This window comes from Chiloscyllium punctatum, chromosome 6 (assembly GCF_047496795.1).
Source record: "Chiloscyllium punctatum isolate Juve2018m chromosome 6, sChiPun1.3, whole genome shotgun sequence".
Taxonomy (NCBI): domain Eukaryota; kingdom Metazoa; phylum Chordata; class Chondrichthyes; order Orectolobiformes; family Hemiscylliidae; genus Chiloscyllium; species Chiloscyllium punctatum.
Window position 1 is genome coordinate 92,213,632 of NC_092744.1, and position 72,089 is coordinate 92,285,720.

At 41.7% G+C, this 72,089-nt stretch overlaps 1 pseudogene; it reads right to left on the reverse strand.

The window, feature by feature from the left end:
* Nucleotides 1-20,777: 20,777 nt before the first annotated feature.
* Nucleotides 20,778-44,605, reverse strand: LOC140478533 (Ig heavy chain C region-like; annotated as a pseudogene).
* Nucleotides 44,606-72,089: the final 27,484 nt, after the last annotated feature.

Below are 72,089 nucleotides of genomic sequence, written 5' to 3' on the forward strand. Positions count from 1 at the left end.
GAGAGCAGGAATTTCTGTAGGATTTCTGGAGGGACTTCCTCTTGACAACATCTCCCAGTGTTATAGCAAACAGCACCATTCCAGACCACAGCACCTCCCAATATTTGCATTACTCCCGGTGATTAGAGTGATTCCTATTTTTAAAAAAAATGCTCTATCAGCTCATCGAGCCTTTTGATCTTCAGGGTCTATTTTCAAATGTTTGCAAGTAATTTATAGCTGTAAATCCTTTGTATAATTTGAGTTTCACGATGACTTGTGGCTGGGGACATTTTGACAGACCAGATCGTCAGGAGGATGGGAATCAAAGTTTGCCAGACATGTGAAAGCAACTTTGATTTGATCTGATTTTGTTCTGGTTTAATTATGCTTCATTTGGAATACAACAATGTGAAAAGGGAATGTTGCAGAACCATTGATTCCTTTGAAATGTTTTGTGCAATGCGACGAATGCCAGTACAGACAACAACAGTAACACTAAAGAGGCTGCTCGACTGCCTTCCATGGAATTTAATATTAATGACAGAGTTGTCTTAAACAGTAGTACCGCCACCCTAAATGCTGAGACGGGAAATTGCTTGCTGATCGACAATGAGGTTCTGTTTCTGGACATTGGAGCTATAGTGAAAATACTGAAGAACTCGGTTCCTCTCCTTCACTCCATCTCATACCTTCTCTTTGTTTCTCTTTCCAGCTCATCCTCACTCCCCCACCCCCCATTCCACACTATCTCCAAAATCATTGCATGGTCTCCCAAGTTTGGTGACATTTGATGAAATATGGCTACATATTTGAAGAAATATGGCTATGGATTGGGACTAGCTCCTGGTCTCCTCACCTTGATCTATCTCCCATACAATGTCGCCATTGAATGCTTCGCACTATTTATAATTTAAGTTGGCCAGAGGCCATGTGTATCCACAGAGTTAGGCACTTTCCCTAGTAATACTTATTTGTTTGAATCAAGCTTATTAAGTGGTTTCATGGTGAATTAAATACAGACAGCATCACATCCACACCGTTTCACTGATGTCATCAATGAATAGAAGCCAAAATACTGAGGTGATTACAGTGCTCTGGGTCAGAGACCTGTATTTACTCCCGGGTTTATTATGGTCAGATCTTTCAGTAAACTCCGAACGGATGAAGGAGCAGGAAAGGAAAAGGAATATAATTCTTTTTTCAATAAAGCAGCCAATACTGACTAATATGACATGAACCTTCAATGAATTTGAATAATGAGAAATTACTATATTCGGATTCTGAATCAAACATTGAGTTAAAAATTGTGCTTGTAAGGGTTAAATTAGCAATCGTGTATAAAGATCTTGAGTTTCTTTTTCAGAGATAAGGAAGTTAAAATCGAATCCTTGCAGTTGGGATGTTTTCTCTCTGTCCCAGTGCAGACAAGTCTTTATTTGACCTCTTTACTCCCCACCCACCAGCTCCTGCCCTCACAGCCAAAACTCTCGATGTTGATAAGAAGTGCCAAATATTAATTTTGTGATCATGCACATATTTAAAATGATTAAACTGGTACTTTATGACCAGTTGCAGCTTTGAAAATGTTTGCACCTCACACTGTGAATTAGGTGGAAACCTAAGTTTGTCAGAAACTAAAGGAAACAGATTGGCAAATAAGTTTGGTCTAATGTCAGATTTAAATCTGCTATGTTTGGGATCCAATAATATGAAAGGGAACTGCTGGCAGCTTTGTAAGATTATGTCAGGATTGCCTCACGAAGGCATCCCATGGCAGCGTGGTGAACACCAACACAGATGAGAACAATCACATAAAACAACGGCTTGACTGATTCAGAAATGCTTGGCTTATATTGAGAGACCAATCTTGAATCAGCATAAAACATACCAAGTTTTTCAGTGGTCTGTTGAATTTTGCTTGTCTTTCAGTATGAAGGTTTAGCATAGCCCAGAAATGGCTATAAACAATGCTGACATTCTAAAGAAATGGTTTTCTGTTCTTTTTACTCTGTACTGTCTCTTCCAAACCCCAACCCCAGCATTCCTTTATTGTGGTGCACTGTAGACATCCTGTGGAATTCAAAAGAACCCCATACCAACACGACCAAGATGATTCATGATGCATCTTGAAAACAAATAATGTCCCAGCAACCTTTTTTAGGTCATAGTTCAGCATTGTCAATATACTCCAAGGGGATGGGTGGTGAAGGCAGCAATAATTAGTTACATTAGCAAGATTACCAGACTTGGATATAAGGTATACTGCTGTGTCATTACCCCCTCATTAAATTCACCATTCCAAGGCTAAAATGGGGAGCATTGGAATCTTCACTGCTCACCTGGTAATTGCAACAATAGTCAAGAAGCTCAATATGATAAAAGAGAGAGCAGTTTGATTGACTGGAAAAAGAACTAACGTACCTAATTTCCACTCCCTTCACCACCCCTGAGATACGATGTTGGGCTACCTAGCACTTACACTCTACGGAATGAACTGCAGCAACTCATTACATTTACACTGAAAGGACCTTTCCTGTCTATAATCTATTTATGAACAGAACAGAACAGCGATCAGCTAAAGGCCTGTTATACCTGATTCTGACTTTGCATGGATATCTCTGTTCTTTTATTATCACTATGACAAAATAATGCGATTTATTAAATTTGTAGTCATTGAGTAACTTAAGAAAACTAGTCGACCAGGCTTGGAATATTGAATCTCAAGTCTGCGATTTTTTTTTGTTAAATTGCTTTGGACTTAATCCTGGAAAAGTTTACTGACTTTAAATGACTTAATTTGTGCTCTTTGATGAATTACAGTTCTGGAAACATTGTCAGTACAAACAGTGAGGGAAATGGGAATGCAGGTTCGCCTGCATCAAGTGAAGTAATTACAAAGTAAGTTTAGTTGCAGGCATGACTAAGTTAGTCATTATATCAGAATATGACAAACTATTAGGAAATAACTGGTGAGCTGGTAGTTTGTGCAATGTTATACAACGATCAATGGTAATATATCGGAGACAATGATTTGATCAGCTCTCAAAGAGAAACTTGCCTATGTTCACTCCCAAGTTTTTGACTATGTGATACTGCAAAACCTCTCCTTATGAAAATTCTAGACTCCTTTTGAATACCTCAGTTGAAGCTGCCTCCACCACGACACTATTCGGCAGAACACTCCAATTTCCGAACTATGCTTTTCTTTAAAAAAAATGGATTCCTTGTAACCGTTGTTTTATTTTGCTGATCATCTTAAGTCAGTGTCCTTTTCTTCTCAAGCTTTTAAAAAATAGATTCCGTACAGAATGGAAACAGGCCACTTGGCCCAATACGCCCACACCAACCCTCCACAGAGTAACCAATGCATTCTCCTACCCTTTAACTCTACTCTACCCAAATCCCTCATGATTTTGAACACTTGTAAAATGTCTTCTTCATCTTCTGTTCTCCATCAAGAGCAGCCCGAGCTTCTTCAAACTATCCACATAGTTGTCCAGTTGCTCAACTCTGGTACCATTTTTGTGTACCTTTCGTGCACCTTCTCAAATACCTTCCTGAAGCGTGCTGCATAAATACTAGACATGAGGGAAAAGCAGGATTGTTTAAAAACATTTGTCATAATTGCCTCACTTTGCATGCCACAGTCCTATTTATAATGTTCAGAATCCTAATGATATCTTCAATCTGCACTGCCAACTTCATAATTTGTTTGCATACACACAATATGTACAAAATGCATTAAATATTAGACTGGGATCATTTAAGAAAGCATCGGTCATTGTATCAAAAGATTTTAGCATGTGTATAAAATGAACAAGGAACAATCCAGAATAATTCTGAGTTGGAGGAGGGCTGAGTTCAACGGGGCAAGAGGGCATTTGAGCAAGGACATTTGACCACAAACCTGGGCAATGTTCAGCTTCAGCTGTACAGTACAGCTTAACATTTCCACAAACAGGAAACGGTGGCAAAAACAATACTCTAATTCCCTGCATGATGTTGCAAAGGATATGGATTATTGTTAACCCCAGTGAGAACCGTGCTAAATATAGACTATTCAGAGGGGAAATGAAGAGTAGGGGAGACTGGCAGCTAACATTAAAAGGGAATCCAAAAGTAATCATTAGTCACAAACAGTGCAAGGGTAGCAAAAGATTGAGTGGGGCCAATTATCATAAATCCCCTGTTTAAACCTCATAGGGGCAGGGGCCTGGCTGAGGTATTGTGAAGAGGAATTTGATGTCCAGTTCATATTGAAAAAAATGTAGTTGAGACTTGGATGAGATAAAGTTTGGCAGAATTTTAGAAAGGCTAAAATAAAACAAAATTGCAGATGCTGGAAACTGAATCAAAAATGAAACTGATGGAGAATCTCAGCAGGTCTAGCAGCATCTGTGGAGGGAAAGCAGAGTTAACGTTTTTGAGTCCTGTGATCTATTGAGCTTCTCCAGCAATTTCTGCTTCAATTAGAAAGGCTGATTGTCATTGAGTGTTGGTAACTGATAACAACTGAATTGGAGACACCTGAGGAAACAGAGAATAACATTGAAGCTGCAGTGGTAATATCCACAACAACCTAATCCTATTCAAATACAGACATGGAATCAGAGACTGGAGAATCACAACATTTAAAATACTTCTGTTCAAAATTGTCTGGATAAATCCAGCAACCACATTCATCTTGGTGGTGGGAAAGTTTCTAATGAACTGTAATCTCAGCATCAAGCAACAATACTGGGAGATCATATGGACTAACTTTACATGCTGAATAAAAAATATAATGTGTAACCTGTTTGCCTAAAACATCTGATGAAGGCTTATAATTCTGAATCTTCACTTTTCTTGGGTATTTAAGCCGGTTTAGAAACATAGAAAATAGGAGCAGGACGAGGCCATGCAATCCTTCGAGCCTGCTCTGCCATTCATCATGATCATGGCTGATTGTCCAACTCAATAGCCTAATCATGCTTTCTCCCCATAACATTCGACCCCATTTGCCCCAAGTGCTGTATCAAACTGCCTCTTTAATTGTAGTTGAAAGTGCTTGCTGGAAGTGTCTTAATTTGTCCTTGCGTTCAATTGAAGCTGTGAAACAAACATGGAGTCCAAACTCTGTCCAAATTCTGAGCAAGTTGACAATTTAGGTTCTCGAAAAAATAAATAAGTGTCAAAAAGTAAGTTTGATCCAATGTACGACCATGTTATGCGTCAGCATGTGTTCAGACTCTTTCTGAACCTGTGCCAACCTTCAAAGGTTAGGTCGATAGGATGTTGCTTGATTGGAACAACATTTCCTCAATCAATATTATGTGTAGTGAAATTAGTAATTCCCAGTTTCTTCCCACATATCTCCCCATGTGATTATACCAACTATTTCAGTCATTTCGATTTTCATCTGGAAGGTAACTCAGCAGTTTATCCCAGTTTTCCAGAACTTCCTCATTGTTCAATTTAATTTGAGAAATGTCTAATTCACAATCATCTTGATTAGCTTTTGAACAAAATGCATCTCTTCATGCCACAGAATGGTCACAGAAATAGGTGGAGGAGGAAGCCATTCAGCCCCTTCAGCATGTGCTGCTGTTCAAAATGATGATGGCTGATTATCCAACTCAGTACCCTGATCCATCATTCTTTGATCCCTTCAGTCCAAAAAAAAACTATTATGTTTTGGACTAAATCAATTTTTATGACAGTGAATTCCAAAGAGTCACCACTGTCAGGGTGAATAAAAGTTTCCTCATCTCAGTCCAAAATGGCCGGGACATTATCCTTAGACCGTGAGACCTGGTTCTGAACTCCCAGCCGTGGAGAACATCCTTCTTGGTTATCTAATTCCGGACATAAACACTGGCTTGTGATGCATCTTGTGATCTTAGCCTGGGTCATGTATGGGGAGAGTTGTTCTCTGTATTGCCACACTTTTACAGTGCAAGTTAACCTCTTGCTGATTGCAAGCTGGAAGCAAGATCTCCATTTGTTGCTAAAAAAGAGATAGGACTGAGTGCTCACTGCCCATATTCAAAAGGGAAGAATGACCTGCTGAGGAGAGATATTAGAGAACTTTATGTAGCTTTAACGGTGGACACTGATAGAAATTACTGACTCCCGTATAACACGCAGGGAATCAGCAAAGGTGACCCAAAGTGCTGATTCCTAATTACACATTGCAATTTCCAAATGACAGCAGCCCATTGGTTGATGAAGTATTCCTTTTTTAAAATTAAAATGTTCAGCGATGTATGACACACCTCCGGAGTAGGTGGGACAGGAATCCAAGTCTACTAAATTTAATCTAGGAATTTAAGCCTACTGACCTAGGGTAGGGAGACGATCATTCTCTCATCAGAGGTCTTTTTTGCATCTCATACAGAATTGATGTAATCGCCCTTAATTGCTTCATTAATCCCTGGGGATGTAAATAATAAGCTACTTGTCAGAGTATTGTATGCTGTTCAGGTCTCACTAAGTATAATGCTGATCGTTGAGTCGGAAGATTGAGGGTTTAAGATCTACCTTCGGGGTTAGAATACACTAATTGATACTGCCACGGTAATGCAGTCCTGAGATAATCCTACACATCAGACGTGTATGAGGCATTAAACCAAAGCAACTCTGTCCTCTAAAGGTACGCTTATTTTAAATTAAAGTGAGATTACATCTGGTGTCCTGGCCAATATTTATTGCTCAAACCCGATGAGCAGATGATCTCGTCATCATCTCCTTCCTGCTTTTCTCACGGTACACAAATTAGATATCACATTTCTGACATGTGACTACATGATCAAAAGTACTTCGGTTGTTGTTGTATAGAACATCTCTGATTGAAAATTGGCTTTGTCAGAAGCTGCATGTATTATTACTCAACGTTGCTGTTCAATTTTCACTCTCTTGACTCTTTGTTGTAAGAAAGCACTACTTTCCAACTTCCACCAAAGGAGAATGAGACAAAGCTTAGTGCTGTATTATTTTACTTTATACTAACATCTGGATCAAACTGAAATACCATTCAATGCAAATATAAAACGAACTGAACCAGTTTTACAGGATTAAAGCAATCTTTATTTTTCATCACAGGAGTATATTGAAATATTTCAATAATTCTCATTGTGTCAAGTACAAGCAAACAGTGGAGTCTGTTGCAATCTATTTTATCTTGTCTAATGAATAGGCTGAAGAAAAGCATTGCAGGCTCTTTAAATTCGAAAATGACGAAAGGAGTACAGTGTGGAACAGTGACTAACAGCAGGAAAATTATTCTCCAGATTAGAATAGATGTGTAGTGGAATATACTACAATGATAGAAGGGGAGGAGCTAAAGTGGGATACTGTCACCTGAATGTTTTATAAGCTTGTTAATGTCGGGTCAGTCAGGATCTTATTGAATGGTGGAACAGGCTCGAAGCGCCAAATGACATATTCTCATTTACTGTTCATACTTCGAAAAAATTGTGTTAGTTACTCGAGAGGAGGTATTAAAGACATTTTAAACTGTTACATGGGCACATGCTGATATTTCTGTCTATGTTTCACTGGGTTTGATAGAATGTAGTTGACAGTGGCCCCAGGGGTTCTGCACTTGTTTCAGAGACCTGAAAAGAGATGTTTAGGATACTCTGAGGTGGCATTAAGATGTTATATAAATGCGCAACTTTTCTACTCTGCTAGGGTAGAGAGGGTTTTGCTCTCTATCAAACCTGTGCATCATTTGACTTCAATCTGCTTTTCTTTGTTGCATTATTGCATGGAGTTTATTCTCTTAAGTCAATAGCCTAGGCTTTGCCCAACGTTTAAGGGGTTCTTACTGACACTGGTGAGTTTCTGCATCTCATGAGGTAGATTGATTTCAGTCAGTAATGGACAATATAGCAGATCAAATATAATGTTGCTAATTGTTATTACATCTTTTAACAGGGATAACTATGTGCTGTTCTATGAACCTCAGGATTTAAAAGCCTTTTCAGTGGAGCCACTGCTGATTTACCCAACGAGCAACACTGGCAAACTCACTGGTACTGAAACCTCTATAATCTGGGACAATGATGAAATAGAAACTGACTGGAACCACAACTTATCAAGAAATCTAGGGATCAGCGAGAGGCTGGGGCCGAAGATCAGAATACAGATGCACTGCAAACCCAGTCACTCACTGACACAGCTTTACGAGATGAATTATGATGTAGTTCTGCACTATTCGGTTCTGATCTCTGTGGTTTATTGAAAAAAATGATGTCTGCTAGAAGGCAACTACAAAGCTCTGTTGCGGTAATGTGACACAGAATCAAGTGAAATTTGGATTATCTCCTTATGGGGCTTCTTTCATCCTATCAAGTGGCAGCTGAATTTGGTGATCAGGTATCAGTTACTATCAAATTGGATGAAATCTTGATAGTAGTTCCTTTATTTGCATTTCCCTATTTTTGAGGTTTGCCCCATTTCTTCATTAAAGAGCCAATCGGTGTGAGATCTATTTAGTGCTGTCCATAGGATAGCCGTGCTCCTGCCACTGTGCAACTTCATATTGAAATCTGCCTTTAAAAACAATCTGAATCTATGATCAAATACTGGTGTGGGAACTGACCGGGGTTCAGAATAGAATGACTAATTCTTCAACTGCTGCAAACCAATATGGGCTAGATTTTCAAACTGTCATTATCACAAAGGTGCTTTTGGTGCCACATTCAGTATTCAGAATGACAATGAGGTTTTCTGTTAGTGCAGAATTTATCTCTATTACTTTAAATAATAGTGTGCTGTGTGTATGTGCATGTAGTTTGTTTCTATTTATTTCTGTTCCTCGATGGCTTTGAAATTGTTGCTGTATGGGATCAAAGGCAAAGTAATGTCTCCACAAGGACATTGTTGCTGGTTTTCCTTTGAGACCAGTGCAGAACTTTACCAGCTCATTGTAGGCCTGGTACATTATAGTTAAGTTTCATTTCTGCCAGCTGGTACAACATGGAAATTTGAGTATTGATGAAAAAAAAGTTTTTTTTAAATTTAAGTCTTTAGTATTGTACTTATCAGGACACTCTCAAGAATATCAATGGGAAGCGAGAAAGCATTTAATCTGTCTGGGTAATGAGTTCTGATTGGTAAAGGCGTGGAGAATGGACGAGGTGGTGGTTGACAGTTAACTGCCAATGCTTGCTGTGATTCGACTAAAGTTCTTGATGGCCATCTCTGCCTCATTTGGCATGACAATACCTTGACCACTCAGGCAACCTGCCAATTGAAAACATAACAAAGTTCAGCTGTCAACTGTCCGTCACCATCCAACCAGTCCATTGTTCCATTGTGGACATCTCGATCAATCATTGTACACTTTCCAAAGCATCACAATTCTTTTCTTGTTCAGTATAAAATGTTGTTTCTCTTTATGTCAAAATATTTCTGTATTTGCAAACAGCAGTTTGAATAAAGGAACCTTTTTCTTAATGTAATATCCAACATCCTGCTGATATAATGAAAATGGTATCTAGTTTTAGAATTTGAAATGATTTAACCCCCTGACAAGTCCACTTTGTTCATGCAGATTGTCTTTGAATATTGTATCATTCTGGCTGTTGAAAGACAGCTTTGGAAAGCTGTTTACTTTGGTCAATTTCTATTTAATGAATTGCTGAAACGGTGGAAAATGCATTCTATTACATTTACAAAACTAAGATATTTTGTGAAATTAGGAGATGTGCACAGTGCAAATAAAAATTCCATTTGCTGCTGGCCTGGAAAAGACTGGTAAATTTAAACTTGTGCTTATAGAGAAAGGACTAGATCTTAACTGGCTCTTTATCATCTAATGTATTGAGTTTAAACTTATGTCTCTCTCTAAATTCTTCAAGGCCTTGATCCACGCTGTCTCTTGTACTCCTTATATACACACTCTGTTCTTTGGTTCTCTGATTGCTTTATATCTTTTTGTCCATGAGTATGGTCAAGCCTACGTAATTAGCTGTACTTTACTGGTAAACTTGCTCAGATGCCCTCTGGTACTCATTCTCTCTTTGAAAGATTGCTTAAAAACCAGATTCATGTTTTTGGTCATTAGTCCTAACTCTTCTGATACATGCCAATAAACTTCTCCTGTTTGGCATTTGGTGTATCCTTTTCCAGTTTGCAAGGTCGAACTCGAAAGAATATAGGGTTAAAGATAGGATTCTTGGCAGTGTGGAGGAACAGAGGGATTTGGGTGTGCAGTACATGGATCCCTGAAAGTTGCCACCCAAATAGATAGGGTTGTTAAGAAAGCATTTGGTGTTTTGTGTTTAATTAACAGGGGGATCGGGTTTGAGAACCGTACGGTTTTGCTACAGCTCTCCAAGTCCCTGGTGAGACCACACTCGGAATATTGTGTCCAGTTCTGTTCGCCCTACTGTAAAAAAAATGTAGAGGCTTTGGAGAGCATGCAAAGAACCTTTACCAGGATGCTGCCTGGAATGGAGGGTTTGCCTTATGAAGAAAGGTTGAATAAGCTCAGATGTTTCTCTCTGGAGAGAAGGAGGAAGAGAGGAGACCTGATTGAGGTATATAAGGTAATGAAAAGAATAGATAAAATCAGTAGCTAGACACTTTTCCCCATGGCAGGATTGACTGGTATGATGGGTCATATTTTTAAGATATTAGGAGAAAGGTATAGAGGAGACGTCAGACGTCGGTTCTTTACGTAGAGAGTTGTGAATGCATCGAATGCATTGCCAGTGGTGGTGGTGGAAGCAGAGTCATTAGAAACTTTTAAGCGACTGCTGGACATGCACATGGATAGCAGTGAGTTGAGGGGTGTGTAGGTTGTTATTATATTTTACATTAGGATTAAACCTTGGCACACCATCGTGGGCTGAGGGCCTGTTCTGTGCTGTACCTTTCTATATACTATGTTAAAGCATCTCATAAATGTGAGTATTTAATGTCGACTTTGGCAGATTTAATTGATTCTAATTGGAATGTATCTGGCAAAGCTTTAGCAAAACTGAATCAGCAACAGCTTCAAACTGTGCACACATCCATCACATAACATTGCTGCTCCATATTAACTTTTCAAATGCAGTGCTCCATTCCAAATAGCGGACCACCCGTTCCCATTCACAGAAATTTGTTTCTGATTAATGGAAGTGGTTGTTTCTGTACTTCTGCCATTTTATTGAACTCATCTCAAGTTACACTTTGGAATTTAACAGTCAGGACAAGACTGTTTGTGTTAAGCTTTATCAATTTTGACCAGTTTGTCAGCTCTTCATGTTCTTGAATATTGGAATGGGACTGGGTTCTATCAGCTCTCTAGGGACAGGCAGAAAAATAATGACATGATAATAATAAGGGAAGAAAGGAGTTTCAGTGGCTCTCATATTTCCACCTCCGTAGCATGTTATTGATCCCAAATTATGGAAAGGATGGCCACTCAGGTGGTCAATGTAGAGTCTGTTCCCGCAAATGCTGGCAGTTTGTTAGCAGTAGGTGGGTCCTCCATTGTGTGGGAGACCTCCTCCTGCATGCTAGAGATACGCCTGCAGGATGTCCCTCCAAATGAAGTACCTTATGGCTCACAACAGGTTATCACATCTTCATACTGGAACAGTCTCTTGTCCATGGTGGCAATCATTACGTGAACTGGAAATCAGAGTAAGTGAGTGAACGAAGCCGTGAGGGCGAGAGTGTTCACAACATTCCCAGGACCAGGTTGGCAGGTCCTACTGAGACCATTAATAAGTCATTGGCGCATGGACAATGGGTTACTTCTACTTCTAGTAAGAGTACTGTGATTACTGCTGTTTCAATGCTATCAAGCAAATTGTGAAGTGCAGCCATGTGATAAAATCATTTAAATTCAGTGCTGAACACTTGAGACTTTTTTGTGAGAAACTTCATAATTTTTCTAGATGTTCTTAACACACTTTTTGTTTCATACAATGGTGATTTTCTACAAAGGTTTACAGAGGAAAAACAGACCATTTGGCATGATCAGTCCATGTCAGTGCTTATGTTCCACTCAAGATGTTTCACATCTTTCCTCATCTAAATCTCCCATTGAAATTCTCTATTCCCATTCTTCCAAGTGCTCGCCTAGGTTCCTTGAAATACATCTAAAGTATTGATTTCAACTATTCCGACTGCTCACATATTCTCCATTCTCATTATTTTTTCAGTGAAGAGGTTTCTTCTGAATTTCCTTTTGGACTTCTTGAGGTACCGTCTTATATTGACAGCCTCTAGTTATATTCTACCCCATAGTGAAATGTTTTCTCTGTACCTTCTCCTTTCAAATCCTTTCATAATTTTAGAAATGGGCTGAAAATGTGTTGCTGGAAAAGCGCACCAGGTCAGGCAGCATTCAAGGAACAGGAGAATCGACGTTTCAGGCATAAGCTCTTCTTCAGAAATGAGGAAAGTGTGTCCAGCAGTCTAAGATAAAAGGTAGGGACAAGGGACCTGGGGGAGGGGCGTTGGAAATGCGCTAGGTGGAGGGAGGTCATGGTGAGGGTGATAGGCCGGAGTGGGGTTGGGGTGGAGAGGTCAGGAAGAAGATTGTAGGTTAGGAAGCCGGTGCTGAGTTCAAGGGATTTGATTGAGGCAAGGTGGGGGGGGAGGGGAAATGAGGAAACTAGAGAAATCTGAGTTCATCCCTTGTGGTTGGAGGGTTCCCAGCCGAAAGATGAGGCTCTCTTCCTCCAACCGTCGTGTTGCCATGGTCTGGCGATGGATGAGTCCAAGGACCTGCATGACCTTGGTGGAGTGGGAGGGGAAGTTGAAGTGTTGAGCAATGGGGTGGTTGGGTTAGTTGGTCTGGGAGTCCCAGAGGTGTTCTCTGAAATGTTCCACAAGTTGGCGCCTGTCTCCCCAATATAGAGGAGGCCACATCGGGTGCAGCAGATCCAATGTGTGGAAGTGCAGGTGAATTTGTGGCGGATATGGAAGTGTCCCTTGGTGCCTTGGAGGGAAGTAAGGGGGGAGGTGTGGGCGCAAGTTTTGCATTTCTTGCGGTTGCAGGGGGAGGTGCCGGGAGTGGAGGTTTGGTTGGTGGGGGGTGTGTACCTGACGAGGGAGTCACGGAGAGAGTGGTCTTTTCAGAACGCTGATAGGTGAGGGAAGGGAAATATATCCCCGGTGGTGGGGTCCGTTTGGAGGTGGCGGAAATGACGGCGGATGACACGCTGAACATGGATGTTCGTGGGGTGTTAGGTGAGGACCAGTGGGGTTTGTCCTGGTGGTGGTTGGAGTGGCGGGGCTCAAGGGCAGAGGAGCGGGAAGTGGAAGAGATGCGGTGGAGGTAACTGTCAGCCTTCTTTTCAAGAGAGAAGTGAACAGCACAACAATTCTTCCTTAATGTACACAGCCAGAAAATTGTGTATCATTCTTATAAATCTTCTCTTCAGTCTCTCTCATACATTCTATAATATGTCATCTCGAACTACAGGCAATATTCTTAATTGAACCCAACCAAATTTTTATAGTCACCCTACTTTCAAATCTATCCATTTAGAGATTAAACTTAGAGCTTTGTCTGCATTTTTATGGCCTTTGGGACCTGTGGTGAAATTGTTAGTGACTTATGTAATTGTCTGAAATCCCTTTGTTTGTCTCCCTCACTTAGACGTGCATCTTTGAATAAATGACCTGTACATTATTCCTACCAAGATGTAACACCTTACGTTTATCTGTGTGAATCCTCATTTGCTAATTATTTGAACATACTGGAAATTAATTAATGATCGCTTACAACTTCTTGTACTCCTCAGAATTGGCTACATTTCAGCATTCTTTTCCAATTTGGTGTCATTCAATTGCTAATTTTTTGTCGTAATTAGATACAATATTTAATTTGCTGTTTTACTTTATTTCGCTTTGAATTTTTAGAGGTGCGGTAATCCACACGTTAACTATAACAACTAAATGTAGAATGATAAATAGATGAAAATTATTACACACACGGGACTAATTAATAGACTCTATTAATTGCAAGGTCAAAACAGGGAATTATTTTTTACATGAATGATATGGTGAGATTATCTGTAGTGCAATACCTTTTTGTCCATTATTTTGTTACAGTTTATTTCCCCAGGTCTTTCTGTGCTACCGGTATGAAATTGAAAAGGCACCCATCCTCCATTTTAAACTAAATGATAATAAAAAAAACAGCACTTATATAAAATGCAACATGATTTTTGAAGCCATCCCTCTAGGCTAATACATATTCACGGCTATGTAGAATTATATAGGGAGAGGCTGAATAAGCTTGGGCTGATTTCCCTGGGGCGTTGGAGGCTGAGGCGTGACTTTATAAAGGTTTATAAAATCATCAGAGGCATGGATACGGTGAATAGAGAAGGTCTTTTCCCTGGGGTGGGTGGAGTCTCGTCTGAACCTATACTCGTGAGTATTGGTTTAGAGTGAGGGGGAAAGAAGTTGAAAGAACCTAAGGAATAACTTTTTCATGCAGAGGATGGTGTGTATGGAATGAACAGCCAGAGGAAGCGTGGAGGCTCGTACGATTTCAACATTTAAAAGGCATCTGAGTGTGTATACGAAAAGGAAGGGTTTAGAGCGATATGGGTCAAGTACTGGCAAATGGGACTAGATCAGTTTAGGATATCTGGTCAGCATGGACAAGTGAGACTGAAAGATCTGTTTCCAAGTTGTTCATCTCTATGACTCTATGATCTACCCCTTTGCTCTTAATGTATTAGTCGAATCTCTTTGGATTATCTTTAACATTATCTCCAAAGGTTATCTCATTTTCCTTTCTTGCCCTCCTCATTTCCCTCTTTAGAGGTCCCTGCACCTCTTGTACTCTTCGAGATTCACTTGATCTCATTTATCTATATCTAATATATGATTCTTTCTTAATCTGAACCAGAATCTCAATATCTTTATTCCTCCAGGGTTCCCTCCTCTTACCAGCCTTACCTTCACCCTAACAGAAACATCACGCCTCTGAACTCTCGTTATCTCACTTCTGAAAGCCTCACTCTTGCCGGCCGTCCCTTTAGCTGCAAACAGTCTACTCCCATCAACACTTGAAAGTTTTTGTCTCATACTATCAACATTTCCCCAGTCCAATTAAGAACTTTAACTTAAATATAATGCCAATCCCTTGCATAGATATTTTACAACTAATCGAATTATGAGCCCTGGCCCGAAACTGTTCGCCTACTAACCATTCAGTCACTTTCCCTGCCTTCTTTCACAAGAGTAGGTCTGGTTTTCTCCTTCTGTGGTAGTTACATCTGCATATTAATGAAGAAAAATTTCGTTAGCACTTAACAAATGCCTCACCATCCAAGCTCTTAAGACAATGGCTGCCCCACTTCATTTTTGGAAGGTTAAAATTTGCTGTTATTACAAACCTATTATTCTTACGTTTTCAATGATACCACTCAACATATTTGCTACTCAATTTCACTCTGACTACTGGGGGGACTATTACAATTGCACCAAAGTAATAATTTCTTATTTCTTTTCTTATTTCTGAGTTCCATCCACATAGCTTCAATGGACCATCCCTCAGAAATTCCTTGTGTTAGAACAGCACTTATATTTCACCAGAAGAAAATTTGACTCCAATGTCCTTCTAGCTCTTCCTACTTCTGCCGTATCTTTGATGGTGGGAGGGGATTTGAACATAAATTATTCAATTTACTGGTGATGGTTGGTAGCTCAAAATAAAGATACTATGGGTGACTTGGTATTGGGAAATAAAATGTGCATTGTGTGGAAGGAAAATTCTGGATATAAACAATAATTTTAAAAAACGAACCCCATTCTGTTTGCTCAGACCTTGCCTACACCGCTGTACCTCCAGAGTATTTTCCTTTTATTTCGATGAGTTCAAGTTAATCGCACCCGCTGTTTTGAACTTGTTAACCATTTGTTAACGGGTGTTTGCCGTTTCAGAATGTAGGTTGCCTTATTGTGTACGTTCTCAGAGTTCAGTGTTTAGAGTCCTTGTTGGGTCAACCTGTGCGTTGGTCTATAATGCAAAATTTCAGAAGAATATTAAAAGCAATTTAAAATGAAATGTTAGGATATTGGAAGAAAAGCAAAGTGCTTCAAAGCTGACAGACGGCTTGTGGGATAGGACACAGGAAGCATCAGGGTTTACAGAACTTCTGATCTCTGCCTTTCCTGATTGAAATCAACCTGTGATTTATAATTTTTGAGGATTGTTATTCATTGATATCGGTGTGTCAGATAGATCACAGTCTCAGGGAGGTGTGATGTACTTCTTTGTATAGTGATGAACTAAGGGGAACATACAATAGTAAGGATGTAAACACAAAGGGGTGAAGGAGCAGAGGATACTCCGTGTGTATGTACACAAATCCGGGAATGCAACATGACACATGGACAGAAGAGCAAATAAACCCTACTTCATCAATAACACTGTAGAGACCAAACACAAAGCATACGTTAAACTGAAATAAAACAGTCTCTTGTCTCACCTCGAATATTGCATCTAGTTATGAGATTGGGTGTGTGAGTGATTCACAACACTGTTCCCCGGATGATACACCTCACCAACTCTGAAAAGTGAGAATGTTCTCCTCTGCTGATAGTTTCCAGACTCTTTGAACAGTTGCTATGATTGATTCTCAATTCCATCTTGCGTCATATAGATCTCAATGGCTGAATATTTCAAGTACTCATGAGCTCTGCCTTGCATGATCAACAACGACTTTGATTTATTATTTTTGAGAGTTGCTGTTCAGTAATATCCCTCTATCAGATAGATCTCAGTCTCATTCCCTGGGATTTGACAAGGGTGGTGTGTCAAATAGATCCCAGGAATTGTTCTCCATGAGTTTTATGTGTGAGAAAAACTCCAGTTCTGAGAATCCACCCTTGGATTGTGCACGTGTTGTGTCTGAATACCTGACTGACTGCTGACATTTTTGGCTGATGAATGTTTCGTTGGGCGCTTTAGGTGGTGGTTTATGCATTACGGACCCAGGCTGTCCCTACATTAGGAGTACTTTTAGTTTAGACAGTGTAGAGTTAACTTTCAAACTCATTTGCCTGCCTTTTACAAGCTCCTCATTTGTATCATTACGTGACCCGAGGCCGTGACCCTTGGTGCATAAGTGGAAATGTTCTGGAATCATTCTGGAGTGTTCCATCAGGCATATCGTGTGAAAGATGTATTTACATTAGTGGGCTGCATGGTAGCGCAGCATTAAAACAAATGACTGAATGAAACACAACCAAACAGAACAAGTGAAAGTATTTGGCTGGGAAAGGAGTAGGATGTGGGAAAATGTATTATTACTGACTGGCCTTGAAGAAAGAATTAAGCAAACTCAAGGTTAGTGCATATTCATTCGAGATTTATTAACCATTTCTGAAAGCATTTTTCTCCAAAAAGTTGATGTAGAAGCTCACAGAAGTGAATATAATGGCTGGATGCCACATTGAGACGAGAACACACGCGCTGTGAGCTGGGAATTTTCTGTACATCAGTAACAGAAAATAGAAAGGGAATACAAAGGCTCATCAGAAAGGGTAGGCAACCATTCTGAGTAAGGAACAAATAAAAACAAAACAAATCGGCTTCAAACAACTGGGAAGCTACAAATTCTTCCAACCACAACCATCTCAAAGATATCAAGGTAAAAACGAAAATCCATCAATAATTGTTTTAGTTACACGCTGATAAACAAGTAATCTCACTGTTAGAATCAGCAACAGGACAGATTGTAGATTGGGAATTCAGAGACCTTGATAAGCTGATCAGGAAAATCAAAGGGGTCCACAACTCATTCACTTAACCTTGAAAAGAGAAATAAAGAAATAACGCAGATATTTCTGATCAGGGACTTTCAGATTTAATGTTTATTCAATGGCACACTTAGAGATTTCACAAAACATATTGGGCTGCTTGGCGTGAGAAAGATGTGATCATTCTCACCTTCACCAGAGTGACGGCAGCGCTGTAGAAAATACTCAGGAAGAACAAGGTGATGAAATTGGAAGCAGTGGTCCAGATGATGCTGTTATCATCCTCATAGTTTGCAATCCAAGTACAATCTACTGAATGTATGAATATAAAGCCGAGAGAACATATTTAGATTGTTTATTGATTCAGATCGATCTATCTGCATCCAAGTCATGGAATTAGAGACGATTACATCTTCATAATGCAGTCAGGTATTTCTCAAATGTGACTGTTATCTGTATCTATCAGTGCATTATTGACTCTCAGCAAGAGATTACAAATATTAACTGCACATATTCTTTCTTCATTGTCCATGTCGGAACTTTTTAAATTATTTTTTTTCTTTTAATCTATTATTTAAGGTTATTAGTATTTGAGGAATGCTGATTGCGAATGATTATTTTAATTAAATCATTATATTTTAAATATAGACTGTGACTGCAGTTTAGTTGAAAATTGTGGCCATCACTGAATAAAAGTTCAAATGTGGTTCTCATCTTTATGTATCGGTGACCAATTGTTTGGCAAATCATAAATATAAGTGTCATCACAGTCAGAATATAGTTTCACATTTTTGTTTGTAGGATCTGTATATTTAGGAATAAGTTTTTGAGCATTTGTCCCTTAATTTATTTGATCTACACTTGGTGTGTTTGGTTTTCCTTTAATGTTTGTGCATGTGGTTATGAGAGTCTCTTACTTCACTGTTGCCCATCTTGGCGTCTGTGTGTGAATAAACATATTCCTGTTCCTTTACTGCTGGAGTGCTCATGTGCTTGTGTTCCAAAATTTTGGTCTTTTCACATTGTGTAAGTTTCATCATTCTAATATGCCACTTCGTTGCTGCCGATGCTTATCTTGTAATGTCTTTGTGAGTGTTCACTTTTCATTAGTACTGTCTAAAATGTGTGCTTGTGTGTCTATTTCAGATTCTTCCTAAACTAGGTTATTTTCATGTTTATGCTTAATAAATGTTAGGATGCAATGTCATGTTTTGATGGATGTTTATATTTATATGATGATGTTTGCTTGTGTCAATCTTTCCCAAACCATCTCCTGATAAGCTTCTTTGTGTTATTGTGTGTGGATGCTTGCTGATGCTTGTGCCCATTATCCTTATCTAATAAACGCCCCTCTATTTGTTGATCTATGCACTTGTGTATCTGCATGTGAGACTCTGAATTTCTGTGCACGTGTGACATTGTACACATGCTGATCAATGTGGTTTAAAAATAACTAATTATGCTGCCTCTGTCATCGTATGTTTGTGATTCTGAAAATGGGAAAATAATGATATTAATGTTTATCTCTGTGCACTTACGTGCCTGTGTGAGTCGACATGTAGGAGGACATTTTTTGGAATTTGTATCAGTGTGTTCATGCGTGTATGTCTTTACGCATTGTGCTGTATGAATGTATCTGTATTCATGCCCATTTGTATGTTACCGTGTGTCTATGTTTCTCATGATTATGTGTGAGTACCCCTGTTCATTTGTGCAAATGATTTTCTTTCAGTGTATGCGAGTTTTTGGAAGAGCTTAGGTGAGTGTTCAAGTACCACTTGAATGTGTGGCTCTGTGTGAGTATGCGTGTGTGACGTTTTATCTATATGCACATTTGAGTGTGCACGTAAATATGTGTCTTTATGTCAGAGCCTGTATATGTGTCATTACGTGTGTATTTGTGATCATCTCTGTATCTGTTCTTATACCAGACGCAATTTTTGTTATTCTAATTTATTGTTTTAACTTCAATGGATTGCTCATAATTAGATTTGACCTTGGTGTTGTAGGAAACATTTCCCATCGTCGTGGATCGACAAGTGTTTTATGTGGAACTCTTCTGTTGCAGTGATATAACTTCTGTCTCTGAGAGAAAAGGCGTGAGTTCAAATCCCCAATGCCCCAGAGAAAACATTTCTGAATATGTTTATTAGAAAATGTCTACTTGTGTTCTGTATGCGAAACAAAATGATATCAGGTATTCGAATCCCAGAATTGATCCCATGTGCTCCAGAAAACTGAAACAAAACTATGGAATTCAAACAGGGACGATGGAAACACCAGTTTTGGATTATGGGAATCAATGTTAACCATTTGTTAACAGGGCCAAGCGTGTCCAATATTCTTCAAAGGTATTATTTTGCATGGAAATGTTAAATCTTTGGACAGTAAGCAAGAAGTTGACTGTTCCTGTTAGCAACTGAGTTACATAACAGTTGTCATCTACTTTGAAAACGCTGGACAGGGAGCAAGAGGACAGACCATTCATCGTTCCCCTCCCCTCTGCTCCACAACAACTTATCTATCGATTCTCTTTGGTGTGAAAGTGAAGATACATCCTGTCAAATCATGCGCTGGCGTAAGATCCCTGGCAGTCCCCCCGAAGCAAAGGTTACATTCAAATTGCTCTGCACTCTTTACGATTGGTATGTTCCAATCAAAATTAATTTTAAAGTGTCTTAAATTTACTTTTCCAATTCGTGCAATGTGGCAGTTTAAAACTGACATGAATTTTGTAAGAACGTCCAATCGGTGGAATAAAGAGCATCAAATTCAAAACTCGTGCTCTATCCTTGACATAAAATGGACATTGTTGGTTTTTGTCACAGAGGGATTCAGGATGGATAAGATACTTGGCGGAATCCTGCAATGAGTGACTTTACTCTGTCTCTGACCCAGGGTGTATCTGAGCAGGGAACATTAACTGCACAAGACACTCGTCCTGGACCTGTTAATAATCCACTTTAACTACACAGATGGAATGTAAGTCAGAGTGGGAAACAATTAATTCAATATTTAACTCACAACTGGAGGAAAAAAAAACTTTTATTACTTCTGTTGAATTATTAAATGCAACTTTGAGATTTTTATTGACATGAATTAACAGTGTCAATCAGTGCAAGTGAAATGTTTACGAAACTCGGCTGTTCTGTTGATGATCTTCAATGGAATCGCTTCATGTCCCACCACACAGGAGTAAGAAGCACTGCTGGCCCACTCCTTCGCTGTAATGGATAACAGGCTGTACATGAAGAAGGAGGTGTTGTCACTCTCCGCCATCACCTCGGTGTTCTTTTAGTTACTAGGATTCACCGGCTTGTCATTGTTTGTCCACTTGACGAAGATCTCTCGCGGGAGAAACCTCTCACTAAACAGGTGAGGGAGAGAAACCTCTGAGCAGAGATTTCTTCTGTTGGTGGCGGGAGGACCGACACTGATGGGTCCATCGGATTAATCACTGCAGAATATTTGAGACAAATGTATATCAAATTTAAAAATCAAGAATCAATATCACAATTTCACTAAATATTAATATACAACATTTTTAATTTGGGATTTATTCACTTCCGTTTTCTAAAGGAGCAGAATTGTACACATCTGTTCAGTAAAACAAAGTAAAGTTTAATGTGAAAGTTGCCTCCATGTTTCCAGCCCACAACAAGGGCATTCTGTCCAATTGTCATTGCTCAATGGTGACGTCACAAACCAGGTTTCTTCCCACCTTATCTGACTTAATCAGAATACAATATCCTTTGGTCCATCTTCTTGTTAATCAGCTACTTAGCTCTCCTGCCTTCAGAAGCATCATTAATGCTCCTAACGGTGTTTGTTCTTTACCAATCAAAGCCTGCCATTGATGGAACTGGATCTGGATTACACAAGGGATCCTTTGAGTTTTAATTTCACCGCTCACCTTTCTCCTTGTGGATGGAGTCTCTCAGCAGAGTCGGTAGATTCTGATGGTACACCACACATTCAAATGTAACGCAACACAGCCAGGTTTCAGTAGCAATGTCTAATTCGCTGATCACGCTGTCGGATTCTGTCCAGGCTGGTCAGCAATCTCTGATTTAAGAGGCTTCTTTTCTTGTGTCCAGGTAACATTAAATCCATAAGGAAGATTGGACACAACGCAGGTTAACCTCACCGTCGTCTCCAGTAAGACTTGTTCTACTGGCCGTGGGAGGATTTTAACGGTGTTCGTGCGGCACTCGGTATCTTCTATGAATCAAAAATCAAAGTCAATGAAAAATGCCTCTTTATGATACAAACATCCAATCTTCAGATTACTTCTTCACAGGGTGAAGACACCACCTTCAAAATGGCAACTCCAACTATTGCTGAAACGATGCCTACTATTGTTGATGTATTTTGATTTGTGAAACATTTGTGATTACCTATGACATACCCTTTGTAATTATTCCGAAAGAACAGTGGCTTTGTAACAAGTGAAACCTGTGAAAAAAGTAAAATAATCGAAGATACCATCATGTAACCCACGGAATTACCTTTCTTCCAGAGTTTATCTCTCACTTAACACCATCTATTGATGCTTATGACAAGAGTAATCTGAACGTAATGAGTTAATTTCCACGTTCATAACGCTTAGGTGCAAATGCTGCTGGTCATGCTTCCTGCCAAATCACATCCCAAATTTTCGACAAATTATAATAAATGATAATTATTCTCTTTGCAGAGTTCTAAAGTGTTACAGGAGCGGTGAACAACCATAGAAATTCTGTTCATTATATTTGAAGTGATCGAAAATACTTCGCGTTATTGGTGTGATGTCATCCTCTAATTGTTCCTCGTGAGCTGAGTTTGGAGTGGATCTGAAAACAAGACACTGAGTGCAGCATTGGATAACAAGAAGGACATCCATCTCCTTAAGACTTTCCATCCACTCAGTTAGTTCATGACTGGTCTGTACTTTCACTTTATTTACCAAGCTACATTTTTAAATTTCTTCATAGAACAGGGGAGAAAAACGCTAGCAAAAGCGTCTTAAATTAATCTACAAATGCGTTGGAAATGTGCACTAGTTTTATAGACATCCACTACTCACTATGTAAACATCGCCACCCCAAACCAGAAAAATCAGCCTGTCTCGAGTTCCTAGTTCATTCATCCCTATTGTATCATTCTTATCAGAATTTATTCTCCTGCTGCATCCACTAATTACAGAGAGCATCTTAAAGAAGCTCAGTGAGATCATATTTATCCCAGTTAATCAAATGTGATACCCACTTCTTCTGTGGTCTGATCCCATAAATGAAGTTAAAGAGTTCTGTACAAGATAAAAATTGATGTCGTACAATGTCCAAGGCCAACAGTTCATTCCTGAGCAGGGAATGAAGCATTGAACGCATTTTGATTTATTTTAAAGTGAGGATCACTGCATATTTTAACCACGTCATTTTGAGACCACAACATCATAAGATCGAGGATCAGAATAAGGCTGGTCGGACAATCCTGCATTTAGATCAGAATGGATCTGGAAAAGCACAGCCGGTCGGGCAGCATCCGACGAGCAGGAAAATCGACATTTCGGGCTAAAGCCATTCTCCTGCCTTCTCCCCATACTAAACAAGATCCCTTCTATCTCGGGTTTGAATATGCACAATGGTCTGGCCTCCACAGCCCTCTGCAGCAACATGTTCCGCAGACTCATCACTCTCTGGTTGAAGAAATTCCTCACCATCTCAGTTCTAAACGATGCCCCTTTGACCATGAGACCGTGCCCTTGGGTCCTAGTCTCACCTACCAGTCAAAACATCTATTCAACGTTCACTCGACCTCAGTCTCTCAGTATTTTCTGTGTTCAATCAGATATCTCTCCGATAGCCCCCCTCCACACCCAAACTTATCCTTGAAGCGGCTACCAGGCAAGGATTCAGCACTCTGAATGCCGATCTAGGCACGGTGAGGCAACAAACTATTTAACAAAGCTCACTGTCTATATATCTGTCTTCAACAGAGAGGAAACATGCTTTTTCTGACTTGCCAAAATGTTGAATTATGAGCATTGCTAACGTATCACTCAAACTGAAATATGTAAACAGGCATATTGGGAAATGAGAAGCTGTACCGCGCTGTTTACTAAGCCTGATAAATTAATGTGTTTGATTCACATCAGAGTTCAGAGTGATTTGTAGCTCTCTCAGTACGTGTCTCTAACCCTGGAGTGCGGTGATGTTTTTACTTTGAGTGTTCTCTCCGTAAGTGACCTGGCAGGTATAGACTGTGCTGTTGAACCATTCACCATAAGGGAGCATCAGCCGACTCGTCACTGAGGAGTTCGGTGCCTCAAACACGGGAGACGTGAAGAAGCAAGAATCCATTTTACTGTGTGGCCATTTTTCAACCAACTCACTGAGTTTGGCTTTGGATGGAAATCGATGATTGAACAGTCAACAGTTGAAAACATGCTGCTTGCGATTTCTTCACTGGAGCTCACAGTTAGGAGAAGAGTTGGTTGGAGAATATCTGGACCTTTAGGAAACACATCACATAAATTATCTGACGAATTTCATAACAAATACAATCAGTTCTCATATACCAATGTTTCTTGTGGCTAATGGATACAAGAATCATAATTATGCAGAGTGCTGGAAAAGCTGGGAATCACACAGAAAGATCAGCAGGACAATGTGAAAGGCTAAAATTATAGGACAGAGCAAGGGAGTCAAGGAGGCATAGAAACTATCGGCCAGTTAAATCAGAAGGGAGATAGCAACGTTGGATGGTATTCGTTTTAATGACAGAGTCTGATGAACAAGGCAGATGAATTACCGGCATGAATGAGGAAATGATGCGGTTGCTATCACGGAGACATATTGAGGGTGGGGCAGGAGTGACTATTCAATATTCCAGGATTTAGTGCCTTCAGACAAGACAGGGAAAGATGGAAAAGGATGGGGGCCGGGGTGTGCGGTACAGAATGTTGCTTCTGTCACAATTCTGACAAGGGTATTTTTGGCTGTAAAGAGAAATGAAATCATGGATACCTCTTCGAACAAAGGCAAATCGACAGTACTTCAAAACCAAAATACGGCAAACATAACTACTGGGAGAGCACAATAGACCTTACTGTAGGTCCAAAAGACAAAGTTCAAATATATGGGCAAATTTCAGACAATCGTAAATTAAATAGGGGAATGAGAACACAGGTTTTTAACTTCCTCAGCGTCGGCTTGGATATTCATTTTTGACAAACGTTCAGAGGGAGCAGAATTCTGGACATGCCCCCAGGAGAATATTTTAACAAAGTATATGTTAAATACAGAGAATTTTTATCCAGACCTTGCAAGAGAGGGGTGAACCTGGACTTAACTTCAGGGAATGAAGTCCACATAGTGGGTAAAACATCGATGCGCAGTGCAGACAGTGATTATAAATCTGTTGGATTCCAGATTGTTCTGGAAAGTGATTGAAATTGGCCCAAAGTTCTGAATGGGGAAGGACAATGTTAATAAGATCAGATAATGATTTGAAGAATGGACCGGAAGCTGGCACTTAGTGGGAAACCTAAATCATAGCAGTGTGACACATTTAAGAAAGAAATAAGAAAAACACAGGGAGGTCATTTCCAAGGAAGCCACTGCGTGGGACCAAGAATGTAGCGGGCTCTGGACCCAAGGGCATGGAGGGTGAGATAAAGAGAAACAAGGGAGTCTTCTGTTCTATACTTAAATCTCAAAACAAGAAACTATTCTGGAGTAGAAAACGTGCAAGGGGGAGTTTGAAAGAAAGAGGTATTAGGAGAGCAAAGGGGACCAAGAGAAAATAATAGCAGTCGAAATAAAGGAAAATACTTTTAAAAGTTACAGGCTCCTCTGGAGTGGAGCCAGAGGTTTAGGTTGTGGTCGAAACGAATGCGTTGTGTCAGTGTTCACTAGTAAGAGGGACAATGTGGGGTCAGAAATCATAGAGGATTGTTGTGATGTACTTTCAGAAATTAGGGCACATGATGTGATGTTCTGTGTTGTGTTGCTGGATGAAAAGTGGTGATATTTCCAGGGCAGATGAAATGTATACCAAGCTGTTGAGTGATGGAATGGTTGAAATAGTTGGGACGCTGACAAAATTTAGACTTACTGTGTGGCCAAAGCAGTTGTGCCAAGTGAATATAGATCAGCCAACATTGCACTGTTATGCAGGACGAAAGAAGGGATAACCAATGAAAACACAGATCTGTCAATCTAGTCTCAGTGGTAAGGAAACTATTGGAACTATTGAGAAACGGAATTAGTCTTCATTGGAAGATCAATCAACAATTTCCAGCACGGTTTTATTAAGAAGGCATTTATAACAATTTGATGGTAGTTTTCAGAGAGATAACTCGATGTCCACATGATAGCAATAATCAGAGCCAATGGGATACGAATTAATTTGACAGATTGGATCTAGAACTGGCTGAGTGGTAGGAGCAGGCGATAATGGTCATAGGGTGTCTACGTGAATGTAAATCTATTTCCCGTGGTGTTCTGCAGGGATTGGTGTTGATTTCCTTGCTGTTTCTCTTATATACAAATGATTGAGCCTCAAATGTATGAGGGTTAAACAGTAAATTCACAGATGAAAGGAAACTTGTCATGTTGGTAAGTCATGAGCATAACAGCTTTAGATTGCAGGAGGATATACAAGGATTTGTTACATGTGAAGAGACGTTGCAAATGGAAATCATTCTGGACAAATGTAAGTCCATTATATTCGGCAGAAGAAACTGTGAGGTAGTATGTTTTGAATAGTGGAACCCTGGAAAGGACTGAGGATCTTTGGTGTACGTACCCACCAATCCCCTATAGTACTGTGTCGTCAGGATGAAGAGGCTGATAAGGGGGCGAAGGTATTTGCTTTTATTATCTGAGACATTGATAAGGAAGAGTAGGGAGATGATACTGGAACTGAATAAAACTCAGGTTAGGCCGTACCATACTGAAGCATTGTGTGCATGTTATTGAATGACCTAAAGTGTTATACATTGGGTGCTGTTTGCTCTCCTGGTGATTTGTGCTGTTTCAGTGACAATGTTTATAAGAAAATCTAAGGTAGGGATCATGCATAGTGCTGGGTCCTCTACTTTTTGTCATTTACATAAATTATTCGGATGCGAGCATAAGAAGGACAGTTAACAAGTTTGCAGATGACATGAAAATTGGAGGTGAAGTGGAGAGGGATAAGGGTTACCTCTGATTACAACAGGACCTTGACCAGATGGGCAAATGCTGAGAAATGGCAGATGGAGTTGAATTCAGATAAATGTGAGGTGCTGCATTTTGGGAAAGCAAATCTTAGCAGGACTTTATACACTTAATGGTAAGGTCCTAGGGAGTATTGCTGAACAAAGAGACCTTGGAGTGCAGGTTCATAGCTCCTTGAATGTTGAGTTGCAGATAGGTAGGATAGTGAAGAAGGCATTTCGAATGCTTTCCATTTTTGGTCAGAGTATTGAGTACAGGAGTTGGGAGGTCATGTTGCGGCTGTACAGGACATTGGTGAGGCCACTGTTGGAATATTGCGTGCAATTCTGTTCTCTTTCCTATCGGAAAGATGTGGTGAAACTTGAAAGGGCTCAGAAAAGATTTTCGTGGATGTTGCCAGGATTGGAGGATTTGAGCTTTAGGGAGAGGCTGAACAGGCTGGGGCTCTTTTCCCTTTACCGTCGGAGGCTGAGGGGTAACCTTATAGAGGTTTACAAAATTATGAGGGGCATGGTTAGGGTAAATAGGCAAAGTATTTTCCCTGGGGTCGGAGAGTCCAGAACTAGAGGGCATAGGGATAGGGTGAGAGGGGAAAGATATAAAAGAGACCTACTGGGCAACTTTTTCACAGGGTAGTACGTGTATGGAATGAGCTGCCAGAGGAACTGGTGGAGGCTGGTACAATTGCAACATTCAAGAAACATTTGGATGGGTATATGAATAGGATGCATTTGGAGGGATATGGGCAGGGTGCTCGTTGGTGAGACTAGGTTGGATTGGGATAACTGGTCGACATGGACAGGTAGGACCAAAGGGTCTGTTTCCACGCTGTTCATCTCTATGACTTTATGAATATCATTACACTGAAGGCAGCATTAATGAGATTTGCCAGGATTTGGCCTGGGTTGGAGTGTTTTAGTTATGAAACTAGACTAGATAGACAGGGGTCTTCCTTGGAGCAGAAGAGAATTAGGGAGAAGATTATCATAATGTCTGGCATTATTTTAAGCATAGACAGGGTAAACTGTACAAATCCTTTCCCTTTAATGGACAGATCAATGCCTCAGGAACACGGGGTGAAGGCAAGACCAGGAGTTTTGAGCAGATCTCGGGGGAAAACAAAATCAAACAGAGGATGCTGTGAGTCTGGAGCTCAGTGCCTATAAGTCATGTAGAGACTGAACCCCTCATAATAATTATGGAGAACTTAGATGCATCCTTGCAAAGGCAAGTCACACAAGGCAATGGATCAAGTACTGGCACATGAGACTGGAATAGTTACGTGGCTGTTATTGATATGTGTGGACTGGATGGACCAAAGGGCCTTTTTTCTGTGCTGTATACGTTGATTCTGTGAAAACTGTTATAAATAATACCTTATTCATGTTAATCACAGATTATCTGTTTATCTCAGTTCCCACAACACTTACCCAGACATGACATTTCTTTGCTCTTTTGTGACCCGCTGTGTTGAACCTCACAGTAGATTTTGCTGGGGCAATCTACCGCTGACTCGGGCAGGGTTAACTGGCTGCTCAGGGTGTCGGTTCCCTTCTTGTTTCTCACTGATGGGTAAGTCTTCAATCCAGTCCTGATCAGCTCCACACCTTTCTTCCAAGTTACCTTGGTGACATCAGTGGAATAGTCCACCACCAAACAACCAAAGATCTCAGAACTGGTGTTGTGCTCCTGACAGGAGGAGACCAGGCCATAAAGCTTGGGGGGAGACGGTGTCTCTACAATAGAATGACCAATTGAGCATGTTAGTTGCTGTTAAATTGACCTTATCAGTTATTCAAATGTATCCTCAGCTGTAAACGATTGCCAGTACGCTCCTGCTGAAGTCTACAGCATAACTGGAGTTTGTTTTTATTTCCAACTAGTTGCTGATCATGATCATTGGTTTCACTCTTTAGAAACATGCCCTCGACCTTGACCATTGCCACATAATTTAGGAAGAAGAACATCCTCTCCTACCCCAGTAACTCTTTGAAGATCTCACCAACTGACACTTTCATTGGATTGCAAGTGAAGAGCAGAGAGTTTTCACAAAATACAAACCAAGGAAATGCAAATTCGTTGAAATTCTACAGTGTGTGCAAACAGGCCATTTGGCCCAACAAGTCCACACCCACCCTCTGAAAAGTAAAGCATCCAGACCCATTCCCCTTACGTCTTACTCTACATTTAACCCTGACTAATGCTCCTAACCTCCCAATCCCTGGACACAACATTTGCAATTCCCCCAGCTTGCACATCTTAGGACTGTGGAAGGAAACGCACACAGTCATGGGGAGAGAGTGCCAACTCCACACAGAACATCACCTGAGGCTGGAATGGAACCCGAGTCCCTAGCACTGTGAGGTAGCAATGCTAACCACTGAACCAGCGTGCCGTTCCACGAGGTACCGTGCTGCTGGAAATACCCAACAGCTGGCAGTACCCCCGGAGAGAAAGCAGAGAGAATCATAGAACATAGAACATTACAGCGCAGGACAGACCTTTCGGCCCTCGATGTCGCGCTGCCATGTCATACTAATCTGAAGCCCATCCCACCTACACTATTCCATGTACTTCCATATGCTTGTCCAATGACGACTTAAATGTACTTAATCTTGGCGAATCTACTACCGTTGCAGGCAAAGCGTTCCATACTCTTACTACGCAATGAGTAAAGAAACTAGCTCTGACATCTGTCTGATACCTATCTCCCCTTACCTTTAAGTTGTGTCCCCTCGTGTTTGCCGTCCCCATACTTGGAAATCAGTTCCAGTGAGCTTTCCTCACTTATGTTCTCTCTGGGAGGAAGGTCACTGCAGCAGCAGCACAGGCAGGAGCTAAGCACTGGAACTGGGAGGATGGCTCTCATGGCTGAACTCATGCCAATTGTCAGGAAGTTGAAACATCTAATTTACAATTACCTGAATTGTGGAGGCCTCTGAAAAATGGAGGACCATTAAGGTTCAGAGGCTTTAGAGTGTTACAGTTGAGTATTTAAGTAAATATGATTTTAGAAATGAACAAGTAAACTTTAACTTTAATAACTATCAATCTAACTCGCAGTTCACCACCAAACCTCATGTCTCAGACTAACCACTGCGCTTACTCTGTCTAGACCTAAATTTCCACTCACATTGACAAACCCTACCCTGCTTTACACCCATTCATGCCCGGAACACACAACCCCTATCACATGAAACACATCCAAGGCAATCCATATTGGTAATGTCGCTGAGCAAAGAGATCTCGGTGTTCATGGACACAGATCCCTAAAAGTTGCCAGCCAGTTTGATAGGGTTGTTAAGAAGGCATACTTTGTGTTGGCTTTCCTCGATAGAGGGTCTGAGTTTCAGAACCAGGAGGTTAGGCTGCAGCTGTACAAAACCCTGGTGTGGCCGCACTTGGAGTATTGTGCACTGTTCTGGTCACCACATTATAGCGAGAATGTGGAAGCTTTGGAAGAGTTCAGAGGAGGTTTACCAGGATGCTGCTTGGTATGGCGGGAATGTTTTATGAGGAAAGGATGAGGGACTTTAGGCTGTTTTTGGTTGAGAGAAAAGGTTGAAAAGTGACTTAATTGAGACATAAAAGATAAACAGAGGGTGGACAGTGAAAGTCTTTTTCCTTGGATAGTGATGGCTAGCAGGAGAGGACACAGATGACAGATGTCAGAGGTTGTTTCTTTACTCAGAGAGTAGTAGGGGCATGGAACGCACTGCCTGCAACGATAGTACACTCGCCAACTTTAAGGGCATTTAAAAGGTCATTGGATAAACATATGGATGAAAATACAATAGTGTAGGATAGATAGGCTTCAGATTGGTTCCACAGGTCGGCGCAACATCGAGGGCTGAATGGCCTATACTGCACTGTAATGTTCTATGTTCTATATTCCAGATGGACATATGATCTGAATTCCTTTCACACATTTCCACTACTGTCACCCTGTACCTGCTCCATGGCGAATCTGGCACGGACTGGACGCGGCACCATCATTTCCACAACCTCTGAAAACAGCCCACTACCCAAGGCATGACCTCAGTCCTTGGTCACTGACGTCTCATCTTACTCAAGTCAACCTGTGCACATTGCAACCTCGCTCCTTTCGAATCTGTCCTTTACCAACTACCATTTGCCAGACTCCGAGCTTTGCATTTTGACAACACGTCCACCTGTCACTTCATTACAGTGATCTTCCACCCCAAAATATCCTGGCACTCTGCCCACCTCTACACTGGAAAAGACAGTCCTCCTGCATTTCAGCTCAAACTACCCCTCACCTACCAAGCACAATTTGACCAAGTTATTCTGGACCATTACCATTTACCTTGATGCCAACTTGCCAGACAGGTTGCATGCAAGCTTACCCAGCAGCCACTCAACACCTCATTGCCTACCAGCCCAAACTCTCCCACATTCCCAATCTATCCCCTCACTTGCTCACCACCTTCCAACTTTGAGCGTACTCCACCATAAAGTCAGTGCGTCATAAAGTCATACAGCACAGAAACAGTTCCTTTGGTCCAGCTCATCCAAGCTGACCAGAGTTCCCAAATTAAACTAATTCCACTTGCCTGCCTTTGGCCCATATCCATGCAGACCTATCCAGTTCCTGTAGCTGTTCAAATGTCTTCTAAATGTTGGATCTATCTCTGCATTTACCCCTTCCTCTGGCAGTTCATTCCAATGTTTTGGACAGTTACAACATGAAGCCCTAACTCCTGCACTCAGTGCTCTGACCAATGAAGGTACGTGTGCCAAACACCTTCAACACACGAGCTACTTACAACGCTTTCAAGAATCTGAGTCTGAACCCTCAGGGCCCTGTGTTCAATATCACTACCCTGTACCCTACCATTAACTCTGTCAGTTGTGACTTGATCTGTCTTCTCAAAAAGCAATGTGTTGTATTCATTTCAATTAAACTCCATCTGCCACTCCTCAGCCCATTGGCCCAGCTGATCAAGATCTAATTGAACGTTTAGATGACTTTCACTGCTAATTATACCACCAATGTTGGCGTTACGTGCAAACTTACAAACCATGCCCCATTCAATGTTTTCTTGGCTGTCAACCAATATTGTATCCTGTTTGCCTTTCTCCCACACATCTGTAGCATTTTTTAAGGATTGAAGCAATCCTTCTTGAAATCATTTAAGCTTTTGTCTTCAATCAATTTCTGTGGTGGAGAATTCCAAAGGTTCACCATTCTTTTGTTGAATAGTAAACAATCAGGTTCACTGCTATCAGTGTGTTGGGAAGACTGGTGAGCAGCAAGATTAATGATGATCCCATGAGTGGAATAGCCTTCTAGAGGGGCCGAGGTGCATTCTTTATCTTCCATTTTGCATGCTGACATGTCCGTTCGGCAGCATGTTCCAAAAGTGTGATCTTTGTGGATAAGGGCGGGCATGCATGTAAATGCATAACCTGAAAGCTTTTCTCCAAATCAGACTTCAACTTGACTCTCAACTATTTCTCTGCCCGATTCCTCTTCCTCAATCACAGTCATGGGACTCACTTCCTAACAGCGCTGTGAATGTGCTACGACCACACAAACTTCAGCAATTCAAATAGACTGATGATAACTGGTTTCTCAATGCGATATAAAAATTCGGACACTTCCACACCTGTCTAGAGAATCAAATACCACTGGAAGAATTGAAAATTATTTGAGGCACTTATGTGTCTACACAAGATGACATGGTTTTCTTCTGTGTAATTTGACTGTGTTTTCACTGAATGAAGTGTGCTATTTCTTAATCATATAATGGGAATGAAGCTTCCCTCATTTTTAGCAAGGCAAGCACATAGTATATTTCTTTATTCCAGGGAAGTATAGTGTTAAATTAATGGAATATGATGATTGGGATGTTTCAATTGGAAATTGTCAGAGATTTAAAACTTACTTTCGTGAGCAATTAATTCCAGCCTCAATGTGTCACTTTAAATACTCACAGAAAGGTATTTCAGAAATGGTGTCTCCCTTTGTTCTGGGCAGTAGAATCAGTAAATCTGGGATAGGTTTTGCTTGCTAATCAAAGGTGATAAAGAGTTTACCCAAAAGGAGGCCTGTGGCTTTAGCTCACAGATGCACCATGATCTAAGTAAAAGTGGTGGAACAGCTCGAGGGGCTGAGTGCCCTCCTCTTGCTCCTACCTTCCTATTATTGTGCCATTCAATAAACTAGCACTGGCCGTGAATACATTTCATTAAAACATTTCTACAAATTAATTGTTTCACAATTTCTTTCAAAAAAACTTCTGTTGATTATTTGGAACGGGATCATTGACATTCTCTATTTGAGTGATCAAAATAAGTTCCACCCAATTACAGAAGCCATTGCATTCTTGAGTGTGTTGTTACTTCATAATAGTTCCTTGTGAAACAACAGCTCGAGATCAGGGCGCTCAAATTTAATGATTCTCTGATACTGAATATCTCAGAACGTTCGCAATTTGTTCAAATGCATCTTCTCTCTGAAAAACGTGTTTCATCGAACAGAACGTTTTTCAATTAAACGACAAACATTGAATGCTTTGAAAACCAAAATAAAGACAGAAATTTCTGAAGAAACTCAGCAGGTCTGGCAGCTCCTGTGGAGAGAAAGCAAGGTTAACCTTGTGGGCAGCACGGTGGCACAGTGATTAGCACTGCTGCCTCACAGCGGCAGAGACCCGGGTTCAATTCCCGCCTCAGGCGACTCTCTGTGTGGAGTTTGCACATTCTCCCCGTGTCTGCGTGGGTTTCCTCCGGGTGCTCCGGTTTCCTCCCACAGTCCAAAGATGTGCAGGCCAGGTGAATTGGCCATGCTAAATTGCCCATAGTGTTAGGTAAGGGGTAGATGTAGGGGTATGGGTGGGTTGCGCTTCGGCGGGGCGGTGTGGACTTGTTGGGCCGAAGGGCCTGTTTCCACACTGTAAGTAATCTAATCTAATCTAAACCTTTCGGATCCAGAGACCGCCCCCAAATTGCTTTCATGTTTTTGGCACAAGAGCTCACACCTGCTGAGTTAGGCAGTGATTACGTTTGCTTGACTCCTGTTGGAAAAGGATTCTTAGCAGAGCTACTGGATGGTCTGAGATAGCAATTGAAGACCAACTGGAGAGCTAGCACCATCTGCTGCAAGTGTTGGATTCAGCGGAAACCCCACCATACTGAACAATCAAATTCAGCTACAGCACTGGCTTAATATAAATTAAAACAGCCTCGGCATAATCTCATCAAACCAAAAGAGAAAATGCTGGAAAATCTCAGTAGATCTGGCAGCATATGTAAGGAGATAAAAGTGCTGACGTTTCGAGTCGAACTGGATGGGTGAAGCAGAGGCAAAATGGAAAACAGGGGAGAAGGGTAGCAAAGGGGAATAGGAGAGAAAAAAATGATGAGAGAGTCGGGAGCGAGAGAAAGAGCCACAGAAAATGGGTGAGATACTAAATGAATATTTTGCATCAGCATTTACTGTGGAAAAGGATATGGAAGATATAGACTGTAGGGAAATAGATGGTGACATGTTGCAAAATGTCCAGATTACAGAGGAGGAAGTGCTGGTTGTCTTGAAACGGTTAAAGGTGGATAAATCCCCAGGACCTGATCAGGTGCACCCGAGAACTCTTTGGGAAGTTAGAGAAGTGATTGTGGGGCCTGTTGCTGAGATGTTTGTATCATCGATTGTCACAGGTAAGGTGCCGGAAGACTGGAGGTTGGCAAACGTGGTGCCACCGTTTAAGAAGGGTGGTAAGTACAAGCCAGGGATTCCCTCCAACAATTGCCCACCACCGAGGTCAGGCTCACGTAGACCAGTGAGCCTGAACTCTGTGGTGGGCAAGTTGTTGGAGGGAATCCTGAGGGACAGGATGTACATGTTTTTGGAAAGACGAGGACTGATTCGGTATATTCAACATGGCATTGTGCGTGGGAAATCATGTCTCACAAACTTGATTAAGTTTTTTGAAGAAGTAACAAAGAAGATTGATGAGGGCAGCGCAGTAGATGTGATCTATATGGACTTCAGTAAGGCGTTCGACAAGGTTTCCCTTGGGTGACTGATTAGCAAGGTTCGATCTCACGGAATACAGGGAGAACCAGCCATTTGGATACAGAACTGGCTCAAAGGTAGAAGACAGAGGGTGGTGGTGGAGCGTTGTTTTTCAGACTGTGACCAGTGGAGTGCCACAATGATCGGTGCTGGGCCCTCTACTTTTTGTCATTTGCATAAATGATTTGGATGCGAGCATAAGAGGTACAGTTAGTAAGTTTGCAGATGACACCAAAATTGGAGGTGTAGTGGACAGCGAAGAGGGTTACCTCAGGATCTGGAACAGATGGGCCAATGGGCTGAGAAGTGGCAGATGGAATTTTATTCAGATAAATGTGAGGTGTTGCATTTTGGGAAAGCAAATCTTAGCAGAACTTATACACATAATGGTGAGGTTCTAGGGAGTGTTGCTGAATAAAGAGATCTTGGAGTGCAGGATCATAGCTCCTTGAAAATGGAGTACAGGTAGAGAGGATAATGAAGAAGGCGTTTGGTATGCTTTCCTTTATTGGTCAGAGTATTGAGTACAGGAGTTGGGAAGTCAGGTTGCGGCTGTATTGGACATTGGTGAGGCCACTGTTGGAATATTGCGTGCAATTCTGATCTCCTTCCTATCGGAAGGATGTTGTGAAACTTGAAAGGGTTCGGGAAAGATTTATAAGGATGTTGTCAGGGTTGGAGGATCTGAGCTCCAGGGAGAGGCTGAACAGGCTGGGGCTGTTTACCCCGGAGTGTCGGAGGCTGAGAGGTGACTTTATCGAGGTTTACAAAATTATGAGGGGCATGGATAGGTTGAATAGGCAAAGTGTTTTCCCTGGGATTGGGGAATCGAGGACTAGAGGGCATAGGTTTAGTGTGAGATGGGAAAGATATAAAAGAGACCTACGGAGCAAACTTTTCACACAGAGGGTTTTACGTATATGGAATGAGCTGCCAGAGGATGTGGTGGAGGCTGGTATAATTGCAACATTTAAGAGGCATTTGGAATGGTATATGAATAGGAATGATTTGGAGGGATATGGGCCAGGTGCTGGCAGGTGGAACTTGATTGGGTTGGGATATCTGGTCGGCATAGACGGGTAGGACCGAAGGGTCTGTTTCCATGCTTTACCTCTCTATGACTCTATGACTCCATGACTCTTAATAAGAGGTACAGAACAGTGAAACATAAAATAAAAAAACGATAAATAAAATAAATGAAATAAAATTACGGAGCAGAATGAACACAAAGGAGTCGAAATGGGATAACCACCTGAAGTTGTTGAATTCAATTTTGAGACCAGCAGGCTGTAACATGCCTGGTCGGAAGATGAGAAGCTGTTCCTCCAGTTTGCGTTGAGCTTCACTGGAATATTGCTGCAGGCCAAGGACAGACATGTGGGCATGGGAGCAGGATTGTGTGTTGAAGTGGCAAGCCACGGGAAGGTCCGGGACCTGATTGCTTACAGATCGAAGGTCCTCAGCAAAGTGATCACCAAGGCGGTGTTCTGTCTCTCCGATAGGTTTTTCACTCAGCGAGTCATAAGTTCATGGAATGCCCTGCCAGTAGCAGTAGTGGACTCTCCCTCTTTATGGGTATTTAAGCGGGCATTGGATAGGTATATGGAGGATAGTGGGTGAGTGTAGGTTAGGTGGGCTTTGATCGGCGCAACATCGAGGGCTGAAGGGCCTGTACTGCGCTGTATTCTTCTATGTTCTATGTTCTATGATATAGAGGAGACCTCATTGGAGCAACAAATGCAATAGACCAAATTGAAAGAGGTGCAAGTAAAATGTTGCGTAATCTGAAATGAGTGTTTGGGGCCTTGGATGGTGAGCATGGAAGAGGTAAAGGGGCAGGTGTTGCACCTTCTGCGATTGCATGGGAAAGTGCTGTGTGTGATGGGAGAGCTGCTAGGTATGATGGAGGAGTGGAATAGGTTGTCCCGGAGGGAACGATCCCAGCGGAATGCAGACAGGGGGAGGGAAGGGAAGATGTGTTTAGTGGTGGCATCGTGTTGGAGTTGGCGAAAATGGCAAAGGATTATTCTTTGCATGTGAAGGCTGGTGGTTGCGAAAGGTGAGAACAACGGGGATCCTAACCTTGTTCTGGGAGGGGAGGGGGTGAGGGTCCTGGAGTGGGAGATGGACCACACACTGTCGAGAGCCCTGTCAACAACTTCAGGTGGGAACTCACGGTTGGAGAAGAAGGAGAACTTATTAAGAGCATCACTTTGGAATGTGGCATCATCAGAACAAATGCGATGGAGGCGAAGGAGCTGAGAGAAAGGGATAGAGTCCTTATAGGACGTAGGGTGAGAAGAGTTGTAGATCAGATAGCTGTGGGAGTCAGTGGGCTTGTAATGGATATTAGTAGATAGACTATTGCCAGAAATGGAGACAGAAAGATCAAGGAAAGGGAGGCAAGTGTTGGAGATGGACCAGGTGAAGGTGTTGGAGAGATGGAAACTGGAAGAGAAATCTATGAATTTTTCCACGTCAGGAAGAGTGCATGAAGCTGCACCGAAATAGTCATTGATGTACCGATCAAGCAGTTGTGGGAGGGGAACCGGGTCGGCCAGGGACAAGAAATGGCAGGCATAGCTCGGACCCAAACGGGTACCCATTGCTACACCTTTGGTTTGGCGAAAATGGGATGAGTTGAAGGAGAAGTTGTTGAGAGAGAGAACAAATTCAGCCAGGCGGAGGTGATTGGTGGTGGATGGAAATGGTTCGGGCCTCTTTTCGATAAAGATGCGAAGGGCTTTCAAGCCAACTTGGTGTGGGATGGAGATGTAAAGAGATTGCACATCCATGGTGAATAGAAGGTGGTTAGGGCCTGCGAATTGAAAGTTGTCAATGTGTCGCAGGGCATCAGAGGAATTCCAGGTATAAGTGGGGAGGGAGTGAACCAGAGGAGTAATGATGGAGTCAAGGTAGAAGGAAATATGTTCAGTGGGGCAGGAGAATGCTGACACAATGTGCCTGGCGGGACAATCCTCCTTGTGGATTTTGGGGAGTCGATAGAAACGGGCTGCCCGGGGTTGGGACACTATGAGGTTAGAAGCTGTGGGGGGAGGCATCTGGAGGAAATGAGGTCAGTCACGGTGTTGGAGACAGTGATGCTCAGTGGTGTGGTCATGCTCCAGGGGGAGGTCGGAGGAGGAATCTGAGGGTTGGCGCTCAGTCTCTGCGAGGTAGAGGTCAGTACACCAGACGACAACAGCAACCTCTTTGTCAGCAGGTTTGATGACAAGGTTGGGATTGGACCTAATGGAGCGAAGGGCAAAATGTTCGGAAGGAGAGAGGTTGGAATGGGTAAGAGGGGCAGAGAAATAGTGGTGGCTAATGTCCCGTCAACAATTGTCCATGAAAAGGTCGAGGGCAGGAAATTGTCCTGGCGGGGGTGTCCAATTAGACATGGAATATTGGAGGCATGTGAAAGGATCTGTGGAGCGGGGGGTGGACTCTTGCCCAAAGAAGTGAGCACGAAAGCGAAGGCGACGGAAGAAGAGCTCAGATCATGTCAAGCTTTGACAAAGGGTCAGTTATACTCGAAATGTCAGCTCTTTTTTCTCCTTACAGATGCTGCAAAACCTGCTGAGGTTTTCTCTTTTGGATTCAGTTTCCAGCATTGGCAGAAATTTGCTTTTATCCATAATCTCAACAAATGTGCTTGGAAAACAATTCATTCCGGATTAATTATAAGTGATATTGTTCGAACAGCAAGTCAAAAGCTGAGATTTCTTTGAGGATTTACTCCATTAATACCAACTAGCAATGCCCTAAAGGTTGTGAACAAATATTGATTTGGAAAAAGCTGCTAACCGCCAAAGTTCTGCTTAATATTAAGTCAGGACAGTGATTGAATAGATTTCACAGTCCTCTGAGGGGAATTCCAAAAAAGAAACAACTGAATCTGCTTTTCCCCCCAAATTAACCTGATAAAAGATGGTGTTCCATACCTCTCTAATAGGTTGTAAGTGAACACAGTCAGGGACACGACCACAACAACACAACAGACCTGAACACAATGAGATCGACAATAAATTGGAGAACAAAGCCCACCTGTTTGACAGTGCATAAACCATGTTAATTATCACCTTCCAACAACCAGGGGTTGTTCCAGAATGTTTACACAATGAAAGTGGCATTGCTACAATTATCCAAGAATACTTTGACAGCAGCTCTGAACTCGATGGGAACTGCAGAGGAATAAAACTAGGAATTGTATTGTTATAAATTCATTGTCACTGGATTTCAACCTGAAACTCCCTTCCTCTTAGCCCTGTGAATGTTGCTGCACCAGATGGTTTACTTAGTTTGAAATAGATTAAAATGTTTTTAAGTATATTATGACCGTTGCCAGTGACATTAAAGGTTAACGATAGGTTTTCAACTAATAAGATGCAAAATAATTTCTGATTATATGTTATGCCACTAAACATATCCCAGATAACTGAGGCACAAAGAAAATATGTAGCACATTTCCCTCTGCCTCACTCAAATATTCATTGTTGCCAACAACCAATTTCAAAACTCTTTGCAATCTGCCTTTTTTTCCTGAAGTGTTGGTTCTGATTGAAACAATTTAGTCAGGGCTCCTCATCAAATATTACATTTCTGGCGGAAAAAAAGTGGTTTTGAAGCGCAAGATAAAATGGAACTGTCTGAGATTCAGATATCCGATATGGACAATTTACAAATGGTCAGGACTAGTTGACAAGTTAGTCGGAGATAGCACTGAAACAAACAGTCTTAATCCCAGCAGATACATCTGCTCAATTCCTCACGTCAAATATATTCATTACAATTTTATATTCATCAGAGATACTAACCAGAGGATTAATGTGAACGAGAATGTGTTCACAAAGAACATAGATAACGATTGAGTCAATAAACTTAATAAGCCATTGTAATTAACAAAATTATTGAGGTGGGATATATCGCCAATTAAAGCACAACTCCGCAGGAAATGGATTATTCTCCAAATTATTTTTACATATTTTAAAAACATTTCTTAAACTGTGGAGTTTTGCATGCACTGCACAAAGCTAATACTGCATTCCAATGCACTTATGTTGAAGGAATGAGGGCAAGGTCATTTTCTTTTTAGCTGCTTTATAATGTACGAAAATGTTTTAAAAAGGTATGTATTGAAAACATGCTTCTGTCTGGAGTGCCCACTTTAGGTGATGTATAAATAGATGTGGGCAGTACGCTGGCTTAGTGGTGAGCACTGCTGCCTCATAGCGCCAGGTACCCGGGCTCGGTTTCAGCCTCAGGCGACTGTCTGTGTGGAGTTGTGGCATTTACGCATTCTCCCCATGTCTGTGTGGGTTTCCTCCCACAATCCAAAGATGTGCACGTCAGGTGAATTGGTCATGCTATATTGTCCACAGTGTTAGGTGCATTAGTCACCTTATGGGTCTGAGTGGGTTATTCTTCAGAGGATCGTTGTGGACTTGTTGGGCCAAATGGCCCGTTTCCATATTGAGGGAATTTAAATAAATGATCGTCACACTTAACTCATGTGAGCATTGCTTTATTGCAATAAATCAGTCAAATATATTAAATAAAATAAATATTACTCTATTTTCAGTGTTTGAATGAACCATGTGCTCTATTATCCTCTCGTTCATGCCTTCTGCAAACTTGTGAACTCTGCATATATCAGAATGCATAGATATAAAAGGCATTCTCTATGTTCACAGCAAGTGTATTCGCTTGGTTTTAGAGTAGATTTCATTCAGCATGAAAACAGGCAATTTGTCCCAACAATTACACACCGAACATCCGAACAGGAATTAGCCCGCGCAGACACACTCTCCCATACTATTTATTTACCCCTGACTAATGCACCCTAACCTATACATCCCTGAACACTATTTAGTATGGCTAATTCACCAAACTTGCACATCTTTGGATGGTGGGACAAAACAGGACCACACAGAGGACACACACACAGACATGCAGAGAATGTGGAAATCTCCATACAGACAGTCAACCAAGAGTAAAATCGAACCTGGGTCCCTGGCGCTGTGAGGCAGTACTGCTAACCACTAACCTACCATTTATGCGTCCTTGATCACATAAATCACGATCGCAGTTGTTCCCGGAAGAATGATATTTTATTGTAAAATGTAACTATTTAAAATGCATGGATTGGGAACACTTAAAAGCATGGTGCAGACTGATTCATTCAGTTAATGTTTTATTTTTTCCTGCAAATCCAGTTTAATCAGGGACATAAATTTAATTCACTCAAGTTACTTCAAAGCAGTGAAATTGATCTGTTCTTCATCGAATCGAGCAGAATTTCCAAACGGTCTTTGCCAATGATCTTTTCCAGCCATAAAACTTGAGTGTACTGTACAGCGGAATTGAAAGGTGTTTTCTTGATCAATTATAACTTGGCATTTTTTTCTCAAGAGTAAGAACTATTAGAACACTATACTTTTGAAATTCTATTTATATTTCTCGATGACTGATAAACTGTTTAAAGACAGACCTTGAGATTGAACCAGATAGTTGGGTTTAGATTAGGTTACATTACTGATAGTGTGGAAACAGGCCCTTCAGTCCAACAAGTCCACACCGACCCTTCTAAGATCAACCCACCCACACCCATTCACCGACAGCTGACAGTATGGGCAATTTAGCACTGCCAATTCACCTAACCTGCACATTTTTTGACTGTGGGAGGGAACCCACGCTGACATGGGGAGAATGTGCAAACTCCACACAGGCAGTCAACCAAGAGTGAAATCGAACCTGGGTCCCTGGCGCTGTGAGGCAGTACTGCTAACCACTAACCTACCATTTATGCGTCCTTGATCACATAAATCACTATCGCAGTTGTTCCCGGAAGAATGATATTTTATTGTAAAATGTAACTATTTAAAATGCCTGAGGCGGGAATTGAACCTGGGTCTCTGGTACTGTGAAGTAGCAGTGCGAATCACTGTCCAACAGTGCTGCCCACGGTTCTGAATTTTGATTCTAATGAGTGGATTAGTTTAATCATTAATTATTACTTCTAAGTATAAAATGTACCCGAAGGTATCTGTTTTCCCTTCATTTCCAAAACCTTTGCAATTTGACTTTCACATAATATTAGTCTTTATGAAATTTCAACTCGCATGCTGATTGCATTGAATAAGGAAACTGGAGCGATTCACTGTCGCCAACCATGTAAATAGTACAAAAACAATGTAGGAACCAGAAACAATTTCCCAAATATAACAAAACTTAATGTTACCCAAGCATATTCCCTCCTGAAAAGTGCAAAGATCACCAAATGACAACACTGAGGAACACCAATGTGTTTGCAGCAGAACTAGCTCTGCAAACATTTTCAACAGAACCAAGAACATGATGTATCCTCACAAAAAAAACAAATTGAAATTTAACAAAACTGCTCAATATTAATCAGGGGTAAATGTTGGGGAACGGGTCTGGGTGTGTTGCTCTTCGGCGGTTAGGTGAATTGACCATGCTAAATTGCCCACAGTGTTAAGTGTATTAATCAGGAGTAAATGTAGGCGAATGGGTCCGGGGGTGTTGTTCTTCGGCAGGTTCATGTGGACTTGTTGAGCTGAAGGGCCTGTTTCCACACTGTAGGTAATCTATTCTAATCTAATTTAATCTAATCTACTCTAAACGAAAGATTTAAGTGAATAAATAACAAGTCATAACAGCAGCCTTGTTTGTGAGGGGACTTACTTAACGACACTTAAAGCTTTCCAGCAGCAGTTCAGTTTACCTCCGCCCTGTAAACATTTTCTCATTATGTCATTCTTATGCAGTGCACAGTAGAGCAATTGAAGGCATATCATGATGAACCACTTTAAGGTCAAAACAAAATTAGTTCACTGGATAAATATTGCCACATTATAATTTTATGTTATAGTAAGTTTAGTTTCAATTACAAATCTGATCAATTCTGCAGTTTTAGATTTTAGTCCCAAATTTTATTTTCAATGAGGCTACTCAAAACAAACTTTTACTTAGTTTACAATTAGAACTGAGATTTTTTTTTAAATCCAATGCACGAAAAAGAATTTTTTTTCATCTCACACACTTCTGTGTTTCTGCCTTAAGTTGGTTTTCAGACAGTTACAAATGGATATAATGTTTTCAATCAAGCAGAAAACAATTGCCGTACAAGTTTAACAATGCAGAAATGATTCAGGAAAAAAACAAATAACTTCAAAAATATTGGTAATTAAAAGTAATCCAGAGAGTCCATCTCCTCACCAGAAAGAAAACACCAATTACAGAAAGCATGAAAACGCAGATCAATTCCACAATCTGAATACAATCCAAGCAACTCAGTATAACAGAATCAAGGAAAATAAAATCAGGATCCAATCCACTCAAAACAACAGATTTAAATGAAAGATAATCAAAACCCAAACAATTCGATTCAACAGAATCAAATAAAATAAGTTCAAAAGCCAATCAGCTTAATTCAACAAAACCAACTAAACACAAAGTCAGAAACAATCAAGTCAGTTCAACCGCATCCTTGAAAACAAAAGCAGAATCCACTCAATGGAACAGAATCAAATAAATCAATCAACAGAATGAAATATAGCACCGCAAGAAAATTTTATAAAACAGTTTTAACTTGCTTGTCATCAATAAAATTAACAAAATAAATGACAAAATACAATCATGGTAAGAACATTATGTATATAGGAATATACTCAAGAAATCAATAATGATATTTTAGCATATTTTAATCATGTTTGCTAATATTTTGAATATCTTTAAATTCTTAGCATTTGTTGTCAATAATGAGACTCACAGTCGGTGTGTCACTGAAATTAAACATTATTTATACCTTCCTGATAAAGAGACCTTAAGTGTTCCATGTAACCCAGCCACACAGAATGCCCATCTGATCAAAAAAAGAGAAACACAGAGAATCTGACTCTATCAGCACCATTTTTACTATTTGCTGAACCTTAATTGAAGCCGATAATCAGCTTGATCAAAAATCAATCCGAACCAAATCAAACTCAGCTCAGAATCTGATTTTCATTTAATTAAGGAATTATTCCCATGAATAGAACGTTAACAAAAAAAAGTTACTCAGAAATTTCAAGGGTTTTACCTGAAGTCACTGTCACCATGGTCCCTTGGCCCCAGTAATCAAAATAGCCACTCCACTGCATTGCACAGGAATAGATGGCAGTGTCTTTGATCTTCAGGTTCCCCATGTCCAAAGTGAAAATGTTTTTTGATGTGTCTTTGGACGCATAAATCGCTGGTGCATAGTTATTGCTGGATGAAGTATAGTAGTAAACTAGCCACTCCAGACCCTGTCCGGGAACCTGTCGGACCCAGTGCATGTAGCTGCTGCTCAGATCGAACCCGCTGGTTTTACATGTCAGTTTCAGGCTGCCTGCGGGACGGCCAGTCTCTGCCTCTGGCTGAGTCAAAACAACCTCCGACTGGACACCTTTAAAAAGAAAACAAATAAGCCATGAGCATTAACGCTGATGAAATGATGGCTGAGTCTTTTACATTCCTGCGGTCGACTAACATTGAGACAGTAACAAAGAGAGACTTGAACAAAAAACACTCACATGATAAGAAAGTCAGTAACAAACTGAGAAAAAGTGTCGACACAATCATTCTGATAAATTGTGTGAAACGGTTCTGTCAAGATCTTTCTGAACAATGCCAATCCAGAAGTGTTGAATTACGGTCTAGTACCCAGGATTGAAATGGCCATCGGAATGGGCAGACTAACAGCTTTCGCATGTTGGTGTCCTGCTGGAGGCTGTTAACTGGATCCTGGTATCAGCTTGCACAGCCCGAAAACATGGGCTCACGTATTTGCATGAGGTGATGCTTAAACATATACACAGCTTGAGATATTTGTTTTGCTGAATAGCTTCATTGGAAGTAAATTTGAGTAGCTTCAGGTCTGTTTCAGATGATAGTTGCTAGTATTTTGTTTTAAAAAAATAATTGGAAGTTAGCACCCTTTATTTCTACATTCATTCACAAGCAGATAAAACTAAAATCAAAGTTCAAACATATTACTAGCTAATATAAAAATTGAGCTTTTTTTCCCTGGACACTGCAAGTCTCTGTCGCACTACAAAATAACATGGAATTCATACAAAACATTTCAAAATTCAATTTAGGCAACTGAACACAGAGCGTGTCCAAAGGGATCATATTTAGAATATTCAATTAGAAGTTAACTCCCTTTAATCCTACATTCAACTACAAGCAGATAAAGCTAAAAAGAACTTCAATAATATTATTAGCCAACAAATTAGTGACTTTATTTTTACTGACACTCAAAGTTTCTCTCAGTTTACAAAATAACATTCCTTTTCTAATCTGCGTTTCTAAATTCAGTTTAGGCAGCCTAATATGGAGCATGTCTGAAGTGATTATGTTCAGAATGTGAGGGTATGTCACTAAACAGTTTGGACCCGGAGATTAGAAGCACCTCCTTACATTGCAGAATATCTCTGCTTGCATTTTTTTTTCAAATTGCTCCGACCCTAAAATGCATAGTAAAGGAAAGCTGTGTGCTGAGAAACAAAATGTGAGTGGGCAATGTTACATAACACCTAGGAAAACTTTTGAAAGAGCATCTAATGAACCACAACAGGACAGTCATAAGTTTTGTTTTAAATCCTCAACATCGAAACCATTGCAGGTAACTGTCTGGGTACACCAGGAGTGTTTGGTTAAATTAGAGTGTATTGCAATAAGCATTACCACGGATGTAGATCATAAACAGTACATTTCTCTGCTCACTGGTAGCTCTGACAGAGACAGTTAACTCATAAAAATCAGCAAAGATTCGCGGTTGCACCACACCAGTAATAACCATGCATAAAGGGCCCACTCGGTTTTAATGAGATACATGAATCAGAGATTGGTGCAACAAGTGACGTGAGTTTGAACCAATTCAAGTTTGTTAATTTACTTTGAGATGATAACAAATGTTACTGCAATGTGGGATTTTGGATCCATTAACTTCATATTCAGGAGCTTTAAATATACTCAATAAATAGGCTGAACTAACCAGAACGTCATTGCATTCAATGTCTTGTTTACTGATAGTCATACAGTGAATGCTGTATTCAGTGACTTTCCTTTTTAAAGAAGAAATGTCAAGTGAAATGTATCCATTGTAGGTAATTGGGAAAATATAGTGTGTTTGGTAGGACTTTGCTTTAGTTGATTCATTTTCCCTTTAATCGGCCAGATACAACAGTTGGCAGCAATTCAGCTGACTACAGAAAAGTTCCTTGAGTTCCCAGTTTCACTTAATGGAAGCAGGTGGAGTTTCTGCAGTGGATCAAAGATATTTTGTCTCACTGTTGACCAGTTGGTGGAAAACCAACTGCAAACCATAACCGCCACCTCCACAGAAAGAAATCTACTCAGCAACAATGCTGGAGGAAAGTTTATTTTTCAGTTGTGTAACTTGGAGAACTAGTCCCTCTTCTCATTGAAGGAAATATTTGCCGAGTCTCAGACACAACCTGAACATCAACAGTTCGTTCAAGAATCAGTACACTGTTTAATATTGAGAAAAATTGATAAATAGTCAGAGAGTCATGGAGTGATACAGCATGGAAACAGACCCTTCGGTCCAACCAGTCCATGCCAGACATAATCCCAAACTAAACTTATCCCACCTGTGCGTACTTGGCCCATATTCTTCCAAACATTTGATATTCAGTTACTTATTCAAACGTCTTCTAAAGGTTGTAAGTATCCACCACCAAATCAACCCACACACAAACCATTCTGTGTAAAAAGTTGTCTCTGCTATGTTTTTTTAAAATTATTCTCCTCTCATTGTAAAAACATGTTCCCTATTGTTGAAATCCCCCACCATAGGGAAAATACGCCAATGTCTTAGTCAAAAATTGAAAACAGTCCCAGCTCCAAACATTTGCAAAATATGAATCTTCCTTGAGTCCAAAAATAATTGTCCCCTTTGATCAATGATTTCTAAAACTTACTCACTTATCTGTGATGAAGGACGTTTCAAATAAACTCTGAAGTGCAATTGGTTCACATCAATCGGGTTAAATAACATTTCGTGTTACTCCACACAAAAACAAAAACAAGCAAGTTTGTTGACATGAATTGCACTGAGGAAGTTTACGATGGATTCTTTTATCAATCAATATCATTTCCAATGTTATGAAGTCTCGTCTACCTTCTGTGCAATGGTCTGAATTTTAAGTTGTGTCTGACTGCAGATGAAACTGGCTGATCTGGGTAAAAGTACAGTTTGTGCCTTTCACATTGTTAATGTATATTGCTGACTTTAGTTGAATAAAGTGATGTTGTCCCAGGCATAGTCTGGCACCATTAATTAGACCATTAATTTCCACATCACTAGCCAGACTATCAGGTGGAGTTTATTGATATGTGATATTTTTGAAACAAAAGCTTCATACATTCGCAGTATGAATCATGTCAATTAGAGCCATTCACCTTTCCACTCATGGCTTTATAAACTTATATGAGGTCACCACCACCCCCCCAAACTCTCACCCTCCAGTTAAAAATGTTCCAGTCTATCTGATTTTCCAACGGTGGTTCAGTTCCCTCACATTCTGCTGTGAAAGGTCCCCAGCCACCCCAGCTCCACAGAGAGCGTCCCTTGTTACTAGTTCAAAGAAATGAAAGAAACTTCTGCCAACATATTGTTCAATTTTATTTGGCTTCAAACACCATCAAAAATACACATTCGTGTCATTGCTGATTGATGGGAGAATGCCGTGTACACAGTATCTGCTGAAATACCTGCAGTACCACCCTGAATCTGGTTCGCAGGTTCACCTGTTGCTCACAAACGCAGCCAGACATCAGGGAATAGTGAACATCGCCCACCCCCACCCCTCCACCCTTCCCCTCAGTACTTTTCACTTTGTGAAATCCGTGTTGTCAATAATCAGTTAAAATACAACTTTTATAAACTTTCTTAATTCATGTTGCTGATTTGGCTGAATAAAGGTATGTTGTTGTCAGCACTTCTGGGGAATTTGTCTGCATTTTTTTCATGTCAGTTTAGAATGATATTAAGTCAAGAATAGTCAAAATATCATGAGGAACAACGTTTAGAAATGGGCCTATTAGCTCCTCAGGGCTGTACCAACTGTTTGAATGTTTGTACAGTTCTGCCCCTACTTTTTCCCCGTAAGCCAGGATTTCCAGCAATAGAGATCATATCTATGTTGATAATGGATTAGAGTGTACACAATGTTCACGAATGTTTACAGTGCTGTCACCTGCAGGGTTATGGACAACATGCTATAAATTGGGTGTTGGCTGGAAGGCTCTGTCTTCACGTGAAACAGATGCGATGGGCGAAGTGACCTCCCTCTGTCGTGAAAACTTTCGACTACTCTAAATTCATCTTTCCTACTTTGTCTCGTTCAGAGGCTCTAATTCACATGGTTCAGACTGGAAATATTCCAAGCATTCGTTTCAATGAGATCAATACACTCCACCTGATACTCTGGCTGGTGATTTGGAAACTAATGGTCTAATTAATGGTGCTAGACGATGCCTGGGACAGCATCACTTTATTTAACGAAAGTCAGCAATATGCATTAACAATGTCAAAGGCACAAACTGTACTTTACCCAGATCAGCCAGTTTCATCTGCAGTCAGACTCAAAATTCAGACCATTGCACAGAAGATAAAGAAGCCCTCACAGCATTGGAAATGATTTTGTTTGATAAAACAGTCCATCATAGACTTGCTTAGAGCGAATCGTGACAACAAACTTGCTTGATATCTTTTTGTATGGGGAAACACATGAAATGTTACTGTATTCTGACTGATGTGAACCATTTGCACTTCAAGTTATTTGAAAACGTCCTTCACAACAGATATGTGAGTAAATTTTAGAAATCATTGATCAAAGGGACAATTTTATTTGGATTCAAGGAAGATCCATAGTGATATTTTGAAAATGTTTGGAGCTGTAATAACTTTAAATTTTATTTAAGACATTGGCATACAGTGCACAACTTCACAATTTGTTGTCAAATGAAACTCGCAACCACTGTGAATTATCGCCTGATGTCTCAGAATTTAACAAGGACCTCGCAAGGTTCGTGGAATGGACCAACGAATGATTCATGAAATTTAACAAGGGCATTTCTGAAATGATTAATTTAGCTAGGAAGAATGTAGAGACACATTTATTCATTGGAAATGAACAGAATATGACCGGCCTGTTCTTGGTGGAGTGGGATAGGGAGTTAAAGTGTTCAGCCATGGGCCGTGGGGTTGGTTGACATGGGTGTCACAGAGATGTTTTCTGAAATGATCAGCAAGTTAGTGTCCTGTCTCCCTGATGTAGAGGAGACCGCATCAGGTGGAACAGAAACAGTGGATGACATTTGTGGAAGTATAGATAAATTTCTCTGGGATGTGGAAGGATCATTTGGAGCTTTCTCGGAGGTGAGGGGGAGGTGTGGCCGCAGGTTTTGCACTTTCTGTGGTGGCAAGGGGAAGTGACAGGGGTGGGGAGTGTGCTGGTGGAAGGGCATGGACCTGACGAGGGAGTCGCGGAGGGAATGGTGTCTCCAGAATGCAGATAGGGGTAGGGAAGGAAATATATATCGAGCGATGGGATCTGTTTACAGGTGGTGGAAGCAGCTGAGGATGATATGATGTGTGCAAGGTTGGTGCGTTGGAAGTTGAGGACCAGGAGGGTTCCCTGTTGCAATCGGAGAAATGGGGTTCAAGGGCATCGTTGATCACGTGGGAGGGGAAATTGCAGTCTTTGAAAAAGGAGGTTATCTGGGATGTTTTATGGTGGAACTGGTCCTCCTAGGAGCAGGTGCGGTGGAGGCAGAGGAATCGACAACACGGAATGGCATTTTTACAGGAGGTCGGTTGGGAGGAGTGTAGTGTAGTTAGCTGTGGGATTCAGTGGGTTTGTCGTAAAAGTTTAGTCGGTCACTGGAGACAGAGGTGGAGAGGTCTAGGAAAGTGAGGGATGTGTCCGAGATGGTCCCTGTGAAGTTCAGGTCAGGGTGGAAGGTCTTATTAAAGTTGATGAACTGTTCAACCTCCTAGTGGTAGCATGAGGTGGCGTTGATACAGTCATCAATGTAGCGGTGGTAAAGGTGGGCAATGATACCGGTGCAGCTGTGGAAGATTGACTGCTCCACAAATCTGACGAAGAGGCAGGCATAGCTGGGGTCCATACACGTGTCCATGGCCACCCCTTTGTTTTGAAGCAAGTGGGAGGTTTGAAAGGAAATGTAGTTGAGGTTGAGCATGTACTGCTTGGGTTGGCATGACAGGAAGATACGGAGGGCTTTGAGGCCGACATCATGGCGCTTGGATGTGTACAGGGCCTGGACATTCTGTTCACTCTGGGGCTTATCAATAGCTTGCAGTTATTATGGAACTGCAAGTGCAATGGCTGGGACCTCGGAGAAACCAATGTTTAAGTCTTCTGCTTGAAGCAAATTTTGACCAGAACATAGAAACACCACACAGCTCACTGTCGGAAATGCCAGTGCTGCAACTTTTAATAATACTTGAAACTTTGTTAAAAATAGGGATTTTTTAGTCTTAGTTTCTGAAATAATCAACAAAATAATTAACCGTTAGAACAAACTCTTTCAAAGAGAGAGGATTTGCAAAGTTTGAAACCATACAGTGCTGTGGTTTATTTGAATTCAATGTCGGTCAGAGTTAGATACAGCCAAGGTGATCTCTCCATGTATTGATTCTATTAATCTGACACACCGACATGCCAGGGAAAAACAATGACTGCAGATGCTGAAAACCAAATACTGGATTAGTGGTGCTGGAAGAGCACAATAGTTCAGGCAGCATCCAACGAGCAGCAAAGTCGACGTTTTGGGCAAAAGCTATTCCTGATGAAGGGCTTTTGCCCGAAACGTCGATTTCGCTGCTCGTGGAATGCTGCCTGAACTGCTGTGCTCTTCCAGCACCATTAATCCAGTACACCGACATACCTGTCTGTACAAAACTGTATTATTTGTTTAGTTGATCAAAATTTAGGAAATTTAGGAAACAGATCAAACAGAATGTATTCGGCTGGGAAGGTGATGGATACAGAAGACAGAATCAAAAGCTGGGAACATTAAATCTGAAGAGAGACTAACAAGTAGTACACGATCAAAGACATGAAAAGGTGCATGTCGATGTGCTCCAGACGTCAGTGAATCGAATGAGGTTTTTAGATGGTCGAGAGACTCGTTGAATGACGTCCTGGAATCAGACCATGAAACAGAGATCGAACGGTCGATTTGCAAATGTCACTTCAATATGATCACTTCACACTCTGTGTCCTGATATAGGCCACATTGCCAGATGTTTCCACCAGATTGCATCCCCTGGGTTTATTTTCTGATCAAAAGTGAGATGTGTGGCTTGCTGCTGGCACATCGAAACAGGAAGTTGCGCGCCAGCTGAGAATGATACATCAGGCGTTACGTTCGGTATTATCAGCACAAACAATCTTCCTACCTCTGAGGATGAACACACACTGACAGTGTCAAGAACAAACGGACAGATTGTTGTTGGTCTGAACATTGTATTCAATTCCATTCCCATTTTCCAGAATGAAACTGAAGAGACACAAGATTATTTCAGCGAGAGTAAATTATATGTCAGAGAGATAAGAAGAGTTATCATCGGGTGAAAGGAGCTAAATGACAATGTGTAGTTTCACTCATAAACCTATGTTTAAAAGTAGAAAGCTTGAGGCAAGTTAATAAATTAATCTAAGAGACAGCATTCATTAAAAGTTGGAATTGTAAGGTTTAAGCAATAAAATTCAGCATGGATTTGGTGGAAGTGTATCATATCGGAAGTGGTTGATTCTGTTTTTCGGAGAGGCAATGAGATGTGACATCGGGTGTAAAAAGTGGATGTAATGCTTCTTGACTTCAATCAGGTGTTTGACCAGATCTTGCACCTTCAATAAGGTAAGGGTTCGTGGGATCTGGTGCAGTTTGGCAAGTGCATTGAAGGTTTATTTGTTGGCAGAAGGCAATGGTCGAAGGTAGTCATTGTGAAGACATCTTGTGTCCTGTGGCTTACTATATGACTTGGTGCTGGAGCCTTTGCAGTTTGCAGCGTATATGAACGGTCTAGTCAAGAATGTAGCAATTTTGATCAGTAAGTTCAAAGATGAGGTGAAAAACGTTCGGTTTTGCAATTAATGAGGAGGAAAGCCAGTGTGACATCGATGACCTTGCCTCTCGGAGAGAAGAATTGAAAACAGAACATTATACTCTAAAGTCTGTAAAGTAAAGCATTTTCGAGACTAACAATTTAAGCGAATATACGATGTATTGTTGGAATCTGCAGAAGACAAAGGATAAGCAATCTTCTGTTGTGAATATCCACATTATGGAGTGGGGGTTGGAGTTATAGTCTGGAGATATTGTGGCTAGACCATTCATTCAGGAAACAGGGGTCAGAGCCCACAGTGCTGCCACATCCAGTCGTGAATTAAAGTTGATAATTAAACAACTCATTAAAGGAATAAGCTCCACAAATATTCCCTTGCTCTGCTTTGGAGAGCATAACACATCAGTGCAAAAGTTAAGGCTGAAGCATTCACAGCAATCTTCAGCCAGAAGTGCCAATTGTCTGATCCATCTCAGCATCTTCCATAGATCACCAATATCACAGATACCTGTCAGCAGGGAATTCGATTTTCTCCATGTGAAATCAAGGCAATGATGGGCGGGGGGTGGGGGGGGAGGGGGAGGGGAAGGGGTGTGTGTGCACTGGTTACTGCAAATGCTATGGAGCCTGAAAAAATTCTGTCAATAATAGTGATGACTTGTGCTAGCCAAGCACTCCCAGTTCAGCTAAAACACTGGCATTGACAATGTGGCAAATAGGCCAGGCACGTCCTGTGCACAGAAAATAAGTCAAACCACCCTGGCGAATTACTGCCCCATCAGTCCATGCTTAATCATGAGTTAGATGTAGGAAGGTGCTATCAAGCAGCACTAGCTCAGCAATAACCTGCGTAAATGTGGGTTACGCAAGGCCTACTCAGCTCATTTCCGAATTACAGACTTGATTTAAACATGGACAAAAAAACTGAATTTCAGAAATGAGGGGAGAGTGACAGCCCTTCATATTCAGATCACATTCTATAGGTGAAAACCTCCCTGCTGCCTGCAGTCATACCTCACACATTGGAAGATGGCTCTGCTTGTTAGAGGTCAGTCGTCTCAGCCAAAGCAAACCTCTGTTGGAGTTCCGAAAGAAATAGTTCTTGGCCCAATCATATTCAGCTGCTTCAGCAATGACCTTCCCTCCATCAAAAGGTCAGAAGTGAAATCTGCATTAATCTAGCACTTTTTTGTGACTCCTCAGTCCACATTCAAACGCAAAGAATCTGGACAATACCTCGACTTGAGCTGATAAGTGGCACATAGCATTCACACCACTAAACTGCGAGACAATGACCATTGACAATAAGAGACAATCTAACCAAAACCCCTTGACATTCAATAGTGTTACCATCACTGAATCCCTCACCATCGACACCAAGGGTTTTATTGTTCATTAGAAATTGAGCTGGACACTCCACAGAAAGAGAATGGTTGTACGAGCAGGCCAAAGGCTAGGAATACGATAGCGAGTAATTCACCCTCCTGACTCGCAAAGCCAATTGACTGTTTAAGAGACAGAGTTCAGGAGGCTAATAGCACAGCTTGCCCCTTGACTGGCTAGGAGCATCTTCAACTGCACTCAAGAAGCTTGGCATTGTCCAGGACAAAGCAACCCACTTGATCAGTAGCACATCCACAAGCGTCCATTGCCTCCAAAACTGATTCTTAGGACCTGCCATATGCACGATCTAAAATACTACACTGCAGTAACTTAGCCACTTTCTTAGACAGTACCTTCCCACTACCACTTGCATCTTTAAGGACAGGAGCAGCAGATACATGGGAACAGCATCACTGAAAGCTCCTCTCTAAAACACTGGGCATCCTGACATCGAAATATTCACCGCTATTATTTCTGTCTCTCATAACCCCTTCATCAGGTACCCTAATGAAGGCCTCATGCCCGAAACGTCGATTCTCCTAATCCTCGGACGCTGCCTGACCTGCTGTACTTTTCCAGCACTACAGTCTCGACTGAGAAGCCAAGCAAGATGGCAGGCCTTCAAAAAGATAGCTGATGACCACCTTCTTGGGATATGTGACTAACTTTTTCATAAGTCAGTGAAGAATTCAAAAAATGCAAATGAAAGTGAGTCAGGCTCTTCAGACAGAGTCCGATACAGATTTTAGATTGATGATTGGATGCAAAGTCTCCTGTGATGTTGCTGTGAACAGCAAGAGAGGTCTTGCCAGTATTGCACTCCAATATTTGTTCATGCTGCAACGTGTCAGATTTATTGCATTTCTGTTTGTGACCGCTTTCTGTGCATTTCCAATATTAGGATCACAGTGGTGATATCATGACCCCAGTATTCCCAAACTCCAGTTTGATGCTGAATGGACGGGGTTTAGAATACCATTGTTTGCCCAGGTTGAAATTTAAATTCAAAGAAAGCCTGGAATCGGAAAGAAATCCAAATGGTGACCATGTAACCCGAGTCAATGGAAAAAATACAAAAACAGCTGGTTCACGAATGACAAGGCATTTGTCACCTTTACATGGTCTGGCCGACATGAGATTGCAGACCCACTGGGAAGTAATTGACTGTGTTCTGAAGTGGCTTCGGCAAGCTATTAAATGGGCAATTGGGATAGGACTCATTGCTGACCCTAACCAGAAAGTAATACATATAACAAAACCTCACAACAACTATATCAATTAAATGTAATTGTTGCGGCAGTTCCTGATGTCATTTCAAGTATTTCACGTGAATATTCTAAAATGCACTTTGAGTGATTTGCACCGTCTGAACGGACTACAATGTAACTCAGTGGGACATTCAGAGTAGATCCAGTTCAACATCGAAGTTTAATTGCAGAATTTTCAGCATTGAATTTTTAACCTAAATAAAAGTTTTAAATTGTGTTTATCGTCCAGAAATAAATAATATATGTTGCAATGCGTTGTCATAAATTTGTATTTACTTCTGAAAATGGTCAACATTCTTAAATAAAATTGTTTCGATTTGAATCTTACCAACAAATCATTTCTTTCATCTGGCTTTGTTGTTACCATCACTTCCTTGAAACCAATTATGCACTTATGCAAATAAACACCGAAATAGAATTCTCAGAATAAATTAGAGAACAACAAAACCCCAATTTATATTTCCCCACAAGCACAGCACACGAATTGTGGAAAAATGCAAATAACTCAATGGATTCCAAGACTAATTGATGTTAGGCATTCAGCACGGTGCTGATCAAAAGGCTGCTGCATAAGATAAAGATGCACAGTCTTACGGGCAATTCATTTGCATGGACAAAAGATTGGTTAACGAACAGAATACAAAAGGTGGGGATAAATGGGTGTTTTTCGGGTTGGCAATCAATGGCTAGTGGTGTGTGTCAGGGATCAGTGTTGAGAATGCAACTGTTTACAATTGTTGGGACTGTAATTGTTGACAATTCAGGTCGATGGCTTCGAGTTAGAGACTAAGTGTAGTGTGTTGTAGTTCACAGAAGCCACTTAAATGAGTGATAGAGCAAAGCGTGCAGGACGATATAGACAGGTTAAGGGTGTGGGCAAGGGTCTGGCAGATGGAGCACAATGTTAGTAAACGTGAGGTCACCCATTTTGGTAGGAATAATAACAAAGTGGACTACTTTAAAATGGTGAAAAATTGCAGAATGCTGCTGTGCAGGGGGCCCTGGGTGTTCTTGTGCATGAAACACAAAAGTATGGTTTGCAAGCGCAGCAGCTAATTAGGAAGATAAATGGAATAGTGTTTTATCATAGGCAGTGGATAGAATTTAAAATTAGGACTTTGTACTGCAGCTGTATAGGGCGCTGGTGTGGCCACACCTGGAGTACTCTGTACACTTTTCATCGCCTGACATGAGATGGCACTGGGATGGGGTTTGCTGAGGAGGTTGATTACGTTGATTCTGGAAAGAGAGGGTTGGTTTATGAGGAGAGATTGAGCAGACTGGGATTATACTAATTGGAATTTAGAAGAATGGGGGAGAGGCGTTGTAAAATTATAAATGGAAAAGATAAGACAGAAGCAGGAAGGCTGTTTCCATAGTTGGGTGAAATTAGATGCTCAAAATAAGGGCGACAGATTTAGGTCTCAGTTGGGGATGAAGGTCTTCACCGAAAGGGTTGTGAATCTGTGGACTCCCCTGACTCGTGAAGCAGCTGAGTCTAACCTGTTGAATGTTTTAAAAATGAAGATAGATTTTTGAACAGTAAAGGAATGAAGGGTTCTAGTGAGCGGGTGGGTAAGTGGAGTCACAATCCATTGAAAGATGATCCATAACGTTATTGAAAGGCAGAGCAGGCTCATGGGGTCAGATGGCCTACTCGTGATCGTATTTCTTATGTTCGGATGTTGTTATGTTCTAACAGGCTTCCAATCCACAAAGTAATGATCTCTGACTACTAAATAAAAACAGAAAGAACTGTGGATGCTGTGTATCAGAAACAAAAACAGAAACTGCTGGAAATGCTCCGAAGTTCTGGCAGTATCTCTGGCCTGAAAGACTCACCAGTTTATGGTTCCCTGGCTTTTCCATACAACTTTCTTCAATAATGGCGCCACATTAGTCACTCTCCAGACTTCTGGCATCTCATCGATGATTATCAGCGATACAAATATCTCAGCAAGGGGTCCAGGAATCTATTCCCTAGCTTCCCACAAAGGTCTGGGAAATACCTAATCAGATCTCTCGGATTTATTTCCATTTTTCTACCTTAAGACCTCCAACACCTCCTCTTCTGCAAGGCGAACTCATTTTAAGATCACTTTATTTATTTCCCAAGTTCCTTAGCTTCCATGCTCCTGTCTCCTGTAAAAAGTGAATGCAAAATATTTGCTTCGTGTCTCAGCCATCTCCTGTGGTTATATGCAGGAAAGCCATGTTGATATTTAAGGGCTGTATTCTCTCCTTAGTTATTATTTTAACCTTAAAATAATTTTAGAATCTTTTCGGATTCTCCTAAATTCTATTTGCCATAGCAATTTCATGTCCGCTTTTTTCCTTCATGATTTCCTGTTTAAGTATACTCCAGCTGCCCTTATACCCTTCTCATGATTCACTCAATCCCAGCTGTCTTTTACTGATGAATGCCCTCTTTTGTTCTGAACAGGAGTTGCAATTTCCCTCATCACTGAGCTTTCCCCATTCCTTGCCCTTCACACAAATAGAAACATACCATCACTGAACTCTCATTTTGTCATTCTTAAGGCCTCCCACTTGTCAGCCTTCCCTTTACCTGTGAATAACCTCCCCCAACCAACTTCTCAACGTCTGGCTACACCCCAGTTTGAAACATTCATGTTTAAAACAATTCTTTCCTTTCTCCTATCCATTATTATTAAACCTATTGAATTCCGAATACTTTCCCTGAAGCCTGCCCCTATGGACATCTCAGTCACTTGCCCTGCCTTGGTTCCCAAAAGAAGGTCAAGTATTGCGAACTGTCTAGTAGGTGCATCCACATATTGAATAACAATTTTTTATTGTACATTCTTAATCAATTTCTCCTCATTCCAAAATCTTTACGCTATCCCAAACTCCGTTTGGAAAGTTAAAATTCTCTACCATCGTCCTTTTTTCTTACAGATACCTGAGACCTCCTTTCATATTCGCTTGTGAATTTCCCACTGACTATTAGGAGGCCCATTTTACAATCCAAGCTAGGTGATCGCCTCTTTCTTAGTTTTAAGTTTCATCTATATCATATAACTTCACTGGGCAGTCTCTAAGAAATAACCTCTCTCCATCCAGCTGTAATGTTCTCTCTAACCAAAAGCAGCACTCCACATGCTCTCTTGCTCCTCTGTCTATAAATTCTATAGCATCTATATCTTGGAACATTAATCTGCCAGTCCTGTTCATCCCTGAGCCACATTTCTGTAATGGTAATGATATCCTTGTCTCACATTCCCATGAATGCCCTATGTTCATCTGTTTCACATGTCAGGCCTCTTGCATAGAAGCAAATGCAATTTAGCAGTCTTACCTCGCTTTTGCCAAACTGTTGTCTGCCTTGACTTCTAGAATTGCTCACCGCATCTCACCTCAAAAATTTCTCTTTTCTCACTATATTGTTGCTTCCCACCATTCCCACTTACTAGTTTACAACCTTTAGCTTACTGCTAGCAAATTTCCCCACAAGAATATCGGTCCCCTTCCAATTCAGCTCCCTCTTATACAGGTCATTTCTATCCCTGAAGAGATCCCAATGATTGAGAAATAGGAAACCGAACCCCTGCAGCAGCTCCTCAGCCACACATTAGCTGCTCTATCTGATTGTTCTATCTAATCTCAATATTCCATTAGTTTTTAAACAAATCCCAACTTGATGTTTGCCATCCTTATTGACAGTTGAAATAAAAGCTGACTTTTTGTGGTTCGGAGATGTGGACTTACCGTAGATTTCTGAATTCAATCTCTATCTTGCCTGTTAAATGCATAACTTCACTGTTTATGTCTGTTCTCATTTATTTCATCCACGTTACATTATTATGCAAAGCTCCTTGTTCACTCTTTCGTCCCATCTGTATCCCTCTGAAACTTCTTTTTGTGTCACACTCACCACTTGCCTCTGCTCGAATTTTTGAGTCATTCGCAAAGTTCCTAGAATATATTCACTTCCTTCATCTAAGTCATCAAAATATTGTGTATATTTTTGTGTCCTCAGAACTGATTTCTGTGGTCCTCCACAGATTGACATCCTGTAAAATAAATCTCTTAATCAAACATTTCTGATTGGGATTTCAAAGATCCTCTCTCCATGTTAATACAGTACCTCTAAAGCCAAGGCTCCTATCTTATTCAGTACTCTTATGCATGGGTGCTATCAAACACCTTCAGGAAATCAAAACGTATTACAGTCACAGTTTCCTCCATTTTCTCAAAGAATATCAATACTTTTATTAGGCAAGATTTCCATTTCGTAAAACCATTCCCAGTGTTCTGCTGTAACATCTTTTTTTAAAGACTCCACCATTTTTTCAATAAATGATGTTAAACTAAGTTGCCTCAGTCAATCTTTTTTGTGCCTTAACTTTTTATGAGTGAAGGTGTTGGTTGAAGGATCTACAATCAGCCGTCACTTCCACCTGCTGGAGAAGCGCTGCCATTGCATCTACTGTGAAAATCTCAACAAAATCTTTCTATGTTCATTTACTGAGAAAGCAATTCCACAAATGTTCTAGCTCATCACCTTCGGCTGGCGGTCCCAGATTTTAAGAAGCAACTCATTTAAAGTCAACAAGGATAATTAGCATCAAACCAAGATCAATATTTGAGCAAAAATATCTCAATTCCTGGTCACGTATTTTTGTTCATCTCTTTTTAAGACATTAGCTTCGACAAAGTGGAGACTGTGTGGGTGGAGCTGTGAAATACCAAGGGACAAAAAACATTAGAGGGTGTCATGCACAGACCCCCAGACTGCAGTGGTTATGTTGGAATAGCAGTAAACAGGAAATTAGCCAAGCATGTGATATGGAGTCATCGGTGATCATGGGGGTTTTTTGTCTGCATCTTCATTGGACAAATCAAACTAGCCACAATGTCTAAGAAGGGGAATTCCTGGAGTACATACGGGATGGTTTTCTGAACCAAAATGTGGATGAACCAACTAGAGAGCAGGCCATATTCGACTGGGTACTGTATAATGAGAAGGGAATCATTGCAAATCTAGCTGCGTGAGACTCCTTGGGGAAGAGTGACTATGACATGATACAACGTTTTTATCAAGATGGAGAGTGAGCTAGCTGATTTGGAGACTAGGATGCTTAATTATAATAAAGGAACCTATGAAGATATATAAGGCATGAGTTGGCGTTGATGGAATAGTGAAAGTTGCTTCAAGGTGTGACAGTAGATAGGCATTGGCAAATATTCAAGGAAATCATGGGGAACTGCAACAACTATTTATTCCTGTCTGGTACAAAAGCAAAATGGATAACAGGGCCAATCCATGGCTTTTAAAAGAAATTAGATAGTATCCAGTTGAAGGGAGAAGCACAGAGATTGGCCAAGAAAAATAATAGGTCTGATGTTTGAGAGCAATTTCGAATTCAGCAAAGAAGGACTAAGAGATTGATGAAGATGGGGAAAACACAGTACAAAAGGAAGTAAGCTTACAGGGAACATGGAGACTGACACTACAAGGTTCTACTGTACATGAAGAGAAAGAGATTGGTGAAGACGAATGTAGGTCCCTACAGATAGAAATGGGGAAATGTATAACAAAGGACAAAGGAGCAGCTGAGCAACTGAATACATACTTTAGTTCTGTCTTTCAAAAAAAGGACAGTTGTACAGGAGGTTGGTGAGGCTGCAGTTGGAGCATGTGTTCTGTTTTGGTCACCTTGCTCGAGAAAGGATGTTATTAAACTGGAAAGAGCGCAGGAGAAAGTTATGAGGATGTTGCTCGCACTCAGTAGTCTGTGTTATAAGGAGAGGCTGAACAAGCTAGAACTTCTTTTCTCGGCAGTCTAGGAGACTGAGCGGGGATAGAACATAGAACATAGAACAATACAGCACAGAACAGGCCCTTCGGCCCACGATGTTATGCCGAACTTCTATCCTAGATTAAGCACCCATCCATGTACCTATCTAAATGCCGCTTAAAGGTCGCCAATGAATCTGACTCTACCACTCCCACGGGCAGCGCATTCCATGCCCCCACCACTCTCTGGGTGAAGAACCCACCCCTGACATCTCCCCTATACCTTCCACCCTTCACCTTAAATTTATGTCCCCTTGTAACACTCTGTTGTACCCGGGTAAAAAGTTTCTGACTGTCTACTCTATCTATTCCTCTGATCATCTTATAAACCTCTATCAAGTCACCCCTCATCCTTCGCCGTTCCAACGAGAAAAGGCCGAGAACTCTCAACCTATCCTCGTACGACCTACTCTCCATTCCAGGCAACATCCTGGTAAATCTTCTCTGCACCCTCTCCAAAGCTTCCACATCTTTCCTAAAGTGAGGCGACCAGAACTGCACACAGTACTCCAAATGTGGCCTAACCAAAGTCCTGTACAGCTGCAACATCACCTCACGACTCTTGAATTCAATCCCTCTGCTAATGAACGATCTTACAGAATTGTACAAAATTATGAGAGGCATGCACTCAGTCATTTTTTCCAGGGTTGGGGAATCGAGGATTAGATGGCATTAGTTTAAGGTTAGAGGGGGAAAGAATAAAAGGGAACCTGAGGAGCAATTTGTTTACACAGAGGCTGGTATGAATATGCAATGAGCTGCCAGTGAAGTGGTTGAGGTGGGTACGTTAACCACATTTAAAGGCATTTGGACAAATATACGAATAGGAAAGGGTTAGAAGGATATGGACCAAATGCAGGGAAATGGGGTTAGCATGGGTGGACATTTTGGTCAGTATGGACCAGTTTGGGCTAACCGACCTCCCTTTGTGCTGTAGGACTCTCTGACTCGAAGTTACAAATCAAGTTCCAGAAATTCTGGAGAATGCAAGATTTAGTGAGAGGGAAGAACTGAGGAAGGTCAATATTAGTAGAGAAATGGTGCTGGGAATTTGAGGGGATTGAACCCGATAAATCCTCAGCGCATGATAAATCTGCATCCCAGAGCACTTAAGGAAATAGTTCTAGAAATAGTGGATGTTTTGGTTGTCAGGATTCTTTAGATTTTGGTACAGTCCTTGCAGATTGGAGGGCAGCTACTGCCACTCCAACACTCAGAATAAAAGACACAGAGAAACCAGAGAATTCTAGACCAGTAAGCTTCAAATCAGTAGTGGGGTAAATTCTCAAATCCTTTATCAAGTACGTTATGGCAGAACATTGAGAAAGCCGTGGCAAAATCAAACAGAGTCAGCATGGATTTATGGAGGGGAATCATGCTTGACAAATCTATTGGAATTCTGTGAAAATGTAACTATCAGAGTTGACAAAGCGGAACTAGTCAATATGGTATATTTGTACTTGCAGAAAGCGTTTGTCAATGCCCCATTTAAGAGGTCACTGTACAGGATTAAAGCGCATGGGATTGGGGTGAGTGTACTGAGATAAATAGAAAACTGGTTGGCAGATAAGAAATAGAGGAGGGCTGAAGGGGCCCGTGTCAAATAGGCAGACAGTAACTAGTGGGTGCCACAGGGATTCCAGCTATTTTTCCAATATATATTAATAATTTGGCTGAAGGAATAAAATGTAACATCTCTAGGTTTGCAGATGATACCACGTTGGGTGGGAGGGTGAACTGTGACGAGGATGCAGAGACCCTATGGCATAGTCTGGACAGATTGGGTGAGTGGGCCAATTAATGGCAGATGCAGATTATTTTGGATAAATGTCAGGTTATTCACTTTGGAAACAAAAAGAAGATGGTGGGTTATTACCTGACTGGCTGCAAATTGGGAGAGGGGAGTGTGCTGCAGGGCCCACATGTCCTTGTACACCAGTTGTTAGGAACGCATGCAGGTGCAGCAGGCAGTGAAGAAGGCAAATGCTATATTGACCTTCATTGAGAGATGTTTCAAGTCCAGGTGCAGGGATGCGTTGTTACAGTTATACAGAGCCTTGGTGAGGCCATACCTCAAACACTGTGTGCAGTTTTGGTCTACTTTTCTGAGAAAAGATTCTCCTGCTCTGGAGGGAGTACAGTGCAGGTTTACCTTACCGATTCCGAGGATAATGGAAGTAACATGTGAGGACAGGCTGTCTAGCTTAGGATTGTTTTCGCTGGAGTTTAAACGAATGGGAGGTGATCTCATTCTAACAGGATGAGACAGGGTAGATACAGGGAGGATGTTCCTGAGGGGGTGTGTCCAGAATCAGGGGACACAGTCTGAAGATTCGTGATGGATCATTTAGGATGGAGACGAGGAGACATTTCTTCACCCAACGAGTGATGAGCCTGTGGAATTCATTACCACAGGAATTAGTTGATGCCAAAGCATTGAGTGCACTGAAGACACGGCTAGATGCAGAATTTAGGGCAAATGGGATCAACGGTAATGTGGAGTAAACAGGACGAGGCTACTGAGTTGGATGATGAGCCATGATCATGATGAATGGCAGAGAAAGCTCCAAGGGCTGAATTGCCTCCTCCTACTCCAATCTTTAATGTGTAAGGGGATATTGCCCTGTGAAAACCATGGACATTATTGATGCTTTCCCATTTACGTCAAAATATCACTCATCACCCCACCTGAAAGATAATGTGGAGACATAACCTCTCAAATTTCAATGACACAGCTCCTCCAAAGAGGCAAGATGTGATGTTTGAAGTGCAGCTTTGTTCATTCTTAACACAAGATGTTATTTTGTTCTGTGATTGCTTGTGTGTGTCTGTATTTCTGTGTGTGTGTGTGTGTGTGTGTGTGTGTGTGTGTGTGTGTGTGTGTGCGTGTGTGTGTGTGTGCTCACGCATGTGTATTTGTGCGTGCGTGTGTGTGTATGTGTCTGTGTATATCCATGGCTATGTATCTGTCTCTGTGTAGGTGTAAGTGTGTGTGAGTGACTGCATGTGTGCCTGTGTCTCTGTGTGGCTGTGTATGGACACGTGTATGTGCACATGTACATTTCTGCGTCTGTGGCAATGTGAGGCACATCAGATTTCCTTGAAACTGCTTTCTTTATCAAAAGCCACCAACATTCTCCAGTTGCTGGAAGGTGCTCTACTGTATTTCAGATTGCGTGCCTCCAGGCAATTTAACTTTCCTGCTTGATAAAGTGACTAATTCATAACAGAGACCCTCTATCTCCAATTTCTCACTAACATTTATAGAGTGTCATTATGAGCTATTGCCTTTAGTTTTAGCGTCTAGGGTAATGTATCGCAATTTGGTAAAACAAACAAGGAGTTGACATCGACAATTAAATGTTGGCCTATTGGTAGTGTTGTGGAACAGAGAGATCTGGGGTTCTGGCATATTTCTCTGAAGTTTGCATCATGTGTCAGCAGGGTGGTTATGAAAGCGTTTGGCTTGCTGGCCTTCATTGCTCAGACCTTTCAGTACAGAAGCTGAAACATTATATTCAGGTTGTGCTGAACATTCGTGAGGTCTCTCCTGAAGTACAGTGTCGTTCTGGTCACCCAGTTGCATCGACGATATTATTAAACTGGCGAGGGTTCAGAAATAAAATTACCAGGCTGTTGCTGGGAATGGAGCTTTTAGATTACATTACAGTGTGGAAACAGGCCCTTCGGCCGAACAACTCCACACCGACCCACAACCTAACAGGTAATCGAGCATAGTCAATTCACTTGACCTGCACATCTTTGGACTGTGGGAGGAAACCAGAGAACCTGGAAGAAACCACACAGAGAACGTGCAAACTCCACACAGTCAGTGGCCTGAGGCAGGAATTGAACCCAGGCCTTCCAGTGCTGTGAGGTAGCAGTGCTAACCACTGTACCACCGTGCCAACAACAGCGTTTAAGAAATATTAACAGGCTCGATGGACTTGGACCTTTTCTACTGCTACGTATAAGTTTGAGACCTTATCAACCTTATAAGGTTTAGAAAACAATGAGGGGTATAGATAATGTTGAATGGAAGGTGTCCTTTCCTTCGGGTGGTGGATTTCAAGACTAGGGGGGTGACTTTGAGATGTCAGGAGTAAGTTTTGCAGAAAACATATTGTCATAGAGCTACCCAGTTCTACCCAACTTGTCCCTGCCAAGCAGATGTCCTACATTAAGAAAGGTCCATTTGCCAGCATTTGGCCCATATACCCCTAAACACTTCCTATTCATGTGCCTGTCCAGATGTCTTTTAAATGTCGTAATTGTCCCAGCCTGCACAATGTTCTCTGGCAGCTCGTTACATAGAAAAAACCCTCTCTTTGAAAACGTCGTCCCTTAGATCCCTTCTAAGTCTTTCCCCTCTGAACTCCTACATTCAATACACTGTCCAACAACGACAAGCATATCAAACACTCTCTTCACTATCTTATATACCTGCGACGTCAGTTTCAAACTACGATGAACCTGCATTCCAACACTCCACAGGGACTTAACATCAAATGTATAAGCCAAGCCTTGACTTTCCTTTCCAAAATGCAGCACTACACGTTTATCTAAATTAATTTCCGTCTGCGACTCCTCAGCCCATTGGTCCATCTGATCAATATCCCGTTATATTCTGAGGTAATCATTTTCTCTGCCCTCTGCACTCTCAATTTTGGTGTCAAATATGAACTTACTAACCATAACCATCCAAATGATTTACGTAAAAGATGAACAATAGTGGAACATCCACCAATCTTTGTGACACACCACAGGTCACGGGCCTCCAGTCTGAAAAAGCTAGTTCTGTATCCAAATGGCTAGTTCTCTTTGTATTTCATAAGCTCTCACCGTACTAACCAGTCTTTCATGGGGAACCTTGTCGAATGCCTACTGAAGTCAATATAGATCGCGTCCACTGCTCTGCCCTCATCAATGCGTTTTGTTACTTCTTCAAGGAAAAAGTAATCCAGATCGTGAAACATGATCTCCCATGCACAAAGCCATGTTGACTTTCCATTATCAGTCCTTGCCTTTCCAAATACATGTAAATCCTGTCGTTAAGATTCTCTCCAACAACCTGGCCACCACCAATGTCAGGTTCACTGGTCTATTGTTCCTGGCTTTTCCTTATCAGTTTGTTTAATAATGGCACCACGTTAGTCAGCCTCATGTATACCAGCACCTCACTTGTGGCTATTGATGATAAGAACATCTCATCAAGATTTTCATCAATTACTTCTCGAGCTTCCCACAGAGTACTTGTGTATACCTGATCAGGACTTATGGAGTGCCTTGTGATTTCACATCATTTGGTTCATGTATGGCATGAAAGTCCTCAGTAGTGATTAATGTGGGTCAAGTTGTAATGTTTAAAAGGCATTTTATTAAGTACAAGAATAAGAGAAGGTTTGGAAAAATATGGTCCAACCGCAGGAATGTGGAACTAGTTTAGTTTGAGATTATCGTTAGAATTGAGTGGATGGGCTGATATGTCTGTTTTCAAACCCCCTGTATTTCGCTATGGTTTCATGTGTGTTTGTATGTCCAAGTATGTATCTGCATATTTCTGTCCGCGCTTGTCTAGATGTGTATCTATCTCTGTGTTTTTTCTGCATTAGTATGTGTACGTATGTTTGCATCTCTATCTCTGCATCTGTGTGCAATTGGAACTGTTTTGTTTTGGGGTGAATCATTGAATGTTGCTCAAAGTTCCTTTCCTCACCCCCCTCTCTCCTTCTGTCTCTCCTGCTTTTGCTGAAAGTGATAAAATGTCATGCTCTGCTGGTGTGTTTTAGGACTTTTCAATCCTTTCTTACATGTAAGACTACTTGTAAGGGTAAATCACTAAACAATGCACGTTACAGGATGCCTGTGTGTGTGTGTCAAACTGTGTGTGCCTCTGTGTGTGTCTGTGTGTTTCTATGCCTGTGTGTGTGCGGTGTGTGTATGTATGTGCGTCTGTGTTTGTATGCATGCCTTTGTGTGGCTCTGTTTGTCTGTGTGTGTCCTTGATCTGTGTGTGTACCTGCCTGTGTGTCTGTGTACATCTGTGAGTGTGCATGCGTGTGAATGTGTGTGGAGAATGTGGGTGTTTGTGTATGGGTGGTTGTGGGTATTTGTCTGTTTGTGTGGGTGCTTGCCTATGTGTTGGTTTGTATGGGTGTGTTTTCTGTGTGCTGCATGTCAATGAGTGTATTCCTCTGCCTGTGTGCCTGTGCGTGCATGTCTGTCTGTGTGTGTATGTGTGGCTGCATGTGTGTGTGTGTGTGTGTACGTGTGTTTCTTGTGTGTGTGTCTGCGTCTGTGTTAGTGTGCGTCTGTTTGTATGTATATATCTGTGTGTGTCTGTGTTACCGTATGTGTGCATGTGTGGGGAGTGTGGGTGTGTATGTGACTGGTTGAGTATGTCTTTCTGTGTGTGTGTGCCTGTGTGCTTGTGTGTGTGCCTATGTGTGAGCCTATGTATGCATGTGTGGGGAGTGTGGATGTCTGGGTGTGTGGAGAGGGAGTGTGGATGTCTTTGTGGGTGGGAGGTGTGGCTGATTGTAAGTTTGAAGGTATGTCGGTATGTCTGTTTGTCTGTGTCTGTGTCTGTCTGTGCGTGTGTTCCTGTGTCTGTGTGTGCATGCGTGTGTCTGTGTTGAAAGAGTGTGGTGCTGAAAAAGCGCAACCGTTCAGTCAGCATCTCCGGAGCAGGAGAGTCGAAATATCGAGCATAATCCCTTCCTTTGGAATGAGGTTTGTGGACCAAGGGGGCTGAAGGATAAGTGGGAGGGGACGGAACGGGGGGGAAGGCAGCTGGGAAAGCGATTGTTCATTGAAGGTGGCATGAAGGTGATAGGTCGGAGTGGAGGGTGGAGTGGATAGGCGGGAAGGAAGAGGAACATGTTGTCCAGTTCAAGAAGGAGGTGCCGATTTGGAGTGTTGGATCTGGAATAAGATGGGGGAGGGGAAATGACGAAACTGGTGAAATTTGTGGCTGTGTGTGTTTGTGTGTGTGTATATGTGTGTGTGCCTGTGTGTATGAGTGCGCACGTGTGTGTGTGTGTGTGTTGGTCAGCATGTGTACGCCTGTGTTTGTATGTGCGCCTGTGTGTCTCTCTGCATGTGGCCATGTGTGTGTGTCTGGGTATGGGATGGCTGTGAGTGTGTGTGTGTGTGTGTGTGTGTGTATGTGTGTCTGTGTTGAAAGAGTGTAGTGCTGAAAAAGAACAACCGTTCAGGCGGCATCCAAGAAACACTGACTGTATTTACAGATGGGGTGGATTTGCTTTTGACATATCAGCGAGTTGAGGGAAGCTAGCAGGAAGGTGGAGTTGAGCCCTGGAGTAGATCAGCCATGCTTTTATTGAATGACAGTGCAGGCTTGAGGGGCCGAATATCCTACACCTGTTCACATTTCTTATGTTCTCATGTTATGCTTTTGGAAGGTAACTGGTTATTTTCCTCGAAGTTGTGTTGTACAATGTTGCATTCAAGGAGAGCAGAGGATTTTTTGAGTTAACCATTGGTGGGGTATGGGAGCTGTATTCCCAGCGAATCTGGGTCTGTAACATGTCCCACATCTCGAGCAGAAGTTATAGAGAGGGAAAGCCTGTAAAGAGGGATTGGGGGTGAGGGTTCACTTCTTGACCCAGCCTGGATTTTCCAAGTACATTTCCGAAACTACACCAAACCATTGGGAGGCCTCGATCTGCCCCTGTGCAGCAGGTCCAAAGGGATGAATGGAGCATCAGAACACAGGGCTGAGGGACACGAGCGTTCACATGTGTCAGTCAGTCGGCATACATTCGTCTGTGTACCTGTTTGTGCGTCTGTGTGTTTCTCTGCATCTGGTGTGTGTGTGTGTTTGTGTGGTTGTGTCTATGTGGGTGTGGGGTTTCTGAGAGTATGTGCGTATATGTCTGTGTGCAGCGTTATGTGTGTCTGTTTCTATGTATGTGTGCGTATCTGTGTATGCAATTGTGTTTGACTGTGTGTGTCTGCGTCTGTGTGCCTCTTTCTGCGAGTGCGTGTGTGTGTGTCAGTGTGTGCATGTGTGTCTGTATCTGTGTGTGTGCGTGCGCGTGCATCTGTATGTGTCTGTGTCTGTGTGTATGTGTGTTTGCTTGTGTGTATGATGTGTGTGTCTGTGTCTATGTTTGGATGGTGCTGTGAGATGCTGCCCTCCCTCTGTCCCTCCCAAACTGAATTCCTGATCATTTTTACCCTCCACTCCCATCTGTACAGTGGTGTGGGGAGGCCAGTAGAGACTGAGAGCAACAGAAAGCTCAGCAGGTCTGACACCATCTGTGAAATGAAATGAAAGGTGCCTTCCTCAGATCTCGTGTCAGGGGGATACTGCATCACTTTAGCCACAATAGAGACTGCAGACTCGCCTCACACTGACACACACAGATATACAGATACTAATATAGAGACATTGAGACACTCACTAATACAAAGAAACGCATGCAGATATGAGGTGTCTGTCAGTATTTATCTTGCTCCAATTTGACCTTGTCAATATTTCACTTACTCTTTCTGGTGTGCGTCAGTATTTAAGTCTGTGCTCAGGGAGTTTGTTAGCATTGCACTTGCTCACAATAGTGACTGAGTCAGTGGAGTGTGACTGTAGGACAATTTCAATATTTACAGACACCAAACCTGGAAGAATTATAAAGTGTGTGGAGGATAGTGTGTAAATTTGGCAGGACAGTGACGCGTTGGTGTAGTATTCAGGTTTATGGCAGATCAGGATCAATGCAGAGCAGTGTGAGGTGATGCATCTTTGTAGGAATAACCCTGAAAATCAATATAATACATTCTGTAACAGTATAAAGCGGGATCAGAGGGCACTGGGTATATATGAGCACAGATTATTGAAGATGCCGGGACAAGTGGGGAGAGCAGTAACTATCACAGATTAGTTTCAGCATCTGAGCTGTTTACAGGAGGAGGTGTAGGAGGGACCCTCCGTGCTCCCTTCCTGGGAGGTGGTAGTGACGAATTGTTGTGAGCCCACCCTCCTGGCCACCAAGACTGTGGGGATTCCATTTGTACCAGCTCGATACAAAAGGGAGATGACATCAGGCCCACGGCTTCTAAGTTGTGCCAAGGGAAACGGAGTTGCCAGTGGGTTTAAAGTTAGAATTGCCCTTCACTGAACATTGCTGTGTACTCGGTTCATGGGACGTGGGTGTTTCAGAATCTCCACACGAGGCGTCCCTATCTTGTACGGCTCGTACCAGGGTCTTCCCCACAGGGCGGGGGGAGGAAACGGATATAGGGCACTCCACCACCCGGATTGGACCTTTCTGTCCTATTCCGGCTGTTTCACCTGAGTGTGAGAATGGATGGGAGGGAGGGTGGGAGTGGGTGCTGTTCGTGCTGGTGGGAGTGGGGGGCATGGTGAGGTGTCCGGAGGGAGCCAGTCCACACTTTTGCATCTGTGCAGTGTTATTGGTGTGGGGGTAAAGTGGAGGGAGAGAGAGAGGGAAAGAGAGAGAAAGAGAGAGAGAGAGAGAATCCATGAGAATGGTGGAGCATGAGCCGTGTTCGGGGGTCGGTGCTATTACAGACATACAGTGAGTGTGATGGAGCAGAGAGACTACAGTGATACTTATCTGGACAGAACGGGGAAGGTTTTTCATGCTTGTACTGTATGCTGGAAATTTCTTCAGACCGCAGATATTGCACTGAGCTGTGTGGTGAGCTCACTCTGGGAAGAGAACGGTCATCCTCTGTACTAGCCCATCGACCAGGACTTCCGTCTCTCTGTTGTCAAACCGTGGTGTAATTGCCCGTTATCGGCCATGCTCAAGATAAGCTGTGTAGGGCAGCATCAAACGGAGAAAGCTCAACCCATTGGCTTTTTGAAGATGGCGCCAGTGACAGGGATCACGGAATATCTGGGGTCATGCGGGTGTTCGTGAGCACCTCCAACCATGAAGGAAAATTGAGCTGGAATGTGATGGGTTAGGTAGTTAATGAGGTGAGTTCGATGAGATATCACCAGGAAACCAGCTCAGTCTCATACAGACAATCCATCTGTCATATTCAGAGAAAAATGTCACTGTGACAAATTATTGTTAGATGCAGCCTAATGTGTCGAAGATTCTGCTGACCCTACTCACAGTTACGAAGCTGCCAAACAAATGCTCATCCAATACTCCCCATCATCTGAACTGAAAACAATCTCCCATTCACCCATCATTCCTGGAAACACTGGCTCGTGTTGCAGGATGCCGTTAAAATGTCTTCATTTCAGCATTCTCGATCCTGGGAACACATCCTTCCATGACATTGTCTCTCAATCTCGCTCTCTCTGTCTATTCCCCAAACCCCTCCCACTTGTTGATTCTTAAACTGATTCCCAGTCATCTCTCCACGGCAGTGATTTTCACAGCCACAGCACCCCTGTGTCATGGCACAGTGGAGATATGGAGCTGTGAATGGATGGAAAGTGTTCATCCTGTCATTTCTAGCATGGGCTGCAAGTTTCCCCACACTGGGCAGTGATCTAACACAATGTCATTGAACAATGCACTGGGATGATGGACACAGTTCCACATCCTGGTCGCATATCTCATCTGTGCTTACAGATTAATGCACTACTGTGGTCTGCATACCTTTCCACTCTGGGTAAATTGTGTTTGTACGGCACAGTACACCAGCCTGGTCTGCACAGTGCTCCCTGCTGAACACATATTTCATCTGGGTTTATAGATCAATGCACTGTTGAGGTCTGCACAGTGCTCTTCTCTGGACTGATTGCAGGGTGGTGTTCAGCAGTGCACTATCCTGGTCTGCGCAGTGCTCCATATTGAACAGATATCTCCTCTGGGTTTATGGTGTCTGGTCAGGTTTACTGAGGTGGATTGAGAGTGTGATATAACTAATCCTTTCAGGTGATATGGCAATGCCTTTATTTTTGTTCTTAGTCATGTGATTGGACCTTCCAAATTCTGATTCCTCCAGCCAGTTCCATTCTTTAGTCTGCCTCTATTGTTCGGCATTGCTCACCCTGGAGCATCGGGATTCACCGCGATAAACCTCAGTAAGGTCACTCCTCAGAAGCAACGCTTCAGGGAAGATAGCCCCACCCCATTCAAAGTCTCCGTGTAGCTCAACATCACTTGCCACCACCGCCCCATGCAACATTGTCAATATACTTGGAAATCTTTTCTGCACGCTTTCAAGTTTAACAACATCGGTCCTACAGCAGTGAGAATAAAATTAAAGACAGTATTACAGAAGTAACTGAACCTAGCGTGCAGGCAAAAGTGAGTATTTCAGATGGAGCAGATTAGAGCCGAGCATCTGAAGAGCAGGAGAACGGATGTTTCGGGCAAAAGCGCGATTCCTTATGAGGGAATTTTTGCCCAAAACATCGAATTTTCCTGCTCCACGGATGCTTCCTGACCCGCTGTGCTTTTCCAGCACCACACTCTGAACCCAGTGTATATCACAGATGGCCTCCTTCTTCAAAGACAGCAATTTCCCCTCCCACGTGGTTGACAATGTCATCCAGAGCGTCTCA